Source organism: Ochotona curzoniae, unplaced genomic scaffold (assembly GCF_017591425.1).
Source record: "Ochotona curzoniae isolate NIBS_2020 unplaced genomic scaffold, NIBS_Ocur_1.0 scaffold_2453, whole genome shotgun sequence".
NCBI classification, from domain to species: Eukaryota; Metazoa; Chordata; class Mammalia; order Lagomorpha; family Ochotonidae; genus Ochotona; species Ochotona curzoniae.
The window spans coordinates 33,193,157-33,262,046 of NW_024467094.1; the positions used below are offsets into that span (position 1 = coordinate 33,193,157).

At 56.6% G+C, this 68,890-nt stretch overlaps 1 protein-coding gene and 12 non-coding genes across 13 annotated transcripts; 12 read left to right on the plus strand and 1 right to left on the minus strand.

Moving 5' to 3' along the window:
- Positions 1 to 620: 620 nt before the first annotated feature.
- LOC121170594 lies at positions 621 to 811 on the plus strand. Its single transcript, XR_005886019.1, has one exon. It is a non-coding gene; the product is annotated as a U2 spliceosomal RNA (small nuclear RNA).
- Positions 812 to 4,908: 4,097 nt separating this feature from the next.
- LOC121170595 lies at positions 4,909 to 5,099 on the plus strand. Its single transcript, XR_005886020.1, has one exon. It is a non-coding gene; the product is annotated as a U2 spliceosomal RNA (small nuclear RNA).
- A 4,105-nt stretch (positions 5,100 to 9,204) lies between these two features.
- Positions 9,205 to 9,395, plus strand: LOC121170596. Its single transcript, XR_005886021.1, has one exon. It is a non-coding gene; the product is annotated as a U2 spliceosomal RNA (small nuclear RNA).
- A 4,107-nt stretch (positions 9,396 to 13,502) lies between these two features.
- LOC121170597 lies at positions 13,503 to 13,693 on the plus strand. Its single transcript, XR_005886022.1, has one exon. It is a non-coding gene; the product is annotated as a U2 spliceosomal RNA (small nuclear RNA).
- Positions 13,694 to 17,803: 4,110 nt separating this feature from the next.
- On the plus strand, positions 17,804 to 17,994 carry LOC121170598. The gene has a single exon (XR_005886023.1). It is a non-coding gene; the product is annotated as a U2 spliceosomal RNA (small nuclear RNA).
- A 4,115-nt stretch (positions 17,995 to 22,109) lies between these two features.
- Positions 22,110 to 22,300, plus strand: LOC121170599. Its single transcript, XR_005886024.1, has one exon. It is a non-coding gene; the product is annotated as a U2 spliceosomal RNA (small nuclear RNA).
- Positions 22,301 to 26,411: 4,111 nt separating this feature from the next.
- On the plus strand, positions 26,412 to 26,602 carry LOC121170600. The gene has a single exon (XR_005886025.1). It is a non-coding gene; the product is annotated as a U2 spliceosomal RNA (small nuclear RNA).
- Positions 26,603 to 30,719: 4,117 nt separating this feature from the next.
- LOC121170601 lies at positions 30,720 to 30,910 on the plus strand. The gene has a single exon (XR_005886026.1). It is a non-coding gene; the product is annotated as a U2 spliceosomal RNA (small nuclear RNA).
- Positions 30,911 to 35,023: 4,113 nt separating this feature from the next.
- LOC121170603 lies at positions 35,024 to 35,214 on the plus strand. Its single transcript, XR_005886027.1, has one exon. It is a non-coding gene; the product is annotated as a U2 spliceosomal RNA (small nuclear RNA).
- A 9,079-nt stretch (positions 35,215 to 44,293) lies between these two features.
- On the plus strand, positions 44,294 to 44,484 carry LOC121170604. The gene has a single exon (XR_005886028.1). It is a non-coding gene; the product is annotated as a U2 spliceosomal RNA (small nuclear RNA).
- Positions 44,485 to 48,559: 4,075 nt separating this feature from the next.
- LOC121170605 lies at positions 48,560 to 48,750 on the plus strand. The gene has a single exon (XR_005886029.1). It is a non-coding gene; the product is annotated as a U2 spliceosomal RNA (small nuclear RNA).
- Positions 48,751 to 51,025: 2,275 nt separating this feature from the next.
- LOC121170606 lies at positions 51,026 to 51,216 on the minus strand. Its single transcript, XR_005886030.1, has one exon. It is a non-coding gene; the product is annotated as a U2 spliceosomal RNA (small nuclear RNA).
- An 8,051-nt stretch (positions 51,217 to 59,267) lies between these two features.
- Positions 59,268 to 60,690, plus strand: LOC121169975 (ADP-ribosylation factor-like protein 4D). Its single transcript, XM_041000821.1, has one exon. The coding sequence runs from the start codon at positions 59,524 to 59,526 to the stop codon at positions 60,124 to 60,126; it is 603 nt and encodes a 200-aa protein (XP_040856755.1). The 5' UTR covers positions 59,268 to 59,523; the 3' UTR covers positions 60,127 to 60,690.
- Positions 60,691 to 68,890: the final 8,200 nt, after the last annotated feature.

Consider the following 68,890-nt stretch of genomic DNA (forward strand, 5'->3'; position numbering starts at 1 on the left):
CCCTTCTCCCCAGGCATGGGCAGAAGACACAGAAAGTCTGGGAACAACGATCACACCCATTTGGCCCTCACCCTGCATCCCTCCCGACCAGATCAACTCTGTAAACGCCACCTAAGGTCCTACTCCTAAGGACAGCAGCAGCGATGATGGCTTATGCATTCCGGTGGACTGGGCGGGCGCGTGGGGGGCGGGCTAGCCCTTCTCTCCGCACTCCACATCCCTCTGCCCGCTCCCGGGCCGCAGACGGCTCAGGACAGCCCCTGGCAGTCGTGGGGAGGGCATCCGTCCCGCGTGGGCAGCCGAGACGCCCCGACGGGCACCGGGCCGGGTGCTCGGGGCGGGCGGGTCCGTGGGCGGGTCCGTGGGCGGGGCATGCAGATGTCGGGGCTCGGGCCCCGCCCAGCAGCGCGTCCGAGCCGCGCGCGAGTGGAGACGAGGTTTGGCGGCGGCGGCCGAGGAGGAGCGGGAGGAGCGGGAGGAGGTGGCGCGGCAGGCGCGTGCGCGGGCGGGTGCGGGGTCGGGGTCGGGGTCGGGGTCGGGGTCGGGGTCGGGCGCGGGGTGAGCGTGAGTGTGAGGGGCAGGGTGTGTTGGTGTGTAGGGCGCGTTGTGTTAGTGCGGGTATCGCTTCTCGGCCTTTTGGCTAAGATCAAGTGTAGTATCTGTTCTTATCAGTTTAATATCTGATACGTCCTCTATCCGAGGACAATATATTAAATGGATTTTTGGAGCCTGGAGTTGGAATAGGAGCTTGCTCCGTCCACTCCGCGCATCGACCTGGTATTGCAGTACCTCCAGGAACGGTGCACCCCCTTGGGGGAAATGAGTGTAGTTACAACAGTAGAACTTTGTCTCTCCCTTGCCCAACTCTGCCCTTCGCACCTGCCACTTGTCTTTTGCTGGCATTTCTCCTGCAACCACTAACCGCTGCTGCTGCTGCTGCTCTCTCTCTTCCTCTGTCTTTCTTGCTTCCCAACAGCAACTTACTCGCCAACCACTTGCAATATACTGCATTTCTCATACCAACCTCCTCCCACAATGCGCAGCCTCACACTCTTCCCTGCAACACTACGCTTGCAGCAACATGTCTTACACCCACTCTTTCATTACACACACCACCACCAGCAGGCCTCACGCTGCCTCACACCAAAGCCCAACACTCCATCTGGCTCTCCCCTCCCCTGGCTGCACGCGGACCTCTCCTCTCCTCTCCTCTCCTCTCCTCTCCTCTCCTCTCCTCTCCTCTCCTCTCCTCTCGCTTAGTCCTGCATTGCACCGTCTTCCCGCCCGAGTGCACTAACACAGTAGCGGGCAGCTGTGTCCCAAGTGGGGGACCTGCCTTGGACCCCGCAGTAGCGTTTTTTTTTTACCCCACAGCAAGGGTCTCCCGTCCTCCTCCCCACTCCCACAGGAAAAAAAAAAGGCACTGCCCCCTCCTAGCGTTGCCCGGGAAGACAGCCAACAGGCAGTGCCGGGGTCCGTCCAACACGCAAGAAGATGCTGAACACACACACCATTGCATTCATCTGCGCTGCGCCCATCATCCGCACTTTCAAGATGACAGACGCCCTTGCTTAAGGAAGCAGCCTTGCAGCCCCAGGAAGAGCCCAGCGGCATACAAAGCTGTCCCTAAATCCTTGCCTTGTGGGAAGCTGGCAGGTCTTAGCACAGGGAGAAGACATTCACGCGGAGCCTCGGTGAGCTTTGATTCGTTCCTTGTGACTCATGGAAAGCAACAAGAAAAGCCAGTGCTGAGGCCAGGGCTGCTCTCTTCTGTTGGCTTGTGTTTCAAGATTGGATTGGGAAGGCAGATCTACGGAGAGCAGGAGAGACAGAGCAAGATCTTCCACTTCCCAAGTGATCAACATGGCCGGTGCTGCTGCGCCCAGCAGGAGCCAGGAGCCAGGCACTCCCGCCAGGTCTCCCACGCGGGTGCAGGGTCTCAAGGCCTTGGGCCGTCCTTGGCTGCTGTCCCAGGCCACAAGCAGGGAGCTGGATGGGAAGTGGAGCTGCTGGGACGAGAGCCGGCACACGTTTGGGATGCCAGCGTATTCGAGGTGAGGATTTTAGCCGCTGAGCCACCGCGCCGGGCCCTCTTCTGCTGTTTTTAGCCAGGGGGAGGCACAAAGGGCAGATGACACCAGGGAATGCGGTCTGCCGCTTGGTGTTCCAAGGTTTGACACAAGCCCAGGTGTTCCGGGCTTGCGAATAGCTCCCTTGTCAACCACCGATGCACTCAGCTCCTTCATGAGAGACCCAGCTGAAGCCCAGACTTGACTGTTGGGAATCGACCGGTAGACGGAAGACTGCCCTGCTTCCCTCCGAGCTCCCTGCTCTGGTGGCCTGGGAAAGTAGTTGAGGACGCTCCAGCACCGGGACCCTGCACCCGTGTGGGAGACCCGGAGGAAGCTCCTGGCTCCTGGGTTTGGATGGTCTCAGCCCCAGCTGTTGCGGTCACGTGGGGAGTAAACCGTTAGAGGGAAGATCTTGTACTCTGTGTCTCCTCCTCTCTGTAGATCTACCTTACCAATAAACAGAAATAAAGTTTCAAAAAAAAAAAAATACAACCCCAGATAATCCCATAAATCTTTCTTTAACATTGCACATGCAGAACATTACTCAGTGGGAGATCCCACTCATTCTGCCAAACAGTCACAACGTGGTTGTTAGGCCAAGGCGGTGGGAAACGGGATCTGGTGGGACTACATGGAGGCTCCTGGCTCCTGGCCTCAGATTCGCTGAGCTGCAACTGTTGAGGCCACTTGGGGAGTGAAACAGCAGATGGAACATTCTTCTCATGCTCTGTGAATCTGCCTTTCCAGTTAAAAAAAACATATGTCTCTTTTACTCTTTTACGCACACACACACACGCACGCACACGTATGTCATACACCCATGCCAGGCTGCAGTCCCTGCACGTAAGCGCTAGAACCAAGATAAGGAGCAGTCCAAACCAGTCCAGGTTGCCGTGGGTCAGGTCTGGGTGTGCGCAGGCCAGGCCGGGTCAGATCATGGCATCCGTTGGCAGACTGAGAGCCAGAAGGAGGTACAGGAGGGGCTGGGTCGGGCCGCAGAACGGGCCAGTTCACACTGGAGCCGGGATGGGGATCTGACTGTGCAAAGCTGGGCGATAGCCCCAACCGACATAAGCTCGAACTGGGAGCAGGCTGGACCAAAGCAGGCTGAAGCACCCCTGGTAGATGCCACGGTGAGATGAGCCATGCCAGTCTAGGGGCTGTGAGTGCTGTGTCCATGTGCACTGGGGGGTGGAGGGGTCCGATGGCGCTGGCTGGTTGGCCAGGACACTTCCGTCCACCTGCGAGGTGTGTGTTGGCTGGCTCCGTGAGCCCTGGAGGTGGGGAATCCAACAAGGCCTGTGCGATCTCTGGCCCAGGTCCTTGAGCCTGCCTGCACAGTGGGTGCCGTGTCCATTAACTTCAGCGGCAGGGGCTCCCCTGGGCCCAGGTTGCCTGGCCCAGGCATTTGGGCCCACCTGCACAGTGGATGCCAGATTTGTGATGCCTGGGGGCAGCCGTTCCCGTGGGCCCTGGGGTCGTCTGGGCTGGAATTTTCATCCTGACTGTGTGGTGGGTGCTGGGTTCGGGAGCCCCAGGGCTCAGATGTCCTCTGGGGCACAAGCTGCCTGGCCCAGGTCCCCGGGCCCACCTGCGAGGTGGGTGCCAGGCCCAGGAACCCCAGGAGTGGGCTTGCGGCAGGTCCTGGGCTTGGTTGCCTGGCCTGGCTCCTTGGACCCACCTGCGTGGTGGGCACTGGTTCTGTGAACCCCGGCATGGAGAGTCTGGCACGGCGGCTCTCTGGTCACTTGGCCTAGGTTCATGAGCCCCAGGGTGGGGGATGTGGCAGGGCACAGGACCTCGAGCGGGCACACGTTCCACCTGTGAGAACTGGTCTTCCTCGGTGTGAAGGATGGAGTGCTGGACCGCACGCAGACCATGGTGCACACAGCCCATTTTCCTGTGGAGGATATCTGGTCCCACGCCGAGAATAAGGAACAGAACCTATGGACGATTACCCCAGGCAAATGGGCAAATGATCACGGCAACTATCTGGACAACATGGAGACTCTAAGGTTGACTGTGCCAGCCAACGGACACTGGAAGGGACTTCTCCTCCACGGATCGGCCAGACCGACAGAGTTCAGAACTGTCACACGCACCTGGGCAGAACACTCACAGCATGGGTCACGCGGGGCCCTGGGTCGAGATGGGGGGGCTGCTCCCTGTCCTCGGGTCCCGCGATGGCTGGGAGAATGGGTATGACTTCTGCCCTTACTCACCCTTCTCCCCAGGCATGGGCAGAAGACACAGAAAGTCTGGGAACAACGATCACACCCATTTGGCCCTCACCCTGCATCCCTCCCGACCAGATCAACTCTGTAAACGCCACCTAAGGTCCTACTCCTAAGGACAGCAGCAGCGATGATGGCTTATGCATTCCGGTGGACTGGGCGGGCGCGTGGGGGGCGGGCTAGCCCTTCTCTCCGCACTCCACATCCCTCTGCCCGCTCCCGGGCCGCAGACGGCTCAGGACAGCCCCTGGCAGTCGTGGGGAGGGCATCCGTCCCGCGTGGGCAGCCGAGACTCCCCGACGGGCACCGGGCCGGGTGCTCGGGGCGGGCGGGTCCGTGGGCGGGTCCGTGGGCGGGGCATGCAGATGTCGGGGCTCGGGCCCCGCCCAGCAGCGCGTCCGAGCCGCGCGCGAGTGGAGACGAGGTTTGGCGGCGGCGGCCGAGGAGGAGCGGGAGGGAGGAGGTGGCGCGGCAGGCGCGTGCGCGGGCGGGTGCGGGGTCGGGGTCGGGGTCGGGGTCGGGGTCGGGGTCGGGCGCGGGGTGAGCGTGAGTGTGAGGGGCAGGGTGTGTTGGTGTGTAGGGCGCGTTGTGTTAGTGCGGGTATCGCTTCTCGGCCTTTTGGCTAAGATCAAGTGTAGTATCTGTTCTTATCAGTTTAATATCTGATACGTCCTCTATCCGAGGACAATATATTAAATGGATTTTTGGAGCCTGGAGTTGGAATAGGAGCTTGCTCCGTCCACTCCGCGCATCGACCTGGTATTGCAGTACCTCCAGGAACGGTGCACCCCCTTGGGGGAAATGAGTGTAGTTACAACAGTAGAACTTTGTCTCTCCCTTGCCCAACTCTGCCTTCCTCTCGCACTTGCACCTGCCACTTGTCTTTTGCTGGCATTTCTCCTGCAACCACTAACCGCTGCTGCTGCTGCTGCCTCTCTCTTCCTCTGTCTTTCTTGCTTCCCAACAGCAACTTACTCGCCAACCACTTGCAATATACTGCATTTCTCATACCAACCTCCTCCCACAATGCGCAGCCTCACACTCTTCCCTGCAACACTACGCTTGCAGCAACATGTCTTACACCCACTCTTTCATTACACACACCACCACCAGCAGGCCTCACGCTGCCTCACACCAAAGCCCAACACTCCATCTGGCTCTCCCCTCCCCTGGCTGCACGCGGACCTCTCCTCTCCTCTCCTCTCCTCTCCTCTCCTCTCCTCTCCTCTCCTCTCCTCTCCTCTCGCTTAGTCCTGCATTGCACCGTCTTCCCGCCCGAGTGCACTAACACAGTAGCGGGCAGCTGTGTCCCAAGTGGGGGACCTGCCTTGGACCCCGCAGTAGCGTTTTTTTTTTACCCCACAGCAAGGGTCTCCCGTCCTCCTCCCCACTCCCACAGGAAAAAAAAAAGGCACTGCCCCCTCCTAGCGTTGCCCGGGAAGACAGCCAACAGGCAGTGCCGGGGTCCGTCCAACACGCAAGAAGATGCTGAACACACACACCATTGCATTCATCTGCGCTGCGCCCATCATCCGCACTTTCAAGATGACAGACGCCCTTGCTTAAGGAAGCAGCCTTGCAGCCCCAGGAAGAGCCCAGCGGCATACAAAGCTGTCCCTAAATCCTTGCCTTGTGGGAAGCTGGCAGGTCTTAGCACAGGGAGAAGACATTCACGCGGAGCCTCGGTGAGCTTTGATTCGTTCCTTGTGACTCATGGAAAGCAACAAGAAAAGCCAGTGCTGAGGCCAGGGCTGCTCTCTTCTGTTGGCTTGTGTTTCAAGATTGGATTGGGAAGGCAGATCTACGGAGAGCAGGAGAGACAGAGCAAGATCTTCCACTTCCCAAGTGATCAACATGGCCGGTGCTGCTGCGCCCAGCAGGAGCCAGGAGCCAGGCACTCCCGCCAGGTCTCCCACGCGGGTGCAGGGTCTCAAGGCCTTGGGCCGTCCTTGGCTGCTGTCCCAGGCCACAAGCAGGGAGCTGGATGGGAAGTGGAGCTGCTGGGACGAGAGCCGGCACACGTTTGGGATGCCAGCGTATTCGAGGTGAGGATTTTAGCCGCTGAGCCACCGCGCCGGGCCCTCTTCTGCTGTTTTTAGCCAGGGGGAGGCACAAAGGGCAGATGACACCAGGGAATGCGGTCTGCCGCTTGGTGTTCCAAGGTTTGACACAAGCCCAGGTGTTCCGGGCTTGCGAATAGCTCCCTTGTCAACCACCGATGCACTCAGCTCCTTCATGAGAGACCCAGCTGAAGCCCAGACTTGACTGTTGGGAATCGACCGGTAGACGGAAGACTGCCCTGCTTCCCTCCGAGCTCCCTGCTCTGGTGGCCTGGGAAAGTAGTTGAGGACGCTCCAGCACCGGGACCCTGCACCCGTGTGGGAGACCCGGAGGAAGCTCCTGGCTCCTGGGTTTGGATGGTCTCAGCCCCAGCTGTTGCGGTCACGTGGGGAGTAAACCGTTAGAGGGAAGATCTTGTACTCTGTGTCTCCTCCTCTCTGTAGATCTACCTTACCAATAAACAGAAATAAAGTTTCAAAAAAAAAAAAATACAACCCCAGATAATCCCATAAATCTTTCTTTAACATTGCACATGCAGAACATTACTCAGTGGGAGATCCCACTCATTCTGCCAAACAGTCACAACGTGGTTGTTAGGCCAAGGCGGTGGGAAACGGGATCTGGTGGGACTACATGGAGGCTCCTGGCTCCTGGCCTCAGATTCGCTGAGCTGCAACTGTTGAGGCCACTTGGGGAGTGAAACAGCAGATGGAACATTCTTCTCATGCTCTGTGAATCTGCCTTTCCAGTTAAAAAAAACATATGTCTCTTTTACTCTTTTACGCACACACACACACGCACGCACACGTATGTCATACACCCATGCCAGGCTGCAGTCCCTGCACGTAAGCGCTAGAACCAAGATAAGGAGCAGTCCAAACCAGTCCAGGTTGCCGTGGGTCAGGTCTGGGTGTGCGCAGGCCAGGCCGGGTCAGATCATGGCATCCGTTGGCAGACTGAGAGCCAGAAGGAGGTACAGGAGGGGCTGGGTCGGGCCGCAGAACGGGCCAGTTCACACTGGAGCCGGGATGGGGATCTGACTGTGCAAAGCTGGGCGATAGCCCCAACCGACATAAGCTCGAACTGGGAGCAGGCTGGACCAAAGCAGGCTGAAGCACCCCTGGTAGATGCCACGGTGAGATGAGCCATGCCAGTCTAGGGGCTGTGAGTGCTGTGTCCATGTGCACTGGGGGGTGGAGGGGTCCGATGGCGCTGGCTGGTTGGCCAGGACACTTCCGTCCACCTGCGAGGTGTGTGTTGGCTGGCTCCGTGAGCCCTGGAGGTGGGGAATCCAACAAGGCCTGTGCGATCTCTGGCCCAGGTCCTTGAGCCTGCCTGCACAGTGGGTGCCGTGTCCATTAACTTCAGCGGCAGGGGCTCCCCTGGGCCCAGGTTGCCTGGCCCAGGCATTTGGGCCCACCTGCACAGTGGATGCCAGATTTGTGATGCCTGGGGGCAGCCGTTCCCGTGGGCCCTGGGGTCGTCTGGGCTGGAATTTTCATCCTGACTGTGTGGTGGGTGCTGGGTTCGGGAGCCCCAGGGCTCAGATGTCCTCTGGGGCACAAGCTGCCTGGCCCAGGTCCCCGGGCCCACCTGCGAGGTGGGTGCCAGGCCCAGGAACCCCAGGAGTGGGCTTGCGGCAGGTCCTGGGCTTGGTTGCCTGGCCTGGCTCCTTGGACCCACCTGCGTGGTGGGCACTGGTTCTGTGAACCCCGGCATGGAGAGTCTGGCACGGCGGCTCTCTGGTCACTTGGCCTAGGTTCATGAGCCCCAGGGTGGGGGATGTGGCAGGGCACAGGACCTCGAGCGGGCACACGTTCCACCTGTGAGAACTGGTCTTCCTCGGTGTGAAGGATGGAGTGCTGGACCGCACGCAGACCATGGTGCACACAGCCCATTTTCCTGTGGAGGATATCTGGTCCCACGCCGAGAATAAGGAACAGAACCTATGGACGATTACCCCAGGCAAATGGGCAAATGATCACGGCAACTATCTGGACAACATGGAGACTCTAAGGTTGACTGTGCCAGCCAACGGACACTGGAAGGGACTTCTCCTCCACGGATCGGCCAGACCGACAGAGTTCAGAACTGTCACACGCACCTGGGCAGAACACTCACAGCATGGGTCACGCGGGGCCCTGGGTCGAGATGGGGGGGCTGCTCCCTGTCCTCGGGTCCCGCGATGGCTGGGAGAATGGGTATGACTTCTGCCCTTACTCACCCTTCTCCCCAGGCATGGGCAGAAGACACAGAAAGTCTGGGAACAACGATCACACCCATTTGGCCCTCACCCTGCATCCCTCCCGACCAGATCAACTCTGTAAACGCCACCTAAGGTCCTACTCCTAAGGACAGCAGCAGCGATGATGGCTTATGCATTCCGGTGGACTGGGCGGGCGCGTGGGGGGCGGGCTAGCCCTTCTCTCCGCACTCCACATCCCTCTGCCCGCTCCCGGGCCGCAGACGGCTCAGGACAGCCCCTGGCAGTCGTGGGGAGGGCATCCGTCCCGCGTGGGCAGCCGAGACTCCCCGACGGGCACCGGGCCGGGTGCTCGGGGCGGGCGGGTCCGTGGGCGGGTCCGTGGGCGGGGCATGCAGATGTCGGGGCTCGGGCCCCGCCCAGCAGCGCGTCCGAGCCGCGCGCGAGTGGAGACGAGGTTTGGCGGCGGCGGCCGAGGAGGAGGAGCGGGAGGAGGTGGCGCGGCAGGCGCGTGCGCGGGCGGGTGCGGGGTCGGGGTCGGGGTCGGGGTCGGGGTCGGGGTCGGGCGCGGGGTGAGCGTGAGTGTGAGGGGCAGGGTGTGTTGGTGTGTAGGGCGCGTTGTGTTAGTGCGGGTATCGCTTCTCGGCCTTTTGGCTAAGATCAAGTGTAGTATCTGTTCTTATCAGTTTAATATCTGATACGTCCTCTATCCGAGGACAATATATTAAATGGATTTTTGGAGCCTGGAGTTGGAATAGGAGCTTGCTCCGTCCACTCCGCGCATCGACCTGGTATTGCAGTACCTCCAGGAACGGTGCACCCCCTTGGGGGAAATGAGTGTAGTTACAACAGTAGAACTTTGTCTCTCCCTTGCCCAACTCTGCCTCCTCTCTGCACTTGCACCTGCCACTTGTCTTTTGCTGGCATTTCTCCTGCAACCACTAACCGCTCTGCTGCTGCTGCTGCTCTCTCTCTTCCTCTGTCTTTCTTGCTTCCCAACAGCAACTTACTCGCCAACCACTTGCAATATACTGCATTTCTCATACCAACCTCCTCCCACAATGCGCAGCCTCACACTCTTCCCTGCAACACTACGCTTGCAGCAACATGTCTTACACCCACTCTTTCATTACACACACCACCACCAGCAGGCCTCACGCTGCCTCACACCAAAGCCCAACACTCCATCTGGCTCTCCCCTCCCCTGGCTGCACGCGGACCTCTCCTCTCCTCTCCTCTCCTCTCCTCTCCTCTCCTCTCCTCTCCTCTCCTCTCCTCTCGCTTAGTCCTGCATTGCACCGTCTTCCCGCCCGAGTGCACTAACACAGTAGCGGGCAGCTGTGTCCCAAGTGGGGGACCTGCCTTGGACCCCGCAGTAGCGTTTTTTTTTTACCCCACAGCAAGGGTCTCCCGTCCTCCTCCCCACTCCCACAGGAAAAAAAAAAGGCACTGCCCCCTCCTAGCGTTGCCCGGGAAGACAGCCAACAGGCAGTGCCGGGGTCCGTCCAACACGCAAGAAGATGCTGAACACACACACCATTGCATTCATCTGCGCTGCGCCCATCATCCGCACTTTCAAGATGACGGACGCCCTTGCTTAAGGAAGCAGCCTTGCAGCCCCAGGAAGAGCCCAGCGGCATACAAAGCTGTCCCTAAATCCTTGCCTTGTGGGAAGCTGGCAGGTCTTAGCACAGGGAGAAGACATTCACGCGGAGCCTCGGTGAGCTTTGATTCGTTCCTTGTGACTCATGGAAAGCAACAAGAAAAGCCAGTGCTGAGGCCAGGGCTGCTCTCTTCTGTTGGCTTGTGTTTCAAGATTGGATTGGGAAGGCAGATCTACGGAGAGCAGGAGAGACAGAGCAAGATCTTCCACTTCCCAAGTGATCAACATGGCCGGTGCTGCTGCGCCCAGCAGGAGCCAGGAGCCAGGCACTCCCGCCAGGTCTCCCACGCGGGTGCAGGGTCTCAAGGCCTTGGGCCGTCCTTGGCTGCTGTCCCAGGCCACAAGCAGGGAGCTGGATGGGAAGTGGAGCTGCTGGGACGAGAGCCGGCACACGTTTGGGATGCCAGCGTATTCGAGGTGAGGATTTTAGCCGCTGAGCCACCGCGCCGGGCCCTCTTCTGCTGTTTTTAGCCAGGGGGAGGCACAAAGGGCAGATGACACCAGGGAATGCGGTCTGCCGCTTGGTGTTCCAAGGTTTGACACAAGCCCAGGTGTTCCGGGCTTGCGAATAGCTCCCTTGTCAACCACCGATGCACTCAGCTCCTTCATGAGAGACCCAGCTGAAGCCCAGACTTGACTGTTGGGAATCGACCGGTAGACGGAAGACTGCCCTGCTTCCCTCCGAGCTCCCTGCTCTGGTGGCCTGGGAAAGTAGTTGAGGACGCTCCAGCACCGGGACCCTGCACCCGTGTGGGAGACCCGGAGGAAGCTCCTGGCTCCTGGGTTTGGATGGTCTCAGCCCCAGCTGTTGCGGTCACGTGGGGAGTAAACCGTTAGAGGGAAGATCTTGTACTCTGTGTCTCCTCCTCTCTGTAGATCTACCTTACCAATAAACAGAAATAAAGTTTCAAAAAAAAAAAAATACAACCCCAGATAATCCCATAAATCTTTCTTTAACATTGCACATGCAGAACATTACTCAGTGGGAGATCCCACTCATTCTGCCAAACAGTCACAACGTGGTTGTTAGGCCAAGGCGGTGGGAAACGGGATCTGGTGGGACTACATGGAGGCTCCTGGCTCCTGGCCTCAGATTCGCTGAGCTGCAACTGTTGAGGCCACTTGGGGAGTGAAACAGCAGATGGAACATTCTTCTCATGCTCTGTGAATCTGCCTTTCCAGTTAAAAAAAAACATATGTCTCTTTTACTCTTTTACGCACACACACACACGCACGCACACGTATGTCATACACCCATGCCAGGCTGCAGTCCCTGCACGTAAGCGCTAGAACCAAGATAAGGAGCAGTCCAAACCAGTCCAGGTTGCCGTGGGTCAGGTCTGGGTGTGCGCAGGCCAGGCCGGGTCAGATCATGGCATCCGTTGGCAGACTGAGAGCCAGAAGGAGGTACAGGAGGGGCTGGGTCGGGCCGCAGAACGGGCCAGTTCACACTGGAGCCGGGATGGGGATCTGACTGTGCAAAGCTGGGCGATAGCCCCAACCGACATAAGCTCGAACTGGGAGCAGGCTGGACCAAAGCAGGCTGAAGCACCCCTGGTAGATGCCACGGTGAGATGAGCCATGCCAGTCTAGGGGCTGTGAGTGCTGTGTCCATGTGCACTGGGGGGTGGAGGGGTCCGATGGCGCTGGCTGGTTGGCCAGGACACTTCCGTCCACCTGCGAGGTGTGTGTTGGCTGGCTCCGTGAGCCCTGGAGGTGGGGAATCCAACAAGGCCTGTGCGATCTCTGGCCCAGGTCCTTGAGCCTGCCTGCACAGTGGGTGCCGTGTCCATTAACTTCAGCGGCAGGGGCTCCCCTGGGCCCAGGTTGCCTGGCCCAGGCATTTGGGCCCACCTGCACAGTGGATGCCAGATTTGTGATGCCTGGGGGCAGCCGTTCCCGTGGGCCCTGGGGTCGTCTGGGCTGGAATTTTCATCCTGACTGTGTGGTGGGTGCTGGGTTCGGGAGCCCCAGGGCTCAGATGTCCTCTGGGGCACAAGCTGCCTGGCCCAGGTCCCCGGGCCCACCTGCGAGGTGGGTGCCAGGCCCAGGAACCCCAGGAGTGGGCTTGCGGCAGGTCCTGGGCTTGGTTGCCTGGCCTGGCTCCTTGGACCCACCTGCGTGGTGGGCACTGGTTCTGTGAACCCCGGCATGGAGAGTCTGGCACGGCGGCTCTCTGGTCACTTGGCCTAGGTTCATGAGCCCCAGGGTGGGGGATGTGGCAGGGCACAGGACCTCGAGCGGGCACACGTTCCACCTGTGAGAACTGGTCTTCCTCGGTGTGAAGGATGGAGTGCTGGACCGCACGCAGACCATGGTGCACACAGCCCATTTTCCTGTGGAGGATATCTGGTCCCACGCCGAGAATAAGGAACAGAACCTATGGACGATTACCCCAGGCAAATGGGCAAATGATCACGGCAACTATCTGGACAACATGGAGACTCTAAGGTTGACTGTGCCAGCCAACGGACACTGGAAGGGACTTCTCCTCCACGGATCGGCCAGACCGACAGAGTTCAGAACTGTCACACGCACCTGGGCAGAACACTCACAGCATGGGTCACGCGGGGCCCTGGGTCGAGATGGGGGGGGCTGCTCCCTGTCCTCGGGTCCCGCGATGGCTGGGAGAATGGGTATGACTTCTGCCCTTACTCACCCTTCTCCCCAGGCATGGGCAGAAGACACAGAAAGTCTGGGAACAACGATCACACCCATTTGGCCCTCACCCTGCATCCCTCCCGACCAGATCAACTCTGTAAACGCCACCTAAGGTCCTACTCCTAAGGACAGCAGCAGCGATGATGGCTTATGCATTCCGGTGGACTGGGCGGGCGCGTGGGGGGCGGGCTAGCCCTTCTCTCCGCACTCCACATCCCTCTGCCCGCTCCCGGGCCGCAGACGGCTCAGGACAGCCCCTGGCAGTCGTGGGGAGGGCATCCGTCCCGCGTGGGCAGCCGAGACTCCCCGACGGGCACCGGGCCGGGTGCTCGGGGCGGGCGGGTCCGTGGGCGGGTCCGTGGGCGGGGCATGCAGATGTCGGGGCTCGGGCCCCGCCCAGCAGCGCGTCCGAGCCGCGCGCGAGTGGAGACGAGGTTTGGCGGCGGCGGCCGAGGAGGAGCGGGAGGAGGTGGCGCGGCAGGCGCGTGCGCGGGCGGGTGCGGGGTCGGGGTCGGGGTCGGGGTCGGGGTCGGGGTCGGGCGCGGGGTGAGCGTGAGTGTGAGGGGCAGGGTGTGTTGGTGTGTAGGGCGCGTTGTGTTAGTGCGGGTATCGCTTCTCGGCCTTTTGGCTAAGATCAAGTGTAGTATCTGTTCTTATCAGTTTAATATCTGATACGTCCTCTATCCGAGGACAATATATTAAATGGATTTTTGGAGCCTGGAGTTGGAATAGGAGCTTGCTCCGTCCACTCCGCGCATCGACCTGGTATTGCAGTACCTCCAGGAACGGTGCACCCCCTTGGGGGAAATGAGTGTAGTTACAACAGTAGAACTTTGTCTCTCCCTTGCCCAACTCTGCCCTTCCTCTCTGCCACTTGCACCTGCCACTTGTCTTTTGCTGGCATTTCTCCTGCAACCACTAACCGCCGCTGCTGCTGCTGCCTCTCTCTTCCTCTGTCTTTCTTGCTTCCCAACAGCAACTTACTCGCCAACCACTTGCAATATACTGCATTTCTCATACCAACCTCCTCCCACAATGCGCAGCCTCACACTCTTCCCTGCAACACTACGCTTGCAGCAACATGTCTTACACCCACTCTTTCATTACACACACCACCACCAGCAGGCCTCACGCTGCCTCACACCAAAGCCCAACACTCCATCTGGCTCTCCCCTCCCCTGGCTGCACGCGGACCTCTCCTCTCCTCTCCTCTCCTCTCCTCTCCTCTCCTCTCCTCTCCTCTCCTCTCCTCTCGCTTAGTCCTGCATTGCACCGTCTTCCCGCCCGAGTGCACTAACACAGTAGCGGGCAGCTGTGTCCCAAGTGGGGGACCTGCCTTGGACCCCGCAGTAGCGTTTTTTTTTTACCCCACAGCAAGGGTCTCCCGTCCTCCTCCCCACTCCCACAGGAAAAAAAAAAGGCACTGCCCCCTCCTAGCGTTGCCCGGGAAGACAGCCAACAGGCAGTGCCGGGGTCCGTCCAACACGCAAGAAGATGCTGAACACACACACCATTGCATTCATCTGCGCTGCGCCCATCATCCGCACTTTCAAGATGACGGACGCCCTTGCTTAAGGGAGCAGCCTTGCAGCCCCAGGAAGAGCCCAGCGGCATACAAAGCTGTCCCTAAATCCTTGCCTTGTGGGAAGCTGGCAGGTCTTAGCACAGGGAGAAGACATTCACGCGGAGCCTCGGTGAGCTTTGATTCGTTCCTTGTGACTCATGGAAAGCAACAAGAAAAGCCAGTGCTGAGGCCAGGGCTGCTCTCTTCTGTTGGCTTGTGTTTCAAGATTGGATTGGGAAGGCAGATCTACGGAGAGCAGGAGAGACAGAGCAAGATCTTCCACTTCCCAAGTGATCAACATGGCCGGTGCTGCTGCGCCCAGCAGGAGCCAGGAGCCAGGCACTCCCGCCAGGTCTCCCACGCGGGTGCAGGGTCTCAAGGCCTTGGGCCGTCCTTGGCTGCTGTCCCAGGCCACAAGCAGGGAGCTGGATGGGAAGTGGAGCTGCTGGGACGAGAGCCGGCACACGTTTGGGATGCCAGCGTATTCGAGGTGAGGATTTTAGCCGCTGAGCCACCGCGCCGGGCCCTCTTCTGCTGTTTTTAGCCAGGGGGAGGCACAAAGGGCAGATGACACCAGGGAATGCGGTCTGCCGCTTGGTGTTCCAAGGTTTGACACAAGCCCAGGTGTTCCGGGCTTGCGAATAGCTCCCTTGTCAACCACCGATGCACTCAGCTCCTTCATGAGAGACCCAGCTGAAGCCCAGACTTGACTGTTGGGAATCGACCGGTAGACGGAAGACTGCCCTGCTTCCCTCCGAGCTCCCTGCTCTGGTGGCCTGGGAAAGTAGTTGAGGACGCTCCAGCACCGGGACCCTGCACCCGTGTGGGAGACCCGGAGGAAGCTCCTGGCTCCTGGGTTTGGATGGTCTCAGCCCCAGCTGTTGCGGTCACGTGGGGAGTAAACCGTTAGAGGGAAGATCTTGTACTCTGTGTCTCCTCCTCTCTGTAGATCTACCTTACCAATAAACAGAAATAAAGTTTCAAAAAAAAAAAAAATACAACCCCAGATAATCCCATAAATCTTTCTTTAACATTGCACATGCAGAACATTACTCAGTGGGAGATCCCACTCATTCTGCCAAACAGTCACAACGTGGTTGTTAGGCCAAGGCGGTGGGAAACGGGATCTGGTGGGACTACATGGAGGCTCCTGGCTCCTGGCCTCAGATTCGCTGAGCTGCAACTGTTGAGGCCACTTGGGGAGTGAAACAGCAGATGGAACATTCTTCTCATGCTCTGTGAATCTGCCTTTCCAGTTAAAAAAAAACATATGTCTCTTTTACTCTTTTACGCACACACACACACGCACGCACACGTATGTCATACACCCATGCCAGGCTGCAGTCCCTGCACGTAAGCGCTAGAACCAAGATAAGGAGCAGTCCAAACCAGTCCAGGTTGCCGTGGGTCAGGTCTGGGTGTGCGCAGGCCAGGCCGGGTCAGATCATGGCATCCGTTGGCAGACTGAGAGCCAGAAGGAGGTACAGGAGGGGCTGGGTCGGGCCGCAGAACGGGCCAGTTCACACTGGAGCCGGGATGGGGATCTGACTGTGCAAAGCTGGGCGATAGCCCCAACCGACATAAGCTCGAACTGGGAGCAGGCTGGACCAAAGCAGGCTGAAGCACCCCTGGTAGATGCCACGGTGAGATGAGCCATGCCAGTCTAGGGGCTGTGAGTGCTGTGTCCATGTGCACTGGGGGGTGGAGGGGTCCGATGGCGCTGGCTGGTTGGCCAGGACACTTCCGTCCACCTGCGAGGTGTGTGTTGGCTGGCTCCGTGAGCCCTGGAGGTGGGGAATCCAACAAGGCCTGTGCGATCTCTGGCCCAGGTCCTTGAGCCTGCCTGCACAGTGGGTGCCGTGTCCATTAACTTCAGCGGCAGGGGCTCCCCTGGGCCCAGGTTGCCTGGCCCAGGCATTTGGGCCCACCTGCACAGTGGATGCCAGATTTGTGATGCCTGGGGGCAGCCGTTCCCGTGGGCCCTGGGGTCGTCTGGGCTGGAATTTTCATCCTGACTGTGTGGTGGGTGCTGGGTTCGGGAGCCCCAGGGCTCAGATGTCCTCTGGGGCACAAGCTGCCTGGCCCAGGTCCCCGGGCCCACCTGCGAGGTGGGTGCCAGGCCCAGGAACCCCAGGAGTGGGCTTGCGGCAGGTCCTGGGCTTGGTTGCCTGGCCTGGCTCCTTGGACCCACCTGCGTGGTGGGCACTGGTTCTGTGAACCCCGGCATGGAGAGTCTGGCACGGCGGCTCTCTGGTCACTTGGCCTAGGTTCATGAGCCCCAGGGTGGGGGATGTGGCAGGGCACAGGACCTCGAGCGGGCACACGTTCCACCTGTGAGAACTGGTCTTCCTCGGTGTGAAGGATGGAGTGCTGGACCGCACGCAGACCATGGTGCACACAGCCCATTTTCCTGTGGAGGATATCTGGTCCCACGCCGAGAATAAGGAACAGAACCTATGGACGATTACCCCAGGCAAATGGGCAAATGATCACGGCAACTATCTGGACAACATGGAGACTCTAAGGTTGACTGTGCCAGCCAACGGACACTGGAAGGGACTTCTCCTCCACGGATCGGCCAGACCGACAGAGTTCAGAACTGTCACACGCACCTGGGCAGAACACTCACAGCATGGGTCACGCGGGGCCCTGGGTCGAGATGGGGGGGCTGCTCCCTGTCCTCGGGTCCCGCGATGGCTGGGAGAATGGGTATGACTTCTGCCCTTACTCACCCTTCTCCCCAGGCATGGGCAGAAGACACAGAAAGTCTGGGAACAACGATCACACCCATTTGGCCCTCACCCTGCATCCCTCCCGACCAGATCAACTCTGTAAACGCCACCTAAGGTCCTACTCCTAAGGACAGCAGCAGCGATGATGGCTTATGCATTCCGGTGGACTGGGCGGGCGCGTGGGGGGCGGGCTAGCCCTTCTCTCCGCACTCCACATCCCTCTGCCCGCTCCCGGGCCGCAGACGGCTCAGGACAGCCCCTGGCAGTCGTGGGGAGGGCATCCGTCCCGCGTGGGCAGCCGAGACTCCCCGACGGGCACCGGGCCGGGTGCTCGGGGCGGGCGGGTCCGTGGGCGGGTCCGTGGGCGGGGCATGCAGATGTCGGGGCTCGGGCCCCGCCCAGCAGCGCGTCCGAGCCGCGCGCGAGTGGAGACGAGGTTTGGCGGCGGCGGCCGAGGAGGAGCGGGGAGGGAGGGTGGCGCGGCAGGCGCGTGCGCGGGCGGGTGCGGGGTCGGGGTCGGGGTCGGGGTCGGGGTCGGGGTCGGGCGCGGGGTGAGCGTGAGTGTGAGGGGCAGGGTGTGTTGGTGTGTAGGGCGCGTTGTGTTAGTGCGGGTATCGCTTCTCGGCCTTTTGGCTAAGATCAAGTGTAGTATCTGTTCTTATCAGTTTAATATCTGATACGTCCTCTATCCGAGGACAATATATTAAATGGATTTTTGGAGCCTGGAGTTGGAATAGGAGCTTGCTCCGTCCACTCCGCGCATCGACCTGGTATTGCAGTACCTCCAGGAACGGTGCACCCCCTTGGGGGAAATGAGTGTAGTTACAACAGTAGAACTTTGTCTCTCCCTTGCCCAACTCTGCCCTTCCTCTCTGCCACTTGCACCTGCCACTTGTCTTTTGCTGGCATTTCTCCTGCAACCACTAACCGCTGCTGCTGCTGCTGCTGCTGCTGCTGCCTCTCTCTTCCTCTGTCTTTCTTGCTTCCCAACAGCAACTTACTCGCCAACCACTTGCAATATACTGCATTTCTCATACCAACCTCCTCCCACAATGCGCAGCCTCACACTCTTCCCTGCAACACTACGCTTGCAGCAACATGTCTTACACCCACTCTTTCATTACACACACCACCACCAGCAGGCCTCACGCTGCCTCACACCAAAGCCCAACACTCCATCTGGCTCTCCCCTCCCCTGGCTGCACGCGGACCTCTCCTCTCCTCTCCTCTCCTCTCCTCTCCTCTCCTCTCCTCTCCTCTCCTCTCGCTTAGTCCTGCATTGCACCGTCTTCCCGCCCGAGTGCACTAACACAGTAGCGGGCAGCTGTGTCCCAAGTGGGGGACCTGCCTTGGACCCCGCAGTAGCGTTTTTTTTTTACCCCACAGCAAGGGTCTCCCGTCCTCCTCCCCACTCCCACAGGAAAAAAAAAAAGGCACTGCCCCCTCCTAGCGTTGCCCGGGAAGACAGCCAACAGGCAGTGCCGGGGTCCGTCCAACACGCAAGAAGATGCTGAACACACACACCATTGCATTCATCTGCGCTGCGCCCATCATCCGCACTTTCAAGATGACGGACGCCCTTGCTTAAGGGAGCAGCCTTGCAGCCCCAGGAAGAGCCCAGCGGCATACAAAGCTGTCCCTAAATCCTTGCCTTGTGGGAAGCTGGCAGGTCTTAGCACAGGGAGAAGACATTCACGCGGAGCCTCGGTGAGCTTTGATTCGTTCCTTGTGACTCATGGAAAGCAACAAGAAAAGCCAGTGCTGAGGCCAGGGCTGCTCTCTTCTGTTGGCTTGTGTTTCAAGATTGGATTGGGAAGGCAGATCTACGGAGAGCAGGAGAGACAGAGCAAGATCTTCCACTTCCCAAGTGATCAACATGGCCGGTGCTGCTGCGCCCAGCAGGAGCCAGGAGCCAGGCACTCCCGCCAGGTCTCCCACGCGGGTGCAGGGTCTCAAGGCCTTGGGCCGTCCTTGGCTGCTGTCCCAGGCCACAAGCAGGGAGCTGGATGGGAAGTGGAGCTGCTGGGACGAGAGCCGGCACACGTTTGGGATGCCAGCGTATTCGAGGTGAGGATTTTAGCCGCTGAGCCACCGCGCCGGGCCCTCTTCTGCTGTTTTTAGCCAGGGGGAGGCACAAAGGGCAGATGACACCAGGGAATGCGGTCTGCCGCTTGGTGTTCCAAGGTTTGACACAAGCCCAGGTGTTCCGGGCTTGCGAATAGCTCCCTTGTCAACCACCGATGCACTCAGCTCCTTCATGAGAGACCCAGCTGAAGCCCAGACTTGACTGTTGGGAATCGACCGGTAGACGGAAGACTGCCCTGCTTCCCTCCGAGCTCCCTGCTCTGGTGGCCTGGGAAAGTAGTTGAGGACGCTCCAGCACCGGGACCCTGCACCCGTGTGGGAGACCCGGAGGAAGCTCCTGGCTCCTGGGTTTGGATGGTCTCAGCCCCAGCTGTTGCGGTCACGTGGGGAGTAAACCGTTAGAGGGAAGATCTTGTACTCTGTGTCTCCTCCTCTCTGTAGATCTACCTTACCAATAAACAGAAATAAAGTTTCAAAAAAAAAAAAAATACAACCCCAGATAATCCCATAAATCTTTCTTTAACATTGCACATGCAGAACATTACTCAGTGGGAGATCCCACTCATTCTGCCAAACAGTCACAACGTGGTTGTTAGGCCAAGGCGGTGGGAAACGGGATCTGGTGGGACTACATGGAGGCTCCTGGCTCCTGGCCTCAGATTCGCTGAGCTGCAACTGTTGAGGCCACTTGGGGAGTGAAACAGCAGATGGAACATTCTTCTCATGCTCTGTGAATCTGCCTTTCCAGTTAAAAAAAAACATATGTCTCTTTTACTCTTTTACGCACACACACACACGCACGCACACGTATGTCATACACCCATGCCAGGCTGCAGTCCCTGCACGTAAGCGCTAGAACCAAGATAAGGAGCAGTCCAAACCAGTCCAGGTTGCCGTGGGTCAGGTCTGGGTGTGCGCAGGCCAGGCCGGGTCAGATCATGGCATCCGTTGGCAGACTGAGAGCCAGAAGGAGGTACAGGAGGGGCTGGGTCGGGCCGCAGAACGGGCCAGTTCACACTGGAGCCGGGATGGGGATCTGACTGTGCAAAGCTGGGCGATAGCCCCAACCGACATAAGCTCGAACTGGGAGCAGGCTGGACCAAAGCAGGCTGAAGCACCCCTGGTAGATGCCACGGTGAGATGAGCCATGCCAGTCTAGGGGCTGTGAGTGCTGTGTCCATGTGCACTGGGGGGTGGAGGGGTCCGATGGCGCTGGCTGGTTGGCCAGGACACTTCCGTCCACCTGCGAGGTGTGTGTTGGCTGGCTCCGTGAGCCCTGGAGGTGGGGAATCCAACAAGGCCTGTGCGATCTCTGGCCCAGGTCCTTGAGCCTGCCTGCACAGTGGGTGCCGTGTCCATTAACTTCAGCGGCAGGGGCTCCCCTGGGCCCAGGTTGCCTGGCCCAGGCATTTGGGCCCACCTGCACAGTGGATGCCAGATTTGTGATGCCTGGGGGCAGCCGTTCCCGTGGGCCCTGGGGTCGTCTGGGCTGGAATTTTCATCCTGACTGTGTGGTGGGTGCTGGGTTCGGGAGCCCCAGGGCTCAGATGTCCTCTGGGGCACAAGCTGCCTGGCCCAGGTCCCCGGGCCCACCTGCGAGGTGGGTGCCAGGCCCAGGAACCCCAGGAGTGGGCTTGCGGCAGGTCCTGGGCTTGGTTGCCTGGCCTGGCTCCTTGGACCCACCTGCGTGGTGGGCACTGGTTCTGTGAACCCCGGCATGGAGAGTCTGGCACGGCGGCTCTCTGGTCACTTGGCCTAGGTTCATGAGCCCCAGGGTGGGGGATGTGGCAGGGCACAGGACCTCGAGCGGGCACACGTTCCACCTGTGAGAACTGGTCTTCCTCGGTGTGAAGGATGGAGTGCTGGACCGCACGCAGACCATGGTGCACACAGCCCATTTTCCTGTGGAGGATATCTGGTCCCACGCCGAGAATAAGGAACAGAACCTATGGACGATTACCCCAGGCAAATGGGCAAATGATCACGGCAACTATCTGGACAACATGGAGACTCTAAGGTTGACTGTGCCAGCCAACGGACACTGGAAGGGACTTCTCCTCCACGGATCGGCCAGACCGACAGAGTTCAGAACTGTCACACGCACCTGGGCAGAACACTCACAGCATGGGTCACGCGGGGCCCTGGGTCGAGATGGGGGGGCTGCTCCCTGTCCTCGGGTCCCGCGATGGCTGGGAGAATGGGTATGACTTCTGCCCTTACTCACCCTTCTCCCCAGGCATGGGCAGAAGACACAGAAAGTCTGGGAACAACGATCACACCCATTTGGCCCTCACCCTGCATCCCTCCCGACCAGATCAACTCTGTAAACGCCACCTAAGGTCCTACTCCTAAGGACAGCAGCAGCGATGATGGCTTATGCATTCCGGTGGACTGGGCGGGCGCGTGGGGGGCGGGCTAGCCCTTCTCTCCGCACTCCACATCCCTCTGCCCGCTCCCGGGCCGCAGACGGCTCAGGACAGCCCCTGGCAGTCGTGGGGAGGGCATCCGTCCCGCGTGGGCAGCCGAGACTCCCCGACGGGCACCGGGCCGGGTGCTCGGGGCGGGCGGGTCCGTGGGCGGGTCCGTGGGCGGGGCATGCAGATGTCGGGGCTCGGGCCCCGCCCAGCAGCGCGTCCGAGCCGCGCGCGAGTGGAGACGAGGTTTGGCGGCGGCGGCCGAGGAGGAGCGGGAGGAGGTGGCGCGGCAGGCGCGTGCGCGGGCGGGTGCGGGGTCGGGGTCGGGGTCGGGGTCGGGGTCGGGGTCGGGCGCGGGGTGAGCGTGAGTGTGAGGGGCAGGGTGTGTTGGTGTGTAGGGCGCGTTGTGTTAGTGCGGGTATCGCTTCTCGGCCTTTTGGCTAAGATCAAGTGTAGTATCTGTTCTTATCAGTTTAATATCTGATACGTCCTCTATCCGAGGACAATATATTAAATGGATTTTTGGAGCCTGGAGTTGGAATAGGAGCTTGCTCCGTCCACTCCGCGCATCGACCTGGTATTGCAGTACCTCCAGGAACGGTGCACCCCCTTGGGGGAAATGAGTGTAGTTACAACAGTAGAACTTTGTCTCTCCCTTGCCCAACTCTGCCCTTCCTCTCTGCCACTTGCACCTGCCACTTGTCTTTTGCTGGCATTTCTCCTGCAACCACTAACCGCTGCTGCTGCTGCTGCTGCTGCTGCCTCTCTCTTCCTCTGTCTTTCTTGCTTCCCAACAGCAACTTACTCGCCAACCACTTGCAATATACTGCATTTCTCATACCAACCTCCTCCCACAATGCGCAGCCTCACACTCTTCCCTGCAACACTACGCTTGCAGCAACATGTCTTACACCCACTCTTTCATTACACACACCACCACCAGCAGGCCTCACGCTGCCTCACACCAAAGCCCAACACTCCATCTGGCTCTCCCCTCCCCTGGCTGCACGCGGACCTCTCCTCTCCTCTCCTCTCCTCTCCTCTCCTCTCCTCTCCTCTCCTCTCCTCTCGCTTAGTCCTGCATTGCACCGTCTTCCCGCCCGAGTGCACTAACACAGTAGCGGGCAGCTGTGTCCCAAGTGGGGGACCTGCCTTGGACCCCGCAGTAGCGTTTTTTTTTTACCCCACAGCAAGGGTCTCCCGTCCTCCTCCCCACTCCCACAGGAAAAAAAAAAAGGCACTGCCCCCTCCTAGCGTTGCCCGGGAAGACAGCCAACAGGCAGTGCCGGGGTCCGTCCAACACGCAAGAAGATGCTGAACACACACACCATTGCATTCATCTGCGCTGCGCCCATCATCCGCACTTTCAAGATGACGGACGCCCTTGCTTAAGGAAGCAGCCTTGCAGCCCCAGGAAGAGCCCAGCGGCATACAAAGCTGTCCCTAAATCCTTGCCTTGTGGGAAGCTGGCAGGTCTTAGCACAGGGAGAAGACATTCACGCGGAGCCTCGGTGAGCTTTGATTCGTTCCTTGTGACTCATGGAAAGCAACAAGAAAAGCCAGTGCTGAGGCCAGGGCTGCTCTCTTCTGTTGGCTTGTGTTTCAAGATTGGATTGGGAAGGCAGATCTACGGAGAGCAGGAGAGACAGAGCAAGATCTTCCACTTCCCAAGTGATCAACATGGCCGGTGCTGCTGCGCCCAGCAGGAGCCAGGAGCCAGGCACTCCCGCCAGGTCTCCCACGCGGGTGCAGGGTCTCAAGGCCTTGGGCCGTCCTTGGCTGCTGTCCCAGGCCACAAGCAGGGAGCTGGATGGGAAGTGGAGCTGCTGGGACGAGAGCCGGCACACGTTTGGGATGCCAGCGTATTCGAGGTGAGGATTTTAGCCGCTGAGCCACCGCGCCGGGCCCTCTTCTGCTGTTTTTAGCCAGGGGGAGGCACAAAGGGCAGATGACACCAGGGAATGCGGTCTGCCGCTTGGTGTTCCAAGGTTTGACACAAGCCCAGGTGTTCCGGGCTTGCGAATAGCTCCCTTGTCAACCACCGATGCACTCAGCTCCTTCATGAGAGACCCAGCTGAAGCCCAGACTTGACTGTTGGGAATCGACCGGTAGACGGAAGACTGCCCTGCTTCCCTCCGAGCTCCCTGCTCTGGTGGCCTGGGAAAGTAGTTGAGGACGCTCCAGCACCGGGACCCTGCACCCGTGTGGGAGACCCGGAGGAAGCTCCTGGCTCCTGGGTTTGGATGGTCTCAGCCCCAGCTGTTGCGGTCACGTGGGGAGTAAACCGTTAGAGGGAAGATCTTGTACTCTGTGTCTCCTCCTCTCTGTAGATCTACCTTACCAATAAACAGAAATAAAGTTTCAAAAAAAAAAAAAATACAACCCCAGATAATCCCATAAATCTTTCTTTAACATTGCACATGCAGAACATTACTCAGTGGGAGATCCCACTCATTCTGCCAAACAGTCACAACGTGGTTGTTAGGCCAAGGCGGTGGGAAACGGGATCTGGTGGGACTACATGGAGGCTCCTGGCTCCTGGCCTCAGATTCGCTGAGCTGCAACTGTTGAGGCCACTTGGGGAGTGAAACAGCAGATGGAACATTCTTCTCATGCTCTGTGAATCTGCCTTTCCAGTTAAAAAAAACATATGTCTCTTTTACTCTTTTACGCACACACACACACGCACGCACACGTATGTCATACACCCATGCCAGGCTGCAGTCCCTGCACGTAAGCGCTAGAACCAAGATAAGGAGCAGTCCAAACCAGTCCAGGTTGCCGTGGGTCAGGTCTGGGTGTGCGCAGGCCAGGCCGGGTCAGATCATGGCATCCGTTGGCAGACTGAGAGCCAGAAGGAGGTACAGGAGGGGCTGGGTCGGGCCGCAGAACGGGCCAGTTCACACTGGAGCCGGGATGGGGATCTGACTGTGCAAAGCTGGGCGATAGCCCCAACCGACATAAGCTCGAACTGGGAGCAGGCTGGACCAAAGCAGGCTGAAGCACCCCTGGTAGATGCCACGGTGAGATGAGCCATGCCAGTCTAGGGGCTGTGAGTGCTGTGTCCATGTGCACTGGGGGGTGGAGGGGTCCGATGGCGCTGGCTGGTTGGCCAGGACACTTCCGTCCACCTGCGAGGTGTGTGTTGGCTGGCTCCGTGAGCCCTGGAGGTGGGGAATCCAACAAGGCCTGTGCGATCTCTGGCCCAGGTCCTTGAGCCTGCCTGCACAGTGGGTGCCGTGTCCATTAACTTCAGCGGCAGGGGCTCCCCTGGGCCCAGGTTGCCTGGCCCAGGCATTTGGGCCCACCTGCACAGTGGATGCCAGATTTGTGATGCCTGGGGGCAGCCGTTCCCGTGGGCCCTGGGGTCGTCTGGGCTGGAATTTTCATCCTGACTGTGTGGTGGGTGCTGGGTTCGGGAGCCCCAGGGCTCAGATGTCCTCTGGGGCACAAGCTGCCTGGCCCAGGTCCCCGGGCCCACCTGCGAGGTGGGTGCCAGGCCCAGGAACCCCAGGAGTGGGCTTGCGGCAGGTCCTGGGCTTGGTTGCCTGGCCTGGCTCCTTGGACCCACCTGCGTGGTGGGCACTGGTTCTGTGAACCCCGGCATGGAGAGTCTGGCACGGCGGCTCTCTGGTCACTTGGCCTAGGTTCATGAGCCCCAGGGTGGGGGATGTGGCAGGGCACAGGACCTCGAGCGGGCACACGTTCCACCTGTGAGAACTGGTCTTCCTCGGTGTGAAGGATGGAGTGCTGGACCGCACGCAGACCATGGTGCACACAGCCCATTTTCCTGTGGAGGATATCTGGTCCCACGCCGAGAATAAGGAACAGAACCTATGGACGATTACCCCAGGCAAATGGGCAAATGATCACGGCAACTATCTGGACAACATGGAGACTCTAAGGTTGACTGTGCCAGCCAACGGACACTGGAAGGGACTTCTCCTCCACGGATCGGCCAGACCGACAGAGTTCAGAACTGTCACACGCACCTGGGCAGAACACTCACAGCATGGGTCACGCGGGGCCCTGGGTCGAGATGGGGGGGCTGCTCCCTGTCCTCGGGTCCCGCGATGGCTGGGAGAATGGGTATGACTTCTGCCCTTACTCACCCTTCTCCCCAGGCATGGGCAGAAGACACAGAAAGTCTGGGAACAACGATCACACCCATTTGGCCCTCACCCTGCATCCCTCCCGACCAGATCAACTCTGTAAACGCCACCTAAGGTCCTACTCCTAAGGACAGCAGCAGCGATGATGGCTTATGCATTCCGGTGGACTGGGCGGGCGCGTGGGGGGCGGGCTAGCCCTTCTCTCCGCACTCCACATCCCTCTGCCCGCTCCCGGGCCGCAGACGGCTCAGGACAGCCCCTGGCAGTCGTGGGGAGGGCATCCGTCCCGCGTGGGCAGCCGAGACGCCCCGACGGGCACCGGGCCGGGTGCTCGGGGCGGGCGGGTCCGTGGGCGGGTCCGTGGGCGGGGCATGCAGATGTCGGGGCTCGGGCCCCGCCCAGCAGCGCGTCCGAGCCGCGCGCGAGTGGAGACGAGGTTTGGCGGCGGCGGCCGAGGAGGAGCGGGAGGAGGTGGCGCGGCAGGCGCGTGCGCGGGCGGGTGCGGGGTCGGGGTCGGGGTCGGGGTCGGGGTCGGGGTCGGGCGCGGGGTGAGCGTGAGTGTGAGGGGCAGGGTGTGTTGGTGTGTAGGGCGCGTTGTGTTAGTGCGGGTATCGCTTCTCGGCCTTTTGGCTAAGATCAAGTGTAGTATCTGTTCTTATCAGTTTAATATCTGATACGTCCTCTATCCGAGGACAATATATTAAATGGATTTTTGGAGCCTGGAGTTGGAATAGGAGCTTGCTCCGTCCACTCCGCGCATCGACCTGGTATTGCAGTACCTCCAGGAACGGTGCACCCCCTTGGGGGAAATGAGTGTAGTTACAACAGTAGAACTTTGTCTCTCCCTTGCCCAACTCTGCCCTTCCTCTCTGCCACTTGCACCTGCCACTTGTCTTTTGCTGGCATTTCTCCTGCAACCACTAACCGCTGCTGCTGCTGCTGCTGCTGCTGCTGCCTCTCTCTTCCTCTGTCTTTCTTGCTTCCCAACAGCAACTTACTCGCCAACCACTTGCAATATACTGCATTTCTCATACCAACCTCCTCCCACAATGCGCAGCCTCACACTCTTCCCTGCAACACTACGCTTGCAGCAACATGTCTTACACCCACTCTTTCATTACACACACCAGCACCAGCAGGCCTCACGCTGCCTCACACCAAAGCCCAACACTCCATCTGGCTCTCCCCTCCCCTGGCTGCACGCGGACCTCTCCTCTCCTCTCCTCTCCTCTCCTCTCCTCTCCTCTCCTCTCCTCTCGCTTAGTCCTGCATTGCACCGTCTTCCCGCCCGAGTGCACTAACACAGTAGCGGGCAGCTGTGTCCCAAGTGGGGGATCTGCCTTGGACCCGGCAGTAGCGTTTTTTTTTTTTACCCCACAGCAAGGGTCTCCCGTCCTCCTCCCCACTCCCACAGGAAAAAAGAAAAAGAAAAAGCACTGCCCCCTCCTAGCGTTGCCCGGGAAGACAGCCAACAGGCAGTGCCGGGGTCCGTCCAACACGCAAGAAGATGCTGAACACACACACCATTGCATTCATCTGCGCTGCGCCCATCATCCGCACTTTCAAGATGACGGACGCCCTTGCTTAAGGGAGCAGCCTTGCAGCCCCAGGAAGAGCCCAGCGGCATACAAAGCTGTCCCTAAATCCTTGCCTTGTGGGAAGCTGGCAGGTCTTAGCACAGGGAGAAGACATTCACGCGGAGCCTCGGTGAGCTTTGATTCGTTCCTTGTGACTCATGGAAAGCAACAAGAAAAGCCAGTGCTGAGGCCAGGGCTGCTCTCTTCTGTTGGCTTGTGTTTCAAGATTGGATTGGGAAGGCAGATCTACGGAGAGCAGGAGAGACAGAGCAAGATCTTCCACTTCCCAAGTGATCAACATGGCCGGTGCTGCTGCGCCCAGCAGGAGCCAGGAGCCAGGCACTCCCGCCAGGTCTCCCACGCGGGTGCAGGGTCTCAAGGCCTTGGGCCGTCCTTGGCTGCTGTCCCAGGCCACAAGCAGGGAGCTGGATGGGAAGTGGAGCTGCTGGGACGAGAGCCGGCACACGTTTGGGATGCCAGCGTATTCGAGGTGAGGATTTTAGCCGCTGAGCCACCGCGCCGGGCCCTCTTCTGCTGTTTTTAGCCAGGGGGAGGCACAAAGGGCAGATGACACCAGGGAATGCGGTCTGCCGCTTGGTGTTCCAAGGTTTGACACAAGCCCAGGTGTTCCGGGCTTGCGAATAGCTCCCTTGTCAACCACCGATGCACTCAGCTCCTTCATGAGAGACCCAGCTGAAGCCCAGACTTGACTGTTGGGAATCGACCGGTAGACGGAAGACTGCCCTGCTTCCCTCCGAGCTCCCTGCTCTGGTGGCCTGGGAAAGTAGTTGAGGACGCTCCAGCACCGGGACCCTGCACCCGTGTGGGAGACCCGGAGGAAGCTCCTGGCTCCTGGGTTTGGATGGTCTCAGCCCCAGCTGTTGCGGTCACGTGGGGAGTAAACCGTTAGAGGGAAGATCTTGTACTCTGTGTCTCCTCCTCTCTGTAGATCTACCTTACCAATAAACAGAAATAAAGTTTCAAAAAAAAAAAAAATACAACCCCAGATAATCCCATAAATCTTTCTTTAACATTGCACATGCAGAACATTACTCAGTGGGAGATCCCACTCATTCTGCCAAACAGTCACAACGTGGTTGTTAGGCCAAGGCGGTGGGAAACGGGATCTGGTGGGACTACATGGAGGCTCCTGGCTCCTGGCCTCAGATTCGCTGAGCTGCAACTGTTGAGGCCACTTGGGGAGTGAAACAGCAGATGGAACATTCTTCTCATGCTCTGTGAATCTGCCTTTCCAGTTAAAAAAAACATATGTCTCTTTTACTCTTTTACGCACACACACACACGCACGCACACGTATGTCATACACCCATGCCAGGCTGCAGTCCCTGCACGTAAGCGCTAGAACCAAGATAAGGAGCAGTCCAAACCAGTCCAGGTTGCCGTGGGTCAGGTCTGGGTGTGCGCAGGCCAGGCCGGGTCAGATCATGGCATCCGTTGGCAGACTGAGAGCCAGAAGGAGGTACAGGAGGGGCTGGGTCGGGCCGCAGAACGGGCCAGTTCACACTGGAGCCGGGATGGGGATCTGACTGTGCAAAGCTGGGCGATAGCCCCAACCGACATAAGCTCGAACTGGGAGCAGGCTGGACCAAAGCAGGCTGAAGCACCCCTGGTAGATGCCACGGTGAGATGAGCCATGCCAGTCTAGGGGCTGTGAGTGCTGTGTCCATGTGCACTGGGGGGTGGAGGGGTCCGATGGCGCTGGCTGGTTGGCCAGGACACTTCCGTCCACCTGCGAGGTGTGTGTTGGCTGGCTCCGTGAGCCCTGGAGGTGGGGAATCCAACAAGGCCTGTGCGATCTCTGGCCCAGGTCCTTGAGCCTGCCTGCACAGTGGGTGCCGTGTCCATTAACTTCAGCGGCAGGGGCTCCCCTGGGCCCAGGTTGCCTGGCCCAGGCATTTGGGCCCACCTGCACAGTGGATGCCAGATTTGTGATGCCTGGGGGCAGCCGTTCCCGTGGGCCCTGGGGTCGTCTGGGCTGGAATTTTCATCCTGACTGTGTGGTGGGTGCTGGGTTCGGGAGCCCCAGGGCTCAGATGTCCTCTGGGGCACAAGCTGCCTGGCCCAGGTCCCCGGGCCCACCTGCGAGGTGGGTGCCAGGCCCAGGAACCCCAGGAGTGGGCTTGCGGCAGGTCCTGGGCTTGGTTGCCTGGCCTGGCTCCTTGGACCCACCTGCGTGGTGGGCACTGGTTCTGTGAACCCCGGCATGGAGAGTCTGGCACGGCGGCTCTCTGGTCACTTGGCCTAGGTTCATGAGCCCCAGGGTGGGGGATGTGGCAGGGCACAGGACCTCGAGCGGGCACACGTTCCACCTGTGAGAACTGGTCTTCCTCGGTGTGAAGGATGGAGTGCTGGACCGCACGCAGACCATGGTGCACACAGCCCATTTTCCTGTGGAGGATATCTGGTCCCACGCCGAGAATAAGGAACAGAACCTATGGACGATTACCCCAGGCAAATGGGCAAATGATCACGGCAACTATCTGGACAACATGGAGACTCTAAGGTTGACTGTGCCAGCCAACGGACACTGGAAGGGACTTCTCCTCCACGGATCGGCCAGACCGACAGAGTTCAGAACTGTCACACGCACCTGGGCAGAACACTCACAGCATGGGTCACGCGGGGCCCTGGGTCGAGATGGGGGGGCTGCTCCCTGTCCTCGGGTCCCGCGATGGCTGGGAGAATGGGTATGACTTCTGCCCTTACTCACCCTTCTCCCCAGGCATGGGCAGAAGACACAGAAAGTCTGGGAACAACGATCACACCCATTTGGCCCTCACCCTGCATCCCTCCCGACCAGATCAACTCTGTAAACGCCACCTAAGGTCCTACTCCTAAGGACAGCAGCAGCGATGATGGCTTATGCATTCCGGTGGACTGGGCGGGCGCGTGGGGGGCGGGCTAGCCCTTCTCTCCGCACTCCACATCCCTCTGCCCGCTCCCGGGCCGCAGACGGCTCAGGACAGCCCCTGGCAGTCGTGGGGAGGGCATCCGTCCCGCGTGGGCAGCCGAGACTCCCCGACGGGCACCGGGCCGGGTGCTCGGGGCGGGCGGGTCCGTGGGCGGGTCCGTGGGCGGGGCATGCAGATGTCGGGGCTCGGGCCCCGCCCAGCAGCGCGTCCGAGCCGCGCGCGAGTGGAGACGAGGTTTGGCGGCGGCGGCCGAGGAGGAGCGGGAGGAGGTGGCGCGGCAGGCGCGTGCGCGGGCGGGTGCGGGGTCGGGGTCGGGGTCGGGGTCGGGGTCGGGGTCGGGCGCGGGGTGAGCGTGAGTGTGAGGGGCAGGGTGTGTTGGTGTGTAGGGCGCGTTGTGTTAGTGCGGGTATCGCTTCTCGGCCTTTTGGCTAAGATCAAGTGTAGTATCTGTTCTTATCAGTTTAATATCTGATACGTCCTCTATCCGAGGACAATATATTAAATGGATTTTTGGAGCCTGGAGTTGGAATAGGAGCTTGCTCCGTCCACTCCGCGCATCGACCTGGTATTGCAGTACCTCCAGGAACGGTGCACCCCCTTGGGGGAAATGAGTGTAGTTACAACAGTAGAACTTTGTCTCTCCCTTGCCCAACTCTGCCCTTCCTCTCTGCCACTTGCACCTGCCACTTGTCTTTTGCTGGCATTTCTCCTGCAACCACTAACCGCTGCTGCTGCTGCTGCTGCTGCTGCTGCTGCTGCCTCTCTCTTCCTCTGTCTTTCTTGCTTCCCAACAGCAACTTACTCGCCAACCACTTGCAATATACTGCATTTCTCATACCAACCTCCTCCCACAATGCGCAGCCTCACACTCTTCCCTGCAACACTACGCTTGCAGCAACATGTCTTACACCCACTCTTTCATTACACACACCACCACCAGCAGGCCTCACGCTGCCTCACACCAAAGCCCAACACTCCATCTGGCTCTCCCCTCCCCTGGCTGCACGCGGACCTCTCCTCTCCTCTCCTCTCCTCTCCTCTCCTCTCCTCTCCTCTCCTCTCGCTTAGTCCTGCATTGCACCGTCTTCCCGCCCGAGTGCACTAACACAGTAGCGGGCAGCTGTGTCCCAAGTGGGGGATCTGCCTTGGACCCGGCAGTAGGCTTTTTTTTACCCCACAGCAAGGGTCTCCCGTCCCCCTCCCCACTCCCACAGGAAAAAAAAAAAGGCACTGCCACCTCCTAGCGTTGCCCGGGAAGACAGCCAACAGGCAGTGCCGGGGTCCGTCCAACACGCAAGAAGATGCTGAACACACACACCATTGCATTCATCTGCGCTGCGCCCATCATCCGCACTTTCAAGATGACGGACGCCCTTGCTTAAGGGAGCAGCCTTGCAGCCCCAGGAAGAGCCCAGCGGCATACAAAGCTGTCCCTAAATCCTTGCCTTGTGGGAAGCTGGCAGGTCTTAGCACAGGGAGAAGACATTCACGCGGAGCCTCGGTGAGCTTTGATTCGTTCCTTGTGACTCATGGAAAGCAACAAGAAAAGCCAGTGCTGAGGCCAGGGCTGCTCTCTTCTGTTGGCTTGTGTTTCAAGATTGGATTGGGAAGGCAGATCTACGGAGAGCAGGAGAGACAGAGCAAGATCTTCCACTTCCCAAGTGATCAACATGGCCGGTGCTGCTGCGCCCAGCAGGAGCCAGGAGCCAGGCACTCCCGCCAGGTCTCCCACGCGGGTGCAGGGTCTCAAGGCCTTGGGCCGTCCTTGGCTGCTGTCCCAGGCCACAAGCAGGGAGCTGGATGGGAAGTGGAGCTGCTGGGACGAGAGCCGGCACACGTTTGGGATGCCAGCGTATTCGAGGTGAGGATTTTAGCCGCTGAGCCACCGCGCCGGGCCCTCTTCTGCTGTTTTTAGCCAGGGGGAGGCACAAAGGGCAGATGACACCAGGGAATGCGGTCTGCCGCTTGGTGTTCCAAGGTTTGACACAAGCCCAGGTGTTCCGGGCTTGCGAATAGCTCCCTTGTCAACCACCGATGCACTCAGCTCCTTCATGAGAGACCCAGCTGAAGCCCAGACTTGACTGTTGGGAATCGACCGGTAGACGGAAGACTGCCCTGCTTCCCTCCGAGCTCCCTGCTCTGGTGGCCTGGGAAAGTAGTTGAGGACGCTCCAGCACCGGGACCCTGCACCCGTGTGGGAGACCCGGAGGAAGCTCCTGGCTCCTGGGTTTGGATGGTCTCAGCCCCAGCTGTTGCGGTCACGTGGGGAGTAAACCGTTAGAGGGAAGATCTTGTACTCTGTGTCTCCTCCTCTCTGTAGATCTACCTTACCAATAAACAGAAATAAAGTTTCAAAAAAAAAAAAAATACAACCCCAGATAATCCCATAAATCTTTCTTTAACATTGCACATGCAGAACATTACTCAGTGGGAGATCCCACTCATTCTGCCAAACAGTCACAACGTGGTTGTTAGGCCAAGGCGGTGGGAAACGGGATCTGGTGGGACTACATGGAGGCTCCTGGCTCCTGGCCTCAGATTCGCTGAGCTGCAACTGTTGAGGCCACTTGGGGAGTGAAACAGCAGATGGAACATTCTTCTCATGCTCTGTGAATCTGCCTTTCCAGTTAAAAAAAACATATGTCTCTTTTACTCTTTTACGCACACACACACACGCACGCACACGTATGTCATACACCCATGCCAGGCTGCAGTCCCTGCACGTAAGCGCTAGAACCAAGATAAGGAGCAGTCCAAACCAGTCCAGGTTGCCGTGGGTCAGGTCTGGGTGTGCGCAGGCCAGGCCGGGTCAGATCATGGCATCCGTTGGCAGACTGAGAGCCAGAAGGAGGTACAGGAGGGGCTGGGTCGGGCCGCAGAACGGGCCAGTTCACACTGGAGCCGGGATGGGGATCTGACTGTGCAAAGCTGGGCGATAGCCCCAACCGACATAAGCTCGAACTGGGAGCAGGCTGGACCAAAGCAGGCTGAAGCATCCCTGGTAGATGCCACGGTGAGATGAGCCATGCCAGTCTAGGGGCTGTGAGTGCTGTGTCCATGTGCACTGGGGGGTGGAGGGGTCCGATGGCGCTGGCTGGTTGGCCAGGACACTTCCGTCCACCTGCGAGGTGTGTGTTGGCTGGCTCCGTGAGCCCTGGAGGTGGGGAATCCAACAAGGCCTGTGCGATCTCTGGCCCAGGTCCTTGAGCCTGCCTGCACAGTGGGTGCCGTGTCCATTAACTTCAGCGGCAGGGGCTCCCCTGGGCCCAGGTTGCCTGGCCCAGGCATTTGGGCCCACCTGCACAGTGGATGCCAGATTTGTGATGCCTGGGGGCAGCCGTTCCCGTGGGCCCTGGGGTCGTCTGGGCTGGAATTTTCATCCTGACTGTGTGGTGGGTGCTGGGTTCGGGAGCCCCAGGGCTCAGATGTCCTCTGGGGCACAAGCTGCCTGGCCCAGGTCCCCGGGCCCACCTGCGAGGTGGGTGCCAGGCCCAGGAACCCCAGGAGTGGGCTTGCGGCAGGTCCTGGGCTTGGTTGCCTGGCCTGGCTCCTTGGACCCACCTGCGTGGTGGGCACTGGTTCTGTGAACCCCGGCATGGAGAGTCTGGCACGGCGGCTCTCTGGTCACTTGGCCTAGGTTCATGAGCCCCAGGGTGGGGGATGTGGCAGGGCACAGGACCTCGAGCGGGCACACGTTCCACCTGTGAGAACTGGTCTTCCTCGGTGTGAAGGATGGAGTGCTGGACCGCACGCAGACCATGGTGCACACAGCCCATTTTCCTGTGGAGGATATCTGGTCCCACGCCGAGAATAAGGAACAGAACCTATGGACGATTACCCCAGGCAAATGGGCAAATGATCACGGCAACTATCTGGACAACATGGAGACTCTAAGGTTGACTGTGCCAGCCAACGGACACTGGAAGGGACTTCTCCTCCACGGATCGGCCAGACCGACAGAGTTCAGAACTGTCACACGCACCTGGGCAGAACACTCACAGCATGGGTCACGCGGGGCCCTGGGTCGAGATGGGGGGGCTGCTCCCTGTCCTCGGGTCCCGCGATGGCTGGGAGAATGGGTATGACTTCTGCCCTTACTCACCCTTCTCCCCAGGCATGGGCAGAAGACACAGAAAGTCTGGGAACAACGATCACACCCATTTGGCCCTCACCCTGCATCCCTCCCGACCAGATCAACTCTGTAAACGCCACCTAAGGTCCTACTCCTAAGGACAGCAGCAGCGATGATGGCTTATGCATTCCGGTGGACTGGGCGGGCGCGTGGGGGGCGGGCTAGCCCTTCTCTCCGCACTCCACATCCCTCTGCCCGCTCCCGGGCCGCAGACGGCTCAGGACAGCCCCTGGCAGTCGTGGGGAGGGCATCCGTCCCGCGTGGGCAGCCGAGACGCCCCGACGGGCACCGGGCCGGGTGCTCGGGGCGGGCGGGTCCGTGGGCGGGTCCGTGGGCGGGGCATGCAGATGTCGGGGCTCGGGCCCCGCCCAGCAGCGCGTCCGAGCCGCGCGCGAGTGGAGACGAGGTTTGGCGGCGGCGGCCGAGGAGGAGCGGGAGGAGGTGGCGCGGCAGGCGCGTGCGCGGGCGGGTGCGGGGTCGGGGTCGGGGTCGGGGTCGGGGTCGGGGTCGGGCGCGGGGTGAGCGTGAGTGTGAGGGGCAGGGTGTGTTGGTGTGTAGGGCGCGTTGTGTTAGTGCGGGTATCGCTTCTCGGCCTTTTGGCTAAGATCAAGTGTAGTATCTGTTCTTATCAGTTTAATATCTGATACGTCCTCTATCCGAGGACAATATATTAAATGGATTTTTGGAGCCTGGAGTTGGAATAGGAGCTTGCTCCGTCCACTCCGCGCATCGACCTGGTATTGCAGTACCTCCAGGAACGGTGCACCCCCTTGGGGGAAATGAGTGTAGTTGCAACAGCAGAACTTTGTCTCTCCCTTGCCCAACTCTACCCTTCATGTTTGTTCATTTTATCTTCTCCTATACCCCTTTAGGCACCATCTTTTCATTTTTCAAGATTTCCGTCGCAGTTTTTTCTTTTTTCTCCACTGGTTTTTGTGTTGCTGCGTTATTGGTGTCTGGTCTTTAGGAAACTCATTAGCATCTCCTCCCTGAATAGTCTTTCTCAGACCCTGTCAGTCATCAAGTCTTATGTGAAGAAACTGGTTTGTCTGATTCTGCTTTACTGCCTTGAAAATTCCCAAGAGTTTCTGTCTCCAGAATAGCATTTCTTGCCCTTTCACTTTCGTCTAGTTCCTTGTATAGTCTAGTTCCTTGTATACATCGTTGTCTGTCTTTCCAACCAAAATGAATAAATCTTTAAAAGGAGGATTAAACCCAGAAAGTGTAAAGGGCATGCATGGTGTGAGTGCTCTGTCATTCCGACTGCGGAAGTCGAGGGATGTGGGTTAACCTGGAGAATACAGCGCAGGACATAGAGCAGGCTCAGCTGAAGCAGAGAGCAGGTGCAGCCTGTGCTCAGACTGGGGCTCAGGGCGAATGGGCTCCAGTCCTGCCTGCCTTTGCTCCTCCTACCTCCCAGGCCTCCAGGACACAGGGTTTGCCTGTGAATGGAGGAACAATTCCTTTGAGGTTTCATCACTCAGTGTTATCAGCCCAAGGAGACCAGAGCAAATGTCCCCCAGGCTTCCCTGGGGCAAGAAGACTGTGAAGGTTTTACTGCCTGCAAGTCCTCAGGCTGGGTAAGCCACTTGGTGCTGACCAGAGAGAGGAGTCTACTGGGGAGTTCTCCCTAGCAGGAAGGCTGGACCCACCTGTGATGTTGCTTGGGTCAGGGCAGGACTGTGGATTGTAAAATGCTGGGTTGTTTTCAGGTGTGTTCCTGAGGCTAAGAAAGACTGCTCCATTTGAGGCCTGGTGCGGTAGCGTAGTGGCTAAAGTCCTCACCTTGAACACGCAGGGTTCCCATGTGGGTGCTGATGGCTGCCCAGGGCACTGGAGACTAGGGTCTGGTCTGCCCTGCCCCCACATCTCCTAGGCTCCAGCCTGTAACAGGAGGAGGGGCCACAGGAGCCAGTTACGTCACCTACCTGGCGGGATTCCAGGTGACCAATGGGACACCTGAATGGACATTCCTTGCATAGTTGGGGCACAGACAGCCCCTTTGCCTTCCCACATGTCTAGAGGGGTATAAAACTCCTCCACACGTATCTCAGACGCCCTTTTCGCTTCCCTCTTCCTTCCCCTCTGCGCGAAGGGGGCCCAGGAGCGGATTTTCCAATAAAGCTTCCATCTCAACTCTGAACAACTTGCCGATATTATTTCACCAAGCGGGCGGGCGGTCGGTGGCCATCATCTAACATTTGGTGCCCGAAACCCGGGAAGGGATGCGTGGGCTCCCTAAACTGGTTGAGCTCCCCCCTTCCTCTCTCCACCTCTAAGCCGCCAGCCCCAAGGCCTTTGCCGGCTGCGAAGCGACAGACGTGAGGTAAGCCCCTCCGCCCTGCTCCTCCTGTCCTGAAAAGTATTCCCTAACCTCCTGCAGACCCCCCAAACCGTGTACACGTGGTCTGCCTGTCCTGAGCCCTCAGCGAGACGGGGGACGCCCTGGTCGTTGACCGGCTCCCACCAATCCAGGGCCCTCAGAGGGGCGTGAGACGTCCCCCCTACTGACTGGCCCTCCTTAACGGGGAACCAGGTTCCCCTCTAGTCTGAATTTCAAAGCGGGGACGCCTTCTTTGTGTTTAGATTAGCCGCGAGATACTTTATCGGGACAGGACGGGCAACAAAATGTCCTGAGCCCATGGCCCCCAACCCCCTTAAGCTGTTTATTGGCCAATTTTAAAACCATGGGTCTGGGCCAGGACTTACGCAGAAAACGCCTTGTCCATTTTTCAACCGTGGCCTGGCCACAGTACGTGTTGGAAAAGGCTCCAAATGGCCAGCGGAAGGCACGTTTGATTTTCAGATCCTCACAGAATTGGGTAATTTCTGTCCTCGCGAGGGTAAATGGTCTTAAGTTCGTTATGTGGAAGCTTTTTGGAAACTCCGTTCCTGCCCTTCCCTATGTTCCTCCTGTTCCACGACTCAGATTCTCCTGGCCAAGGCTAAGCCCTCCCACTCTCCCAAGGATCTCTTAGACTTTTCACCTAACCATACCTTTTCTGAGCCGCCAGAACTTTTAGGACTCCACCCAGCCCCCACTTCTTCCCCACCTCCTTCTCTGCCAGCCTCTTTACCTGCACTTTCGCCTCTCTCGGAGCCTTTGGCCCATCCACCTTGTACGTTACTCCTCCAGTCCCTGTGCCATGTTCCCCAAGGTCACCTCCTCTTTGGTCACCTCTTCTACGCTCCCAGTCCTTCTGTCATGTTTCCAGACTCCTTCACTTCCTGAGTAGCCACTGGATTCCAGTGTCACTTTTGCTTTACCTTCTGTTTCTTTGCTATGTTCCCACCCCTCCCTTATTCTATCTACTCCCATATCTTGCCCCACCTAATTCCACCTAACCCCATCATTCTCTTTGTTCCTCCTTTTTCCCTCTGTGTGGACATCCTTGCTGCACAGAAGGTCCCTGTCCCTGCCCAAGAACCTCTCTGACCTCTACCTTACATTTCCCCCAGTTTGCTCTCCCCCACTCAGAACCTTCCTCCTTCGGATCCTTCACTTCCTGCGCAGGTACCATGTTCCCAAGCCCCCTCTCTCCACTTCCTGTTCTGACGCCATCTTCCCAGCTCCCCTCCCACTCCTCCATGTGGTAGGACCCCATCCACCATTTTGCCTTTCTCCTCCACCTGATGGGACCCTGTCCACCATCTTGCCTTCCTTCATGTGGCAGGACCCTGTCTGCCATCTTGCCTTTCTCCATTCTCACCCTCAACCTAACCTGCTCTCCCTCTTTGGTTCTTCTGACTTAACCCCAATAATGCCTGATTCCCTGCTGCTGCTGCAGCAACTGCTTTTAACTTTTTTTTCCCTTTCATCATCCCCACCCCTTATCTAAGATGGGTGGGATAAGAAGATAAGCTAATTAACATCTATCAAAAGAACAAAACTGTAATTTGCTAAGTTGTTCCGAAACTTAATTTAAAATTTGTATATCAAAATAATCCAGTATAGAGTTGCTCTAATCCACTGCTAAGTTATTCCAAGCCATGAGGTAAACTCACGTGCTCTTACCAATTGTTTTATAGAGTATTTCCAGGTTAAAGCATGTCGTAGAAGGAATGGGAAGTCATGAAAGTTTTGAGAGGAATACATCTTGTATGGTTTATGTGCAATGTAATTTATCATTGTCCTTAAAATTGCCTATAGCATTTTTCTAAATATTTATCTCTGATATTATTGCTTTTTCTAATGTACAGTTTAAGCTGATTATAAACCTGTGCTTGTTTCAAATTTGTAGCGGACATCAGACCTTTGGCAAATGCTTTCTAGAACTTCTATTTGAGAGTTTTTACTTGATGGTAATTAATCTGGTGCTTCCAACTACTTCATCTCTCTCTCTCTCTCGCTCTCTCTCTCTGACACTGAGGGACTCAGGCTGCACAGTTTGATTTCCAGACTGTTTAAAGGGATGGCTAACTTGTCAGACCAAGCGGCCTAATTATCTTCTCGTAGGCATCACCCTAAAACTATCAGGACTATGCCTGTAACTACAAATTCCTAGATCAGCCCATTAAGGCATTCAGGGATAGAATTGAGCATCCCTTTGGCTGACATCCCGTGGTTGCCTCTGTGGCCCACTTTAACCAGGGCCCAGAGGAAGAGTAGTGAGCTAGGCATCAGGAGGCTCATTAATGCGGCTTTATACAGTAACCTGTTCTCTAGGAGACCCAGTAAGGCTAGTCTACCCTCAAGTAGCACCTGCTTGTGATATGGGAAGCCAGAATATTGGGCAGCCAGCTGCAGTGATAGAAGTGGCTTTCAAAGAGTCTTGTTAGCTCTGCCAAGAGCCAGGCCACTAGAAATGGGACTGCCCTGGGGGTCAAAGTATTCCTGGGTCAGAACCATGGTGGGCCACAAGCTAGAAAGCCCTTCACTCTGCCCAGCTCCCAAAGCATCCGTCGCTATGGAGGGATGGCCTGGGGTCAGCAACATCACAGGTAAAGCTGTATATTCTGTCCAGAGACAACATCTGTTCTATACTAGCCTCTCTTTCAGGCCGGCTCACCTCTCTGTCCAGCCAGGTAATGGGAGTCAATGGGATGTCTCCACAGTTTCACACTTCCTTTATGATGTCTCTTCCAGTACTCTATGTGAAGAGAGGGGTGGTCCTGACCTTACCTGAAACTCCAGAGTTCGTGTATGTAAGACCTTAGAAACGGTTTTTACTAGCTAGCACTGTAACCTTGAAGGCCACTATCTACTGGAGCCCTGGCCTTACCATAGGCCCTGACTTAGCTCCTGCTAGCAGCCAGAGTCCCCATGAGCAGAGGGAGGGAAAGAATACAAGATTAGAAGCAGGCCAGACTATACATCCTGTCTTGTTTCTCAAGGTCTCACTAGATAATTTTAATCAGCTGTCATGCATGTTCCTGCCTAAGCTTCCCCACTAATTCCATACAACATAAAGCCGCGATATCGGGGCTGAGTAAAAGTGTTCCCAGTTCTCTGCCTAAGTCAAATGGACTCTCTATCCAAGAATGGCCAGAATGTGGAAGTCTGCACAGAAGGTCAACACCTGCCATGATGATCCGTGTGTCACCATAGAGGCACCCCAAAGAAGCTCCTCAAGACCAACCCTCAGAGACTACATATTCCAGTGAGCTTCAGGAGGAAATCAATCCATCATTTTGATAAGTAACCCCTCCCTCCATTCCTGTGTCATCCACTCAAATGTATAAATTTCTTCTAACCAAATCATTAACCAGTTTCTTTTGCAGGGCGAGGAGCCTGCCATTCCTCCCCAATATGTAACAGAAAGGAAAAATGTGAGTGATTCCAACATCCCAACCTGGACCCTGACACTGCTTCCTGCTTCCCCTTTCCCACAGCTTGTGGAATTTGTGTGTTGTTCCGGTTATGCACCAATGAGATGTAACTATGAGTCTTTCCTGAGAACTTCACCCACCGTCCTCTCCCCTTAACACTTTCCTCAACTTCCAATCTCTCACTCTTGCCAGCAGTCCTTGATTCTCACTTCTTACCTAGGGAAGGCTTGCTGTACCAGCCTCTACAGTCTCCTGATCTCATTCTTTAGTGGATGGTAGCTCGCTGTCCAACCTGCATGGTTGCACCATGCAGCCTATGTGGTACTCATTCCTGAGTCCACCCTAGAGGCCAATTGCCTCCCATCCTGCCACCTGGCAGGAGAGGGAATTTCTTACCACCAAAGGGATGCCCATCACCAATGCCTCATTCACTAACTCCTCCTGCCTAATGTTTTCCACTGTTTCTCCTCAAGGAGCCCTTAAGCTCAGGTTGCCTACTCACCAGCTGCAAGGACATGAACCAGATGAGAATTGGCAGATCGATTTCACCCATGTGCTCGCCCACAAAAGCTTCTCTGAGACCACGTCGACTGCTATCTTCTAGACCTGGCTGCTACCACACCATCAGACCCCAATGCCTCTCTTCTCTAGCCTGGTGACCTGGTCCTCCTCAAGACCCTCCACCCACGCTCACTCCAACCTCAGTGGACCAGGCCTCACTTCGTGACCCTGACCATGCCTGTGACTGCCAAACTCCTTGATCACACTTCCTGGTATCATATTTCTCACCTCAAACATTTTAGTGCTCGCATCAAGGATAAATTGTCTGCCACTTCCTTGACCCACCAACTCACCCGACTACCTCACTCCTCTCTTACTCCTCTTCTGGACAACAGCTAACCACTTCCTCTTCATTTCAGCTGGATTTGCCTCATTAGTGTATTGCAACCCATGCCACTGTCAAGGGCACATGTCTAGCCCACCTCTTAACAAATGTTATTATTCCAAACAGCTGTGTCGCACTGGGAAACCTCATATCACCATCCTATGCAGAGATATATTGCAAGGTGTCTGGGATCTCCATTCTGCTGACCAGCCCCTGCCCCATGTCTAAACATGGCTCAATGTAATTGTCTTGCCTCCAGCATGAATTCTTCTTTCATGTCATTTTCTTCTATTTCAGTCAACTGTGATGAATTTTCTAGCAGGTGCACCAACTAACACTGCTTTCTTAATCAGAAGCTAAACAGGAAATTTCAAATTCCCAGGATCTTGAAAAAACCAAACTGGCAGTCTTCATTCCAACTTTGGTAGGAATGTCTATTGCTACCTCCCTGTTGGCGGTAGTCCTCAGTACAGGAGCCCTAGGTCACTCCATCATCGAGGTCAACAAGCTCCAAGCGGACCTCAATCAGGCTATAGAAGACTCAGCCTGGTCCCTGGCATCCTTACAGTGACAAACCACCTCGCTGGCTGAAGTGGCACTCCAGAATTGACGAGCCCTAGATCTGACTGCAAGCAAAGGGGGAACCTGTGTCTTCCTACAGGAACAGTATTGTTATTATATTAACGAATCTGGTAACTGGGATTAAAAAAAAAAAATCTCCAGTCAATAAGGGATCAACTCAATAGTTGGCAAAATGTGGGCAAGGATTCAGGTTTTAACATCTGGGAATCCCCCCTACTAACTTGGCTCATGCCTATACTAACCCCATTAATAGTTATAGGCCTTTTATTAACAATTGCCCCTTGTTTTCTAAGGTTTGCCAAAGAAAGAATCCAAGAAGCCTCACGGGTCACTCTCAACCAACTGCTGTTCCACCCCTACGTTCCGGTGCCCACTGAGCCCTCTCCGGACCACAATTAGGGACTACGACCCCCTTCAGCAGGAAGTAGTCAGAACGACTTCGTTGCCCCCTTTCCTATTACCAAGAGTCCGGAATGATGGCTGCCCAGGGCACTGGAGACTAGGGTCTGGTCTGCCCTGCCCCCACATCTCCTAGGCTCCAGCCTGTAACAGGAGGAGGGGCCACAGGAGCCAGTTACGTCACCTACCTGGCGGGATTCCAGGTGACCAATGGGACACCTGAATGGACATTCCTTGCATAGTTGGGGCACAGACAGCCCCTTTGCCTTCCCACATGTCTAGAGGGGTATAAAACTCCTCCACACGTATCTCAGACGCCCCTTTTCGCTTCCCTCTTCCTTCCCCTCTGCGCGAAGGGGGCCCAGGAGCGGATTTTCCAATAAAGCTTCCATCTCAACTCTGAACAACTTGCCGATATTATTTCACCAAGCGGGCGGGCGGTCGGTGGCCATCATCTAACAGGTGCCAGTTCTGAACCCGGCAGCCCCGCTTCCCATCCTGTTCCCTGCTTGTGGCCTGGGAGAGCAGTTGAGGATGACTCAAAGCCTTAGGATCCTGTACCCACGTGGGAGACCCAGGTGAAGCTCTGTGCTTCAGAGCAGCACAGCTCCATTGCAGCCACTGCGGTCACTTGGACGGACGGAAGATCTTCCTCTCTGTATATCTCACCTGCCTGCACACCCACATCCCATATGGTGCCAGTTCAACTTTATTTTGCAAGATTGTCCAATTGTTTGGGCCCCTGAACACAAGTTTGAGACCCAGGTGAGTTCTGGCTCCTGGGTGTGGCCTAGCCTGAACTGCTAGACACAATTGGAGTATGTCTGTGATCCCCCTCTCTGTGACTCTGGCTTTAAGCAAATCAAGAACTCTTAAGGGAGGAAGGAAGGGAGAGCAGGCGCAGCAGAGTGGTCGACCCGTTCTGCTTTCCATCCTCTGACACGCAGGCTCTGGGTGTCCTCTACTGGCCTTGGGGCGTGGGCTGTCACGTCCTCTGTGTGCATCCAGGCCTGTTGTCCACTGCACAGGCATAAGCAACTAAGGAGGCGCAGTCACCAAGACACGCACTGGAACTCGGTGGGTGCCGTGGCCCAACCCGGCCTGGCCTGCGCTCAGCCTGGCCTCGCTCATGTCAGTGTGCTGCAAAGTGGCCCAGGTTGGCCCATCCCCAGACCCAGCACACACATATGCCACCACTTGCTTCAGCCCGGCCTGGCATGCCCTGCCCCTAGACCCAGGCCCTTGTGGTCACCAGAGGGAGCTATGGCCTAGCAGGGAGCTGCCCCTACCAGGTCTGCTGCTGCTCCCATGTGCTGCGGCCCAGCTTGCCACGGGCCTGCCCCCAGTCCTAGCACGCACTGGTGGGTACGAAGGCCCAGTCTGACTGACCCAGATGCTAGCACAGCCTGACCACCCCATATCCAATTCTGATGAGAACCGGCAGGGGCTGTGGTCTAGCCCAGCCCATCCCACAACCGTTCTGGCTCTCAGAAGTGCCAGACCGAGCTCACGCATCCAGCACTCAGGTAGTGTGCCTCCTCTGTAAGGCAGAGGATGCACGTCGGGGTGCTAGGCTTTGCGTGTCCCGGTCCCTGCTGCTACAGCTATGTGTGGTTTGAACCAGGGGCTGATGAGCTCGCTGCCCAGCCACAGCCCCATCTGTCGACCTTTCAAATAAACACACGAATCTTCAACTCCCAATAGAGACAGAAACTGTAAGTAAAGGACACAGGTTTAGAAAGGACACAGGGGCACCCTGTAGGAGAAATGGGGGGTGGGGTGCGAACGCGACAGTTGAGAGCTCTGGGTGGCATCTCAGCGGTGACAAGGAAACCCCTACCCGTAACTGATGCAGCGAAACAGCAGGAACAGCTCACAGCTGTGCTCAGAGGTCGGGAAGGCCTCTGGAGGCGCTCAGGGGGCGGGGCCCGAGCAGGTGGCGGGCGGGGACGTCAGCTCCGGGCGGGTGAGGAAGAGGCGGAGCATGCAAATGAGAGGCGGCTGCTGAGCCCGGGCATGCCGGGAAAAGCATGGCAGTCAACGTTCTCGCCGAGAACGTGCCGAGTGGGAGGTGTACAGCGGAGCCTGACGAGGTGCATGAGGAGTGTGAAGGAAAGAAAGGAAACGGGGGTGAGAAGTAGGGATTGGGTTAGTGACCGCGGGTAGAATGTGTGTGAGCCGAGTTGGGAAGCGGGAGGCGGGCATTGGGTAGGTATCGCTTCTCGGCCTTTTGGCTAAGATCAAGTGTAGTATCTGTTCTTATCAGTTTAATATCTGATACGTCCTCTATCCGAGGACAATATATTAAATGGATTTTTGGAGCCTGGAGTTGGAATAGGAGCTTGCTCCGTCCACTCCGCGCATCGACCTGGTATTGCAGTACCTCCAGGAACGGTGCACCCCCTTGGGGGAAATGAGTGTAGTTACAACAGTAGAACTTTGTCTCTCCCTTGCCCAACCTTGCCACTAGTCTTTTGCTGATGTTTCTCCTGCAACCAATAATTGCTGCTGCTGCTGCTTCTCTCTTCCTCAGTCTTTCTTGCTTCCCAACAGCAACTTACTCGCCACCCAACTGCAATATACTGCATTTCTCATACCAACCTCCTCCCACAATGCGCAGCCTCACACTCTTCCCTGCAACACTACTCTTGCAGCAATATGTCTTACACCCACTCTTTCATTACACACACCACCACCAGCAGGCCTCACGCTGCCTCACACCAAAGCCCAACACTCCATCTGGCTCTCCCCTCCCCTGGCTGCACGCGGACCTCTCCTCTCCTCTCCTCTCCTCTCCTCTCCTCTCCTCTCCTCTCGCATTGCACCGTCTTCCCGCCCGAGTGCACTAACACAGTAGCGGGCAGCTGTGTCCCAAGTGGGGGATCTGCCTTGGACCCCGCAGTAGCCTTTTTTTTTTTACCCCACAGCAAGGGTCTCCCGTCCTCCTCCCCACTCCCACAGGAAAAAAAAAAAGCACTGCCCCCTCCTAGCGTTGCCCGGGAAGACAGCCAACAGGCAGTGCCGGGGTCCGTCCAACACGCAAGAAAATGCTGAACACAGACACCATTGCATTCATCTGCGCTGCGCCCATCATCCGCACTTTCAAGATGACAGACGCCCTTGCTTAAGGAAGCAGCCTTGCAGCCCCAGGAAGAGCCCAGCGGCATACAAAGCTGTCCCTAAATCCTTGCCTTGTGGGAAGCTGGCAGGTCTTAGCACAGGGAGAAGACATTCACGCGGAGCCTCGGTGAGCTTTGATTCGTTCCTTGTGACTCATGGAAAGCAACAAGAAAAGCCAGTGCTGAGGCCAGGGCTGCTCTCTTCTGTTGGCTTGTGTTTCAAGATTGGATTGGGAAGGCAGATCTACGGAGAGCAGGAGAGACAGAGCAAGATCTTCCACTTCCCAAGTGATCAACATGGCCGGTGCTGCTGCGCCCAGCAGGAGCCAGGAGCCAGGCACTCCCGCCAGGTCTCCCACGCGGGTGCAGGGTCTCAAGGCCTTGGGCCGTCCTTGGCTGCTGTCCCAGGCCACAAGCAGGGAGCTGGATGGGAAGTGGAGCTGCTGGGACGAGAGCCGGCACACGTTTGGGATGCCAGCGTATTCGAGGTGAGGATTTTAGCCGCTGAGCCACCGCGCCGGGCCCTCTTCTGCTGTTTTTAGCCAGGGGGAGGCACAAAGGGCAGATGACACCAGGGAATGCGGTCTGCCGCTTGGTGTTCCAAGGTTTGACACAAGCCCAGGTGTTCCGGGCTTGCGAATAGCTCCCTTGTCAACCACCGATGCACTCAGCTCCTTCATGAGAGACCCAGCTGAAGCCCAGACTTGACTGTTGGGAATCGACCGGTAGACGGAAGACTGCCCTGCTTCCCTCCGAGCTCCCTGCTCTGGTGGCCTGGGAAAGTAGTTGAGGACGCTCCAGCACCGGGACCCTGCACCCGTGTGGGAGACCCGGAGGAAGCTCCTGGCTCCTGGGTTTGGATGGTCTCAGCCCCAGCTGTTGCGGTCACGTGGGGAGTAAACCGTTAGAGGGAAGATCTTGTACTCTGTGTCTCCTCCTCTCTGTAGATCTACCTTACCAATAAACAGAAATAAAGTTTCAAAAAAAAAAAAATACAACCCCAGATAATCCCATAAATCTTTCTTTAACATTGCACATGCAGAACATTACTCAGTGGGAGATCCCACTCATTCTGCCAAACAGTCACAACGTGGTTGTTAGGCCAAGGCGGTGGGAAAAGGGATCTGGTGGGACTACATGGAGGCTCCTGGCTCCTGGCTCCTGGCCTCAGATTCGCTTAGCTGTAACCGTTGAGGCCACTTGGGGAGTGAAACAGCAGATGGAACATTCTTCTCATGCTCTGTGAATCTGCCTTTCCAGTTAAAAAAAACATATGTCTCTTTTACTCTTTTACGCACACACACACACGCACGCACACGTATGTCATACACCCATGCCAGGCTGCAGTCCCTGCACGTAAGCGCTAGAACCAAGATAAGGAGCAGTCCAAACCAGTCCAGGTTGCCGTGGGTCAGGTCTGGGTGTGCGCAGGCCAGGCCGGGTCAGATCATGGCATCCGTTGGCAGACTGAGAGCCAGAAGGAGGTACAGGAGGGGCTGGGTCGGGCCGCAGAACGGGCCAGTTCACACTGGAGCCAGGATGGGGATCTGACTGTGCAAAGCTGGGCGATAGCCCCAACCGACATAAGCTCGAACTGGGAGCAGGCTGGACCAAAGCAGGCTGAAGCACCCCTGGTAGATGCCACGGTGAGATGAGCCATGCCAGTCTAGGGGCTGTGAGTGCTGTGTCCATGTGCACTGGGGGGTGGAGGGGTCCGATGGCGCTGGCTGGTTGGCCAGGACACTTCCGTCCACCTGCGAGGTGTGTGTTGGCTGGCTCCGTGAGCCCTGGAGGTGGGGAATCCAACAAGGCCTGTGCAGGTCCTTGAGCCTGCCTGCACAGTGGGTGCTGTGTCCATTAACTTCAGCGGCAGGGGCTCCCCTGGGCCCAGGTTGCCTGGCCCGGGCATTTGGGCCCACCTGCACGGTGGATGCCAGATTTGTGATGCCTGGGGGCAGCCGTTCCCGTGGGCCCTGGGGTCGTCTGGGCTGGAATTTTCATCCTGACTGTGTGGTGGGTGCTGGGTTCGGGAGCCCCAGGGCTCAGATGTCCTCTGGGGCACAAGCTGCCTGGCCCAGGTCCCCAGGCCCACCTGCGAGGTGGGTGCCAGGCCCAGGAACCCCAGGAGTGGGCTTGCGGCAGGTCCTGGGCTTGGTTGCCTGGCCTGGCTCCTTGGGCCCACCTGCGTGGTGGGCGCTGGTTCTGTGAACCCCAGGCATGGAGAGTCTGGCACGGCGGCTCTCTGGTCACTTGGCCTAGGTTCTCGAACTCACCTGCACGGTCGCTGCCGAGTCCATGAGCCTCAGGGTCGGGGATGTGGCAGGGCACAGGACCTCGAGCGGGCACACGTTCCACCTGTGAGAACTGGTCTTCCTCGGTGTGAAGGATGGAGTGCTGGACCGCACGCAGACCATGGTGCACACAGCCCATTGTTCCTGTGGAGGATATCTGGTCCCACGCCGAGAATAAGGAACAGAACCTATGGACGATTACCCCAGGCAAATGGGCAAATGATCACGGCAACTATCTGGACAACATGGAGACTCTAAGGTTGACTGTGTCAGCCAACGGACACTGGAAGGGACTTCTCCTCCACGGATCGGCCAGACCGACAGAGTTCAGAACTGTCACACGCACCTGGGCAGAACACTCACAGCATGGGTCACGCGGGGCCCTGGGTCGAGATGGGGGGGCTGCTCCCTGTCCTCGGGTCCCGCGATGGCTGGGAGAATGGGTATGACTTCTGCCCTTACTCACCCTTCTCCCCAGGCATGGGCAGAAGACACAGAAAGTCTGGGAACAACGATCACACCCATTTGGCCCTCACCCTGCATCCCTCCCGACCAGATCAACTCTGTAAACGCCACCTAAGGTCCTACTCCTAAGGACAGCAGCAGCGATGATGGCTTATGCATTCCGGTGCACTGGGCGGGCGCGTGGGGGGCGGGCTAGCCCTTCTCTCCGCACTCCACATCCCTCTGCCCGCTCCCGGGCCGCAGACGGCTCAGGACAGCCCCTGGCAGTCGTGGGGAGGGCATCCGTCCCGCGTGGGCAGCCGAGACGCCCCGACGGGCACCGGGCCGGGTGCTCGGGGCGGGCGGGTCCGTGGGCGGGTCCGTGGGCGGGGCATGCAGATGTCGGGGCTCGGGCCCCGCCCAGCAGCGCGTCCGAGCCGCGCGCGAGTGGAGACGAGGTTTGGCGGCGGCGGCCGAGGAGGAGCGGGAGGAGGTGGCGCGGCAGGCGCGTGCGCGGGCGGGTGCGGGGTCGGGGTCGGGGTCGGGGTCGGGGTCGGGCGCGGGGTGAGCGTGAGTGTGAGGGGCAGGGTGTGTTGGTGTGTAGGGCGCGTTGTGTTAGTGCGGGTATCGCTTCTCGGCCTTTTGGCTAAGATCAAGTGTAGTATCTGTTCTTATCAGTTTAATATCTGATACGTCCTCTATCCGAGGACAATATATTAAATGGATTTTTGGAGCCTGGAGTTGGAATAGGAGCTTGCTCCGTCCACTCCGCGCATCGACCTGGTATTGCAGTACCTCCAGGAACGGTGCACCCCCTTGGGGGAAATGAGTCTAGTCTAAAAGCAGGTTACTGTTTTAGAGTTTGTTTGCTGTAGATCTTCTGTGTTTTCGTGCGCAAAGGTTGCTCAAATTGCGCTGTCCTTTTTCTTAGCAGCATAATCTTCTTGTAGGTGTCTTTGTGCTTTCCTTGTTGTTCACCAGCATCTGCACTTCCTGCGCTACAGCAGTTGGTAAGAAACCTGCTTGCTGCAAAAGTTCTGTTTCTCCCCTGTGGGTCTTTCTGTGTAAGAGCCTTTTAATGAGGCTCCTTAATGGAGCCTGTGATGCATTGTTTGGTATGTCATCATCATCAGTCAGTGCATGTCCCACTGTTGATGTCACCACAGTGGACTTGATCCTTGACCACATTACTTATCCCAGGCAGAAATGTTGCAAGCTTTGGGCTTAGCTTCTGCGTTGCCACCAGCCAGAACCTTTCCTGTCCGTTTTCATCTCAACAACAGCGTTTCTCAGGCCACAACCTGGCCACTGAATGGGAAGTGGCTTCGGGGGTTGGAACTGGTGACCATATAGTATCCCAGTGCGTGCAAGGTGAGGACTATAGCCACTTAAGCTATCATGCGAGGCCCGGCCCTTAAATCCTTGAACTTCTGTTTTACATGTTACTCATTGCTCAAAAGCTTTAGATAGGGTCCAGCACGGTAGCCTAGGTGGCTAAAGTGTTTGCCTGCTAAGTACTGGGATACCATGTGGGTTCCGGTTTAAGTTCCGGTGGACCCATTCCCAAGTAGCTCTCTGATTGTGGCCTGGGGAAGCAGCAGAGGACGACCAAAATCCTTGGGACCCTGCACTACACTGGGAACCTTGGAAAAAGCTCCTGGCTCCTGGTTTTGGATTGGTGCAACTCTCGCTGTTGTAGCCACTTGGGGAGTTATTCATTGGACAGATCTTCCTCTTTCCTCATCTGTATATATATCTCACTTTACTATAAAAATAAGTATTAAAAATAATAACAAACAGGCCTGGGATGGCCTTAGATGAGTTTTTCCGTGGGTATTCCCTACCAGCTGAACCACTTGACTCAGAACGCCGACATCGGGAATTTTGCAGTTTCTGTAATTTGACGGGGAGGATCTTCCTCCCTTTCACTGGGCCTCCACAGTGGCTCAGATGGAGCAATGGAAAGCATTTCCAAATGCAGATGGAGCAAATGGCAACCCATTGGAGCCTCCAGAGGACACCTGGTACTATGGCAGAGGACATAGGACAAAACAAATTGATCAACTACTCCAGCGAAACATTGGTAGTGAATATCTGGGCTGACGGAAACTCTAAGGTGGGCCCTAATAACCAAAGGATTCTGAAGAGATTTCATTGTGATTAGAGTGGTGGGACCAATAGCACTTTGTTGAACCGTTGAAACCACTTCAGAACTTCATGGTGTTATAAATTTGTATTCCTGTTGATTGTGTATTGTGGCTTTTCATTTTTCATAATGATTCATTTATTTTTATTACAGAGAGAGACAGGAAGATCCTACGTACAATGATTCACTCCCCAAGTGACCGCAATGGCTGGTACTGAGCCAATCCGTAGCCAGGAGCCAGGAACATCCTCCATGTCTCCATGCAGGTGCAGGGTCCCAAGGCTTTGGGCCATCCTCAACTACCTTCCCAGGCCACCAAGCAGGGAGCTGGATGGGAAGTAAGTGTGTGGAGAGCGGAGCCGCGCCTCAAAGATGGCGCTTGTTGATCCTTGCTTTGTGGCACAGAGGTGGTAAACAGGTTTCGGGAAGTTACTGAGGATTGGGCCAAGCACCACGCAGGGAAGCTACATGATCTAAGTCATGATTGGTGTGCTCGCCGGATGATGTGAGGAGCTTCCAGCTATGCTTGAAGTCCACAGCAATAAACTTTACAAAGAGTCTATACCATGCCCGAGTCTTGCTCACGGGACCAGGGACCCCGACAGAAGTGGAGCTACTGAGATTAGAACTGGCATCCATAAGGATTCCTGATGCGTTTAAGACGAGGACTTCAGCCGCTGGGCCCCAGTGCCAGGCTCATAGCTTTTCATTTAAGGGCATGTATGACTATGTAATGGAGACTACCACATACAGATGCGAAGATGCAATAGAGTATATATCTACTTGCAGACCAAACATGGGCTCCCCATGAAACTGGACTATACCTTGACAATAGGATTCTGAACTCTTTGCCATTATCCATCCCCTAATGATGGGTTTTTATTTGTGAAGAACCAAATTAGGATTCTACAGTGTAATCTGCTTTTAGACTAAACTTATTCCCCCAAGGGGGTGCACCGTTCCTGGAAGTACTGCAATACCAGGTCGATGCGCGGAGTGGACGGAGCAAGCTCCTATTCCAACTCCAGGCTCCAAAAATCCATTTAATATATTGTCCTCGGATAGAGGACGTATCAGATATTAAACTGATAAGAACAGATACTACACTTGATCTTAGCCAAAAGGCCGAGAAGCGATACCTACCCAATGCCCGCCTCCCGCTTCCCAACTCGGCTCACACACATTCTACCCGCGGTCACAAACCCAATCCCTACTTCTCACCCCCGTTTCCTTTCTTTCCTTCACACTCCTCATGCACCTCGTCAGGCTCCGCTCTACACCTCCCACTCGGCACGTTTTCGGCGAGAACATTGACTGCCATGCTTTTCCCGGCATGCCCGGGCTCAGCAGCCGCCTCTCATTTGCATGCTCCGCCTCTTCCGCCAGCGGGTCACAGCAGCGCGAGTACAGGGCTGTCCCACATCCGGCTGCAGCTCCCTGTGTTGCTGTTTTGTAACTGTGCGCGAACATTCCGAGCAGAAGGAGTTTGGGCTTTACGCGAGAGCGGTCTGTACAGGGAAGGCGCTGCGGGGTCAGTGCACTCCGCGGTTTTTGTAGAAAGAGAAGATGGCGTGGTGCTCGGAGCCGTAGGGTCTCCGGCTAACCCTGGGGTAGACTCCCAGGCGGCAGGGCTCAAGGTGCGTGGCCTCAGTACTTGGCCTTGGCCCTGGACGACAAGGCCCTAGGTACCTGCTCGGGGGATCCTGAGGCGGGAACACAAGGACCTTCAACGTTCAGATTGAAGCATCAGCTCTCGTGTGATAGTAGAGCTGGGGTAGTTAGCATTCACTAACGCCCAATACCACTCACTGGTGCACACTAAAGCTAGGGCTGGCAGGGCTAGATCACAGTACTCACCAACAAGAGTTGAAATAGGGGACCGGTAATGTCAGGCTGGGGCATGAACTAACCAGCATGCAAGAGAACTTGCTCTGGGGGCAGATTCTGTGGGGAATGTGTGGAGCTACCCCTGTGATCTGCAATTTCAGCTGATTTTGCTTGGAGCTTGGGGTGGTGATAGGCTTTGCTAGCCACGACCATAGAACCCCCGACACACATGGGTACAGGGTTTAGGTACAGGCTGGCTTGGTCCAGGCTGCAGCACCTGTAGACACACCCAAGAATGCAGAGCAGGGCCGGCCGGGCCACAACATCCACCACTTATACATAGGCCAGGATGGGATGGGCGGCCTATGACACGTAAGGGCCTAGCACGTGCCGGCTTGAGCAAGATCTGGGTCTGGTGGGAGAACTAGAGAAACTTCCCTGGTGGACTGTTGCTCCTGCTGATGGGAATGTGATTCCAGCCTAGGTGTTAGACTGATCAGGGTAGCACCACCTGTCCGCACATGTTGGGGAGTGGTTTTGGAAGAGGGTATACCGGACAGGGTCAGGCCAACCTTAGCTCACTGGGAAGTGCGGGAGCCAGACTGGGATACAGGGTATGTCAGACTAGGCTATCACACCTACTGGTTTGCATGAATCAAGGATGGGAATAGACTGGGCAGGGTCAGGTTGCAGCACCCACCGGTGAGAGTTGGGATGGGGGCAGGCCTGGTCAGGCCAGGCTGCAGCAACCAATGGCAAGGTCAAGAAGGAACGGGTTATGCAGAGCGGCGTCAGAGCAACCACTTGCATGCACAAGATCTGTGGCTGGGAACAGGCCTGGCTAGGGAGCCAAGGGGATGCCTCAGCTAGGTTGTTGTTCCCACTGGTGAATGCAAGGGCCGGAATGGGGGTGGTGGTCTGGACTGGACATGGCTGCAGTGTCCCTTGGCATGAGCGTGGCAGGGTCTGTGGTGCGCTAGACTGGGCTAGACTCCAGTATCCATTGGTGTCTGTGAGAGTCAAAGTGAGTGTAGGACAGGCTGGGCTAGGTTTCTGTTCCCATGTGGGCCACATGAGAGCTGTGTCAGGGCATGGACTATGTGTGGCTAGGCTATAACACTCAACAGTAAGAACCGCGTTGGGTATGGGCCAGTTGGCTACTGTTCCTGCCAGGACAGGAATTGGACTTATTAATTAGCTCAGGCCAGAGATCCAATGGTGTGTGTGAGTCTGCCACTGAGCAGAGACCCAGTGGAGGAGCTTGGGGGAACTCCTTTGTCAGGGAGCATTGCTTGCAGGTGATGCAAGAACCAAAGTAAGGAGCAGCCCAGAGCAGACCAGGTTTCAGTACCTGCCAGCATATGTGTGGCTCAGGTATGGGGGTGGGCCAGGCTGGGCCAGTTTGTAGCATCCACTGGCAGATCTGAGAACCAAGATGGGGTGTAGGACAGACTGGGTTTGACTGCATCACCAGCCAGTTCACCTTAGGGCCAGGATTGAGATCTGATTGTGCCAGGTTAGGTGGCAGCTCCAACCAGTGGGGGCTGGAATGGGAACACACTGGGCTAGGTGAGGCTACAGTGCCAGGCTACAGCACCCACCGGCAAATGCCAAGGTGAGACGGGCTGTGCAAGACTGGGCCGAAACACTCACCAGCACACATGAGACTGGTGTCAGGGTGAGCCTGGTAGAATAGTAGGGATGCCAATGCTATTCGTGCTGGTGAGTGTGAGAGCTGGAACTGGCGGCACACCAGGCTGGGCAGGGCTGTAACTGTTGGCCTACATGTGAGCTGGGTTAGGGGGAGAGCCAAGCTGGATTAACCGATTCTATCCATTGGTATAGGCATGAGCCAGAGTAAGGAGAGGCTGGTTGGGCTTTGCTGCAGGATCAGCTGACAGGTGCTGGGACTGGGGGCAAGTCCTGTTGAGCTAAACTGCAGAACCACCTGTGGAGTTCAATATCCAGGGCAGGGAGTAGATCCAGTGGAGAGGCTGTGTGCTGTTCTCTGATGGGCTACAACTCCGACTGGTGACCATGAGAACCAGGACCGGGGGTGGGCCTGACTGGACAGGCAGTGGTACCCGCTGAACCAGGACCGGGGGTGGGCCTGACTGGACAGGCAGTGGTACCCGCTGAACCAGGACCGGGGGTGGGCCTGACTGGACAGGCAGTGGTACCCGCTGAACCAGGACCGGGGGTGGGCCTGACTGGACAGGCAGTGGTACCCGCTGACATGTGTGGGTTAGAGGGTGGGGTTGGTTGGATTGATTTAGGCTTCAATGCCCAATGACGTACATGAGATCTCAATGGGATGGGGGGCAGACTGGACCAGTCTACTGCACATGCTGGCGGGCAAAGGAAACAGAACTGGGGGAACAGTCCAGTGGGGGTTATTAGGTGTTGCTCTGACTGGGCTGCAGCTCCCCTGTTGTACATGAGGGCTAAGTATGTGTTGGGCAGGGCTGAGCTGGGCTGGGCCACAGCACCCATTGGTTTGCTGAGGATGAAGGGCAGGACAAACTGATCAACCACCCCAGTGAAGCTTGGCAGCAAACTGCTGGGTGAATGGAGACTCAGAGGTAGACTATGCCAGCCAATCCACTTTGCAAGGATTTTCTCATCCTTGCAGTGGCAATATCAGCAGCATCTTAGAACTATTGAAACCACATAAGCAAAAACCTCAGAAAATGCTCCACAGTGGGGACCCTGGGATGACATCGGATGGCAGTTCCCCAACCCCAGGTAATGCAGTGGTTGGGAGGCTGGGCATGGTTTTTCTCTTGCATCTCTCTCTCCCCCATATGCAGGAAGAAGAAAATGTGTAAACAGTAGTCTCACCCATTGTCCCCCTGACCCTAAATCCTTCCCACCCTAATCAACTAGGTAAATATCATCAAAAATAAAATTACAAAAAAGAACAAGAAAAACAGAATATGAGTTTAAGAATCTTAAGATATTTGGGCTTGGCATGGTAGCCTAGTGGCTAAAGTTCTCACCTTTCATGCATGCCAGGATCCCATATGGGTGCCAGTTGTAATCCCAGTGGCTCCGCTATTGTGCAGTGGTGCACAAAGTTCCAAAATTGAATATCTTTAATTTTTTATTTGTTTGTTTAATAGGAAAAGCAACTATGCTGGCACACTGGTATAGTTAACACAGGTTTGGCATTAATCAGGCAGAGAATGCCCACTAGCTATTGGCTGCTTTTCTCCCAGCAGTGTAACACCTGCCTAGGTACAAGGTCACCAAGGCAGTCACCTTCAGCTGAGGCATAGAGATGTTTTAGATCTCGGAATTTTCCTCCTGTCTCTCCATGCACACATCCACCTCCTTCACCTCCTTTCCAGACTCCTCTGTGGGGCTGCTCCTGATGCTGTCACAAACAGTCCCATCTTTCCATTGCTCCCTGGTCAAGCTCCAACCTGCCACACAGACATATGCTACACAGCCCTATACTGACAGCCCACAGACGCGGCTACTGAGCTCGTCCCCACGTTACTGGAACCTGGAGAAAGTGCATTTCCTACCATCATCTCTAAGTGTAGATAAGGTCCTGCCTGAAAGGAAGACTTGAGAAGGGGGCAAAGGAGTCTCAACTTTACCCTTTGCTCCTCCGGCGTTCTACAGGGATCTGGCAGTGAGAAGCATGTCCACCAGGGGGCAGCATCTGCTCATGTCTGGCCTCTGGGTCTATCCTTGCACTTGGTGTGGACCTGGTGCCCTCATAACCTGCTCCAGGTTGGGAGGTAGGGTACCTGACAAGCTCTTTCCCACATTGTTACTCATGCACTTTCTTAGCTATAGGTTGTGTTTTCTTCTTTTGACTCAACTGAGGTTTCAAAAATGGGTCTGATTGCCAAGCTGCCTGCTGTTGCTTGGCATCCACAGGCACACCACCCGCACAGTCCTTTCATTTGTCTCCTCCTGGTCATAAGACAGCAATGAAGATGTCTGCCAAGCTGAACTCCGCCCACCCCCTGGCCTCCCTAACACCAGAGCATGGACCAGTATGGCGACAAAGACTTGGGGGGCACTGAGGGGGAAGCGGCTTTGCAGTCAGCAGTGAGGCCATGGGCTCACATCCACCCTCCAAACAGGGTGTCAGCATGTGCCAGGTCTGGGGGGCCTCTGTTTCTTGTGTTAGCCTGTTCCCTCGCCTGCCGTTCTCCTGCCCAATGAGGCCTGAGAGCTCAGTACCAGGCAGGGTTTTGTGGGAATTCTTGGGCAGTTCGGAATCAACAGGCCCCATACACTGGGATGCTCCAGGCACATGGTGGGGCCTTTCTCTCCTGAGTACATGCAGTCATTCCATCACATATTCATTAATTCATGCAAGACACCCTGGTTACTCCTGATGTCCTGAGCACAGTGTCAGGCAGTGTGGAGCCGCAGTGGAAGAAGCCACTCCTGCCCAGGCAGGCTTAGCAGGAGGAGGAGGAAGAGCAGGGAGCTCCCAGCTAGTGCATCCCTCTCCCGGGGACACTCATCGACTCTTTGTTACTGAACAGGGGCTCAATGTCCCCTCCGTGAGAGGCCCTCCTAAACACCCGCCCTCAAGCCAAAGCATGTCTCCTCCTCCACCCCAAGCATTCTCTAGCACATTCTAGCATTCTCTAGCACATTCTAGCATTCTCTGCTGTGGTTCCTTTTCCTTCATGGCACATGTCACCTTCTTCTGATAATTTTCTTTATGTGACAGGGAGAGAGAAAGACAGAAAGAGACGGAGACTTCCTAGGCATTTTAACCGTAGCCAAATGCGTGATCCTGATTTATCGCTTTAGTCATTATCAGTCTCTTCTTTCCCATTATGCCATAAACTGAGGGGCGCATGTATGTCCATTCCACTCAGGGGTATCTTTCCAGAACTTTTCCAACTGGGCTCTGCACACAGCAGGTGCTCCACGTGACAGCTCATCACACACGGATCTGAACAGGCTCTGCTGCAAATCCACCCAAAGCCTAGGGGAAAGAAGCACCCTGCAAAGTGGAGGCTCCCTGAGGCTGGGTGGGGGTGGGGCAGTGATTAGCACCTCCAGTAATGGAGACAAGTCCTGGGGGTGGGGGATGCTACCTGGACATGCTGGGCTTCCTCTGCAGCTCCTGTACCCCACCTCCTCCTTGCCATTTGTTCATCAACACCTTCCCTTGCAAACATGAGAGACAAAGGGTGGTATGGGACCTTCCGCTTCCTTGCCTTTATCAGCTAAGTGACAACTTCCATCTTGGGTGTGAATATCTGAGGGAGATGTTATAGGGGCAATGTTTCAGCACCTTCAAAGACTGCGGGGAGAAACGACAGTATGTGTGGCCGCCCTTGTCACGTCTGTTCAAAGCCACGTCTGGCCACCTTCTGGCTTGTTTCTTCTTTGTAGATTCACCATACTTACTTTATGGGCCTGAACTGTGTGCTACAAAGGGGAAGAGATACGACGCTCCTAGACCTGAAGGAGCCATTCCACAGGGTGTGAGCGGTGGCTTCCACACGGCCGGCCTGTTCTGCCTGCTCCCCAGCCCGACCCGCACCAGGCACAGTTCCACCTCCGTGCCTTAGCTGCAGCTGCAATCTGTCACTCCCCAACTCGGGGGGGGGGGGGCAGCGCAAGCTACTTCCTGAGACCTTGCTGTCAGACTAAGCTTCTAAGGTCTGCAGGCATCAGCTGAACGGCCAGGGACGCCAGGTGGCTGGTTCTGTAGTGGGGAGATGGGAAGGCGGTGGCCTGTGGCGCTCAGCGGCCGGTCCTTCTCAGCAGCACTTGATTGGCCTGGGGTGGGGGCACGGAAAGGTTGCTAACAATGCCACCCTCTTTTCCTTTTTGCATTCCCGCTTCCATAGAGCTTGTGAAAAGGCTCACACAGAATTACGTGCTTAAACAGCATCCGGTCTCGGGGACCAATGCAGATCTCAGAGCAGCTTCATTTTCTTCTGCTCCACACCTCCCACCGCCACCACCCCGGGTTCTGCCCAGCTCTGGGTCACACTGCCCCTTTGGCCAGCTCCTCTTCTTGCTGACTGTGGCAGGCGGCAAATCTGGGGACATACCTGCCATCTGGTCTGTGCCTCTCCCCTGTCAAGTCCTACACAGGATCCATGAGTGTCTGGAAATCTTTCCAGAAACTTCTCTTGGACCCCTCTCTCCCCTTCATCTGAAGTCCTACAGGCGCTTCTCTGAGTTCCGTGACTCTGAGTGTAGAGTAACCACCCTGAGGTCAGGCCCCTGTGGTCTAGCATCTTCTACAGACCCCATCGCCTGTGCGGCTCATGCACAGTGTGGGCAGGCTGTGTAGTGTGACAAAGAGTTCTGCCTTTCTCTATGATAACAGAAGAGGCCCTTGTGTGAGGCGGGGTGGGGGGTGGTCTGCTCTTGGCCTGATGGAGGGGTCTTCTGTGGTGGCTACTTAGCCCCATAGCCACTGAGGCAGGCCCAATAGCCTAGTGGCGTTCGGCCACCCTCTTGCTCAGCCATGCCCTAGTTGTTTATGAACTTCAGACAAGCCAGTGGACTCTTAGCAGCTGTAGCAGGCTGCTGGGCTGCTGTGAAAACCAGCAGGTGTTAATGGAACAAGCCCTGTAAAGTCACTGGAACCCCAGGTTCCAGTTTTGAACAGGTTTGGAGGTTGAATTAGAAAAGCTCATGGGAGAAGGACTTTGGCGTCTCGGGGTTGACCCTTGCAAGGAGTGCAGGTGGGGGGCGCACCCCGCCGGGCGTGCCGGCTTTCCTTTCGCCTCTCCACCTTCCATCTAGGGTTCATTCTGAGCATAATTCCCATAGATGAGGCTACGGCAACAACCATCAAAGACAGCGGGCACCGGCGGAGCGAGCACCGGGCGCCTTGCAGCCAGCCCGCGCCGCAGCGCTCGGCTCTCCGCGCCCCGCCCCGCCGCCCGCCTCCTGACGTCACGGGGGTTTTTAGGGCAGATCCCCGGGTTCCTGCTGCAGTCGGCGGTGACGGCGGCGAGCTGCACGCGGGCATCGGGCAGGAGCGGGCATCGGGCAGGACGCGGGCATCGGGCAGGACGCGGGAGGCTGGCTTCGGCGGCGGCGCCTGGCGCGGAGCGAGCGGGCTGGCAGAGGTAAAGGGGAGGTTCAGACGGTGCCCTGGGAAGCTGCAGCCCACGGTCGGCCGCCGAGAGCCTGCCTGCGGCGGGGTGGAGGGTGTGTTCGCGGCTTGGACCCGCAGTGGGCTCGAGAGAACCGGGCTGGAGCGCCACTGTACCCCTACTGTCCCCTCCCGGAGAGGATTCTCTCTCGGCAAATGGAGGTCGCGGAGTCTGCTCGTTCCCACGCTCAGAGGAGAAGCGGTGGAAGCAGACCTTGGGCAGGATCCAGCTATCCTCCTTCCCCCGTGTGGCCTGGGACCCCAAGGGTTCGCTCCCGTCAGGATCTCCGGCGAGGGGAGAGCGCCTGTGTCTCACTCGCAGTTGCTTACTTTCAAACGCACAGGAAAGATGGAGAAGTTGTAAGCCTCCTGTTTATCATTTAACATCTCCTTTTCCTCTCTTCACCTTTCGTCGCGCAGGTAGCTCCGCTGTGCTCCCGCAACTTGGACATTCTTCTCCCTGCCCCCACCGGGAACTCCGAGAGACCCTCCTTGAGTCGGTGTCCTGGCCCAACATGGGGAACCACCTGACCGAGATGGCGCCCACTGCCCCCTTCCTGCCTCACTTCCAGGCCCTGCATGTTGTGGTCGTCGGGCTGGACTCGGCTGGCAAGACCTCCCTCCTGTATCGTCTCAAGTTCAAAGAGTTTGTGCAGAGCGTCCCCACCAAAGGCTTCAACACTGAGAAGATCCGGGTGCCCCTGGGGGGGTCCCGGGGCATCACGTTCCAGGTGTGGGATGTTGGGGGGCAGGAGAAGCTGCGGCCGCTGTGGCGCTCCTACACCCGCCGGACGGATGGGCTGGTGTTTGTGGTGGACGCCACCGAGGCTGAGCGGCTTGAGGAGGCCAAGGTGGAGCTCCACCGCATTAGCCGAGCCTCGGACAACCAGGGAGCGCCGGTGCTGGTGCTGGCCAACAAGCAGGACCTGCCCGGCGCGCTCAGTGCTGCCGAGGTAGAGAAGAGACTGGCTGTGCGGGAGCTGGCAGCTGCCATGCTGGCCCACGTGCAGGGCTGCAGCGCCGTGGATGGACAGGGCCTGCAGCCCGGCCTCGAGCGCCTCTACGAGATGATCCTCAAAAGAAAGAAGGCAGCCAGGGGGGGCAAGAAGAGACGATGACCGGAGGCCATCCCCTCCCCACCTGGTGGGGGGGTCTGTGACTTGGCCAGACAGCAAGTGGAGCCTGGGACTGCTCAGTCAGCTTGGGCTGTTGGACCTGCTCTCTGCCGCCAAAGCCAGAAGGAGCATGGGGGAATCCCATTGTGTGCCATTTGGGGGCAGGGGTTGGCAGATGGGGTGTCTGTGGGCATCTCTCCCTCAGCCTTGCTCCTGGAGAACTGGGGGCTGCAGACTGTGGAGGCCTAAACGAAAACCGTGACTCTACCTCGACCCTGTTTCTCGTTTTTTGTTTTATGGCTTTTTCATTGACTGCTTGGAGGGGATGGGAGAGTGTATTGGGATGAATGCGAATTTTCCTCCCCCACTCCCCCACCCCTCCAGGTGGACCGTGTCCCCAGACTGCATCCTGAGGGACGCTGGTCACAACAGCCTTTATTTTTGTTCCTGTGAAAGTGCCAAGACCCCCTGCCCGCTTGTATAGACCCACAGCCGTTTTTATAAGCTGCGTGTGTCCTCGGTGGTGTTGATTTTTTTCTTTTTTTTTTAGCATTTGCCTGTAAGTTATTAAAGACTGACAATGCCATGAACCTTACCTTGGTCTGGCCTTCTCTTGTGATCTGGGTCTGGGGGTGGAGACTGATCTTAAAGCTTGGCAAAGCAAGCACTCTGAACTGATTGTGGGATGGCTAGTGAAAGTGATGGGGGTGGGGTTATTGCTTGGTTTCTCAGATTCACCCCACCCCCACCCTACCCAAGGTCATTTTTGCTTTTTCTGACTTCTTTCCCTTCCCCTTCCCTGCCCGACCTCTTGTACACTCCAGCTTACATATGGCTAGTCTGAGCAGCTCCTAGGTTCTTGGCTCCTGGTCTCCGTAGCTAAGACCTTGAAGATCCATTCTGTGCCCCTGTCCTCCACGCTTCCTGAGCTGGGAAGAGGTGGCTCTGATTCCCACCCTCCCCCATTTTAGGGGTGTGTCCAGGAAGGCAAGGTGGTTCCTGCCTAGCCTACAGCCACCTGCATGGGCTCGGGCCCACTGCCTGTAGCTTCCCAGCAGTGCAGGCCCTGGCTGGTGCAGGAGGCTGTGTGGAGTCAGGCTGGCCTGTTGCCTGGGTGGTGAGTCTTCCAGCTGTGGGCATGGTAGCTGTTCTCATAGGCGCTGCCCCTCCCAGCACACCTGCTGAGCCAGGAAGACCTGGGTTTGGGCTTTTAGGTGGCGCCGCCTACCCACCAGGGCCAGCTGTGTCTGCTAACGCAGAACAATTAGATCCTTCACTCCTGCTTGAACTAGTGGCTCAGAGCCAAGTACAGGTCCTTCTGGCTCAGAGCAGGTTGAGAGCCCCCTGGTTTCAGAACCAGATACAGCACCTGGGGAGGGAAAGAGGGTGCTGGCAGCCCCCAACCCTGGGGGGAGGGGAGAAACTTGCTTCTTTACACCAGGCTGCCAGAAGCTAAGCCCATTCCTGTTTGTTCCCATTTGTTTCCAATCCAGTCCCTGCCGCTGGCAGGGTGGGGGGTAGGTGTGCATTGATCCGGAAGGGTGCCCAGTGTGCGTCAGCGCTGGGACCTGCCTGACAGAGCTGCTGGGCTGGTTCTGCTGAGGACCTGTACTCCCCAGCCCCCTCCCCTCCCCACACCTGTGACTCATTCCTCTGGGGAGCTGAATCCTACAGTCCTGGCGTAGACCAAGGCCCTAGGCCAGGCTGGGCAGGAGCTGGTCAGCAAGCCCTTCTGTCCTGTTGGGGGGCTCTTTACTCCTCACCCACTTCAGTTCTTTGGTTTCAAAATCTCCCAAGGACGCATTTTCTGCATTTCTGGTCAGCTGGGAGGCAGGTCTCTGGATTTGGGGGGGAAGTAGGTGTACAGGTGTTCCCCAGAGGAGCTGTAAGGGGCTAGTCCCCATTTCTGGGTCTGTATCTTAGCTTTGGCGTCTTCTGCTCCCTTGTGCCCAAGCTTCTAGGCGTTGTGGTCCATGGGCAGCCATCAACGTCCCAGGTTCTTCCCCGTATCCCTCAGACCTTCTGTCCAGCCAATGGTGGTGGAGGAAGGAAGGGGGACCACCCCCGGCCACCCCTAGCCTTGTGCAGGCTAACAGGTGACGTCCAGAAGCTGCCCTCTCTGGTGCTCACCACGCTGCATATGCTGAAAGACGAGAGAGAAAAGGGGAGCAGGAGAGGTCAGCCTTGGGTAGTAGGTTAAATCTCCACCTGTGAAAACATCAGCACCCAACAGCCCCCAGGCCTTGAAGCCATGCGGGGAATGAATCAGTGGATTTCTCTCCTTCTCTTTCTGTAACTCTGCCTTTCAAATACATTAAAAAATAGATTTTTTAAGGGTGTAGGGAGCAGGTGTCACAGCGTAGGAAGCCCATGTGTCATACCGAGTGCCGGGTTTGGGTCCTAGCCACTCTGCTTCCCATCCAGCTGCCTGCAGACCCTGGGCAGCGGTGGGAGTGGCTGATGTCAAGAGGGGAGGTCCCAGGCACCCAGCTGGAGACTTGGATTGAGTTCCTGGCTCCTGGCTTTGGCTTGGCATAGTCTTAGCTATTGTGGGCACTTGGGGAGTAAAACCAGCAAATGGAAGATCTCTCTTTTTCTTTGCCTCTCTCTACAAATACAATGAAAATATATAAGTAAAACGCTTAAAAAGAAAATCCCTAGAAAAGTAAATTGAAAAGCAAGAAGAAAGGGAAGAGGGAGAGAGGAAGTGCCAAGGTCACCAGGAAGGGGGCAGTTCCTTGCTCCCCTGTCAGCTCTTCCAAGCCAGAAAACCAGGGCAGGCATTGGTACGCAGCGACCCGGAGCCAGTCTGGCCTCTCAATACTCTGGTGCCTCCCTCTCCTCGCCCTCTCCTTGATTAGATTAAGAACCAGCTTTCCCTCCGACCCTCCCCCTCCACCCCTTCCTGGGGAGTGGGAACTTTATCTCCAAGGCCCAGCAGAGCTTTGGCCAGAGTCCCCATCCTCCCTCCACACTGACTGACCATGTGACATTTCATGCTTTTCTTGAGATGGATGCCTCACTGGGCCTGGCCAGCTAGGCTCGATTCAAGTGATAGGAGTGTGCAGGACAGCCTGCCCTCTAGCCCAGGCCAGTGGGCCGGCAAGGAGATGGGGAGGTGGGGGCAGATATTGAAAGCAGCAAGGGAGGCCTAAGCGAGTGCTCCCTGAACATTTCATGGCCATTTTTCATTTCTAAGACCATCTGGCAAGTTTGTGTGGGATGCTGTGGGCTCCTCCCTTGAGCCAGGAGAGTCTGTGTGTTCTCCCTAAAGATTTATTTGTTTGAAGATCGATTTTTATTTGAAAAAGAGAAGGAGAAACAATTTTTCCATTTGCTGGTTCAAAGGCTGCAATAGCCAGAACTGAGCTGATCCAAAGCCAAGAACCAGGAACTTTTTCCGAGTCTCTCACATGGGTGCAGGGACCCAAGGATCTGAATCATCATTCACTGGTTTTCCAGACCACAAACAGGGAGCTGGATGAAAAGTGGAGCAGCTGGAAACGGCTGGCACTGTAGCAGAGGCTTAACTTACTTATTATACCACAGTGCTAGCCTTGTATATTTTTTCCTTAGGGTTTTCTTTTTGTTTGTTGTTGTTGTTTTAAGTTGCTTTTCTTAGTTACATCTTGGACATTATCCAACACTGTCACATAAGGATTTTTCCTCATTCTTTTTGTTACTCACATGAAATGCCATTGCATTTAATACTAAAGTACCATTATTTATTCATTAAATCCTCCATTGGAAAGACAGTATTGCCACAGCCTTTTCTCCTAGTTAGGGAAGATTTTCCATGTACAGGAGAGGGAAGAGGGGGCCCAAGTGGCACAGTGCTTAAGACACTGCTTGGGACGCACACACGTATCAGAGCGCCTCCGGGTTCAAGCCCCTGATCTGCTTCCCATCCAGCTTTCTGCGCATGTGCACACCTGGGAGGCAGCAGGTGACAACTCAAGTACTAGGGTCCCTGCCATCCCTGTGGGACACCCAGATTGAGTTTCAGATAAAAATAATTTTAAAAAGACAACCAGATTTATTTTACAAGGAAAAAATCAAGGAGAGATTCCCAGCAATGTAATTGTGTGTCGCAGGATAGAAGCATTCAACGTTTTCGTAAGCAGACGTGTTTCTGTGAAGGTTGGGGGCAACGGGGGGGAACCTCATTAGCTTCCTCATGCTCCAGTCCTGCCCCCACCCCATGCTTCTCCAAGCGGTGGTGTGTGTGTGTGTGTGTGTGTGTGAGGCCGTCAGTGTAGTACTCTGACTTTGGGGAAGGTGAGAAATAAAGTCACCGGCCACTTGGGGAGACGTGGACGGGGAACAAGCTTGGGCTCCCTTTCCCGGTAAGCAGCTCGTGCAGCACCCAGGGCTGCCTGGCTGGTGGCGGGGGCGGGCAGATGGCGAGGACTCCCCGGCACCCTGCTTGTCACAGACGTCAGGCAGAGTGGGCGAAGCAAGTCCTGAAATAAATTCCCAGGATTTGGCTCAGGATGGGCATGAGACTGAGGAAAGAAGCACATTTTCCGAGAGAACAGGGAGAGTGGACCATCCCTCCTTCCCCACCCTCCCTTCTCCTGACTCAGGAGCAAAATGGAGGTCCTGGTCGTCCCCAGGGTGACCCAGGACTCCTTTGATGTGACCCCACACAAGGCTCTAGCTCACGGTTCCTGGAACAGAAAGCAGAAGCCTGAAGTGGCAGATGCCTGCCTGCCACTCTTGGACTCTCTGGAGCCTTGAGCTGTCTCCTGGGCTAACCCTGGGTTTGTGCCCCTTCTCAGGGGGAGGTGGGAGACAGGGGATTTATCTCCTTAGCACTCCCTATCCCCTCGTATTAGATCTGGGAGTTCCTTTGGAGGAGAGAAGGGGCGACAGCTGGGTTTTCAAACCTTGTTGAGAGGGAGGCTCTGTGCTTTGGATGGTGTTTGTTTTCCTAAGATTACCCACTGCCTTCCAGCCCAGATGCCGTCTTCTCCGGAGGGAGCGGGAAGGCCAAGCTGCTGACTCACCCCGTGGGACCCGCCCAGGCTGGGGGCGGGGGGACCCACGGGGCTGGCAGGCTGACCACAGCCCAGAGACGCCCCCCAAAGCCATGTGAGGGTGTGACTGCCACCAACTCCTGTGACCCTGGGCAAGTCCTCGCTGGTCTCCTGGCCTCGTTGTGCCCATCTGTAAGGAAAGAGGATGAGTAGACCACCTCAGGTGCTTTCAGGGTCACTTTCCACGCTCGCAGCATCAGGTAGATGTGGGGAGCTTCTCAGAGCCTGTTCTCCCCTCATCTCTCTCAAAGTCCTGTTTTGTTAGGTTTCCGGCCTGAGTTCTCCAGGCTGTCTGAGGCAAATCCTCACCCAGCAGGCACTTAGCTCATGATTACAGAACATGGGGTGTTGGGTATGTGTGTGTGTGTGTGGGGGGGTCACCTCAGTGAAGAAGTGGCTTCAGCTTATTAGGACAAGCAGGTATCAGCTAATGTAGGTGAGTTTACCTGAGAAGGCTTCCCGGAGGAGGTGAGGAAAAAAAGATGACTTGAAATTAAGTACTAAGTGTCTCAGCGGATCAGAGACCTGGAACGCCGGGTCTGTTCTGCTCTTGGCCTGCCCGTTTGAAGAGGAGGGGCCTGCGTCTGAGGTTTAATAGACACAGTTTCATTACTCCGTTCCATGATTACCTGGCCTGAGATGCTTCTCAGGGTCTGTCCGCCCCTCCACTTCCCCAGGCCCAAAGGATGCAGAGGATGGCTGGGTGGTCTGTGTTCCACTTCCCACCCCTCCATCCCAGAGGAACCTCAGCTCCCCAGGGCCGCACCTGCACCATCTGTCCAACGTGGCAGTAACCAGCCCAGGGTAGTGACATAACGTGGCGAAATGTGGCTGGTCTGAATGGGGATGTGCTTCAAGAGTTAAATGCACACCAGATTTCAGAAGCTTGGTACAACCAAGAATGTAAAAATGTTGAATCATTCCTTTTTTTATTTTTAAGATATTTGAGTATATGTTGAAGTGGTATTTTTGGATACACGAATTAGATAACTTAATTTTAAAACTTGGAGAGAGACAGGGCATCCTTCTGCTGTTTCACTGCCCAAATGTCCACGAGCCAGCAGCTGAGCCATCACTCGTTTCCCAGAAACATTAAGACTATACATGTAGTTCATTTTAGAGCCTTCTCCACAGGAGGCCTGCAGGGCCTGCACGGTCTCTACTCCCCTTCCTGGAAGGCGGTCTGCACAGGACAACACTACATGTTTTGGGGTATTTCAAAACATTATCTTATCAGCCTGTGATTCTCAAGGATCAAAACTGGCTACTTAGCAGGTGGTTTTCCCAGCTTCTTCCATGGTGTATTCGCTCTGCAAACAGCTCTTAATTGTCTCAGTAATGTTGAGTCCAGACACCTGGAATCCACAGGCAATTCTTAGCACCATTTCTTCCTTCTTCTCCTCCTCTCCTTCCTCTTCCTGCTTCTTCAATGTTTATTTGAAAGGCAGAGTGACAGAGAGAGAGAGAGAGAGAGACAGAGAGAGAGAGAGAGAGAAAGAGAAAGAGAGAGAAACAGATCTTTCATCCACTGATTCACTCCCCAAATGACCGGAACAGTTTGGGCTGGGCCAGAATTCTATCCAGGTCTTCCATATGGTTGGCAGGAATCCAGGTACTTGGCCCATGTTCTGCTGCTTTCCCGGGTGCGTGAGCAGGAATGCTGCATTGGGAGCAGAGTAGCTGGGACTGGAGCTAGCGCTCTGACACAGGATGTAAGTGTCCCAAGGGTGATTTAACCCACAGTGCCAAACACCGGCCCCCACTGGGTACTCTCTTTGGCCAGGTTGCTGAAGCAGCAGCCAATGCCAGACAGATTTCATCATCCTCCCCCTCCCTTCCCTGGCTGCTTGCTCTGCCCCACCCCCTACACCCACAGAAGACAGCAGCATCATCAGAGTAGAGCGAGTGCTCCTGCAGGCCACGTGGACTAGGAAGATGGCAGCTGGGGGTCGGACTAATCCACAAACAGGGTTAATGCTCCAGACTTTGCTCGTGTTTCAGCTGATGGCCTGTGTGCAGAAAGGATGTACTGGGATGAGCCAGGGATCAGGCCAGCACTCAGGCAGGGGGCTGCAGAGGGCAGTCTGACAGTAAGTTACCCACCTGCTTATCTCCCACCCAGAGCAATCTTTTTATGAATCACATATAGGAACAGGGTTAAGCATTATTGTATCCTGACACCGTCCTCCTGTAGCCCTGAATAAAAAGCAGTCAGAGAGAGATTCGTCAAAGAACGTTGATATTTGAGAACAGCAGAGCATTGCTGTGGCAGTATGCATGCCAGAATAAAATGATGTGCAAATTCAGAGAGCTTGAGACAGAGTTGTTTTTTTTTTTTTTTTTAAGGCAAAACTGAGGAAGATTACATCAGCTATTTTGCAACAATGATCTTTGGCCACAGTGATTAATAACCAGGGTGATATTAGCCCAAGGTTGAGCAGTTGCTGGGCAGATGTTCTGGCAGTAGTACTTTCTGTGTGAGGTTTCACTGTAGTTCCTTTTATTTTATTTATTTATTTTTAAGAGACTTCATACTTTTATTTGGAAGCTTTTTCTATAGAGAGAAGGAGTGACAGAGAGCAAGAACTTCCATCTATTGGTTCATTCCCCAAGTGGCTGCAATGGCAGGAGCTGATCTGAAGTCATGAGTCAGGAGGTTCTTCTGAGTCTCCCACATGGGTGCAGGGGCCAAGGACCTGAGCCATTCTCTGCAGCTTTCCAAGGTCATCAACAGCAAGCTGGGTAGAAGTGGAACAGCTGGGACTTGAACTTGGTTCTATATGGGATGCCAGCGCTGTGAGATTAGCTTGCTAAGCTTCCGCACCAGTCCCTGCAGTTCCTTCAGATATATCTTTTTTTTTCATTATTAATCTGATGGGAAGAATGACAGACAGAGACAGAGAGGGAGAAGAGGAAGAAGGGGAAGGGAGAAGTGGGAGGAAAACAGAGAGATCTTTCATTCAATGGTTCATTCCCCAAATGGTGTCAACAGCTGTAGTTGGTTCAGACCAAAGCCAGAAGCTCCATCCAGATCTTCCATGTGGGTGGCAGCAGCCCAAGCACTTAAGGTCAAGCCAGTGTTCCAATGTAGGACATTAACAATGTAGGTGGAAGTTCAGCTCATTGTGCCACAACTCTGGCCCCACAAGTCTGCTGTTCCAGCAGAGTGTTTTGTAGTCATTACCACCAGGTGGTTGGTCAGGCATCAGAACCCTCCTTCGTGACCTCCCAGCTTTTGTTTATTCATTTTTTTCTGTTAGGATTGTCACAAGGAACTGCATTTTGATTCTGTTTCTAAAATACTTGTTATTATTTAGAGATTTATTTATTTTCTTATTGAAAGATTTACAGAGAGAAGAGACAGAAAGATCTTTCATCTGCTCGTTCATTCCCCAAATGGCCACAATGGCCAAAGCTGAGCTGATCTGAAACCAGCAGCCAGGAGCCAGGAGCTTTTTGTAGGTCTCCCACATGGGTGCAGGGTCCCAAGGCATTGGGCCATCCTCTGCTGCTTTCTCAGGCCACAAGCAGGGAGCTGGATGGGAACTGGAGAAGCTAGCACACGAACTAGCACCCATATGGCATCCCAGTGCATGCAAATTGAGGACATTAGCCACTAGGCTACCAGGACAGGGCCTATTATTATTTTTCAGATTATCACTTTATTTCAAAGGCAGAGAGAGAGAGAGAGAGAGGGAGAGCACTTCTGTGCTCTGGTTCACCCCTCA

Coding starts and splice junctions, on each gene's coding strand:
- LOC121169975 (XM_041000821.1), top strand. CDS start 59,524: ATGGGGAACCACCTGACCGAGATGGCGCCCACTGCCCCCTTCCTGCCT.